This window comes from Gigantopelta aegis, unplaced genomic scaffold, assembly GCF_016097555.1.
Source record: "Gigantopelta aegis isolate Gae_Host unplaced genomic scaffold, Gae_host_genome ctg3540_pilon_pilon, whole genome shotgun sequence".
In the NCBI taxonomy this organism is placed as follows: domain Eukaryota; kingdom Metazoa; phylum Mollusca; class Gastropoda; order Neomphalida; family Peltospiridae; genus Gigantopelta; species Gigantopelta aegis.
Genome location: NW_024533393.1, coordinates 1 through 61,016, shown reverse-complemented (window position 1 = coordinate 61,016; position 61,016 = coordinate 1). Strand labels below are relative to the sequence as shown.

The 61,016-nt window shown below is 32.9% G+C and overlaps 1 pseudogene; it reads right to left on the bottom strand.

The window, feature by feature from the left end:
- Positions 1-11,082: 11,082 nt before the first annotated feature.
- On the bottom strand, positions 11,083-36,745 carry LOC121392225 (annotated as a pseudogene).
- Between the last annotated feature and the right edge of the window lie 24,271 nt (positions 36,746-61,016).

The window sequence follows — 61,016 nt, the reverse complement described above, 5'->3', positions numbered from 1 at the left end:
CTGTTCCAGCAATTTTGATGGTTTTAAATTATACTTTCCGTAGCTTATTAAAAAGGGAACTTCCATATTGGTCAGTGAGTTCAGCCTATAATTATAGTCAAAATCAATTAATCAACTCGCATATCATATGACCATATGTAAAAATCTGGACAATCTTTAGTGTTAATCACTATAACCCTTCATACATTTTTGAAGCTACTTTTTCCCCCATATGCTATCAACCCGATATGTTTCCTGGCTGTCCATTTGTCTAATAAATATTGATAATTATGTACTGACTGTCAACATCATTAGCATCAACAGACTTTGGTCTGATTGTGAATATTCCACTTGTAGATGTCCATCTCACATGAGTGTGCAAGCAGTTTGTTGTTAGGGGAACGGTGGACATATATGGCACCCAAGAAGGGTTTTTTTCATCACTCATACATAATATTTAGACAAGGACAATAGATACTAGTTATATAGTGTTATCTTATGCCTTTATGATGTAATAGATTTATACAAATTTAATAAAATTAATAGGTTAACTTTTGTCACTTTTTGGTAAAATCTTTTTTTGTTTTGTGGTTTCTTGACCTTTTTCTGTTTTTCTGTTTGTCTTTGATCCCTTTTTATTTCTAGATGCCTTTGAACATTTACTTGTGCTTTGACATTTGTTTTTTCTTTTATCTTAATCTTATGTTGATTCTTGTCGGTTCTTTTCTTTTTGTCAAAGATTGTCATCAACCCTTCATTTCTTCATGGGAAATTGGTTTATCCCATGGTTCTGCCACGGAATGTCTTGATCTAAGAATTTAACTTATAATTACATGCATGTTATTGTCATCATTATCATAAGACATAAAATTATGGGACGAATGGCCAGAGTACACAATGATTGAAATTTGGGACTCACAAATGATGTTTTCTTGCTAACAGTATAACATTACCACCACTACAATTATTAGCACTGTTTCACACACCATACCAAATGATTGCAATTTCAATAGTGAGGTCGGACCCAACTGGGCATAGCGGATGTCAGATGCATTATCTATGTTTACATCTTCAGTTAGCAGTGATGTGAATATCACAGGTTGTTGGCTCTTCTGTATCTTCATCGGTTGTTATAAAAGTCAAATGTGTAATTTGATATATTGACTATCTGCATGGCAGTTATAATTACTATTTAGCTAAGAAGAATTTGTTATCACTACTAACCATGTGTAAGGACTAATAACTCCACCATTTCACTTTCAGTGGATTTGGGAATGATCACTCCAGCTGAACAAATATACATACCCAGTCATTAAATGAACTGATGACGAAAATCAATCGAGACTATGAGCATTTTTGTCTGCTGAAGGAACACATTTGTACCATCTTTGATGTTAATTAATTTATCAGAAGGTAAAAAGTTTGTAAAACTCGACTTGATTAGCATCCTAAGTGGGTTTTGACCCTCTTTAGTCCCATTTCATTTGAGTCAGCCTGTTATGATACAATCAAATGTTAGCACTTTGAGTTTTCCTCCAACATTTTTCTGTGTAGGAGTAACTTCAATGCTGGTAGGTACTGATAGCAATAATTTTTATCAATTAACTAATACAGCCTCAGATGTATTACTCACATTTAAAACGGTATAACCTTCAGTGTAAAATGTTTCCATGTGCAATTTGGCCTTTACTTGTCTTCCATTGTAATGATTATATACCCCCGTCTGTTTATTTCAAGATGTTCAATATGAGTTCATAATGTGTTGTTAAAAAGGTCTTCTCGAGAATATTCACAGAAATATATCTTGGACTGAGTCCACTTTGTTTTTTCTCACAGTTATATTCACAACTGGAACATTTGACATGATACTAATTTTATTTTGCCGGAGACACTCTCAACATCAAAAGTACATTTCTTTGCAATGATAATTGACGGATCTACAAGATATTAGATACCAGTTGTGTATACAGTCTGTAAATCATTTTTAATACCTTTTACGATGATCAACTCCAGGTTTTTTTTCTATTTTCATACATCACCCTATTACCAGACGTATAGTTTGCAGTACAGGTAAGACGATAACACTCCTTTAATCTTGCTCTCCACTTTTAAATCAATGTAGAGACTCTCGTACAGCTTTATCAGCTGTATTGAGCTTCCTGATGTTCAAACTGAGTGTTTTTATGATGTAACTGACAGTGCAGTCTTCCTTGATAGATTGCTACACCAATAATCGAAGTTTGTAGTTCTTTTTCTTGATACTGAGGTATTATGACTTTGGTGAAAATTTTCAAAAATCATTCTTTCATATGTGTTGTCTTCCATGAACCAGTAATAAAAAGAATCTGAAGTACAGCTAGTCCCGTCACCTATAGTTTGATAACAGATTGATATCAAGTTATTCCTATATATATTATATATTGTATTATAACTTACTACTTTGTTTTTTTGGGAAAAAACAAGTGTAAACTGACTTCTGATGCACAATTTCGACCCTCACTTCTCAAAAGGTAACAATTTTCGAAATCCTTTTTATTGTCTTACAGGCTGCCAACACTCCAGTAAACTCAGTCTTACTCTGTTAATAGTGACATCCTATTCTATGGTTACAAGGGTCAGGATTATCATAATTTTGCTCTGCATTAATGACAGTTCACAATCTGAGTGGGTAAGCCTGTTACAATTCGGACGCAAGCAATCTATTATAAGGTAAAGCAAATAATGATAATTCATGTACATCTACTGGCCCGAACCATATCATTGCAACGAACCATATGTGTGTGTGTGTGTGTGTAGATAATAATATATATATATCTATATATAAATTATACATATACTATTATTCATTAATCTGATTCAGACTCACCTTTTATTTCATTGGTACCGATCAAGATATTGAACTTCTCTTCACTTTTTGGGTCTATTGTTAGTTCTCGCCTGTCATTGAAATACATTATTAATTGCATCGCCTATAACATGAATGCAACGCCCATTGCAAAAAATAGAAAGATACGTTTGACATAATTAGCGAATAGCAACCAATATAGCAATACGTTTTTTAACTCCTTGATGCCAAAACGGTAATTATTAACTTATTAACTTTAATAATTATCGGTCAGTTGTTGCTCTTCTCGGTCGCGTTCTCCGCATCTTCACTTCCTGAGTCTTGCAATATAGTCTTCTGTTTCTTGATATTGGTTCTATTTAATTATAATCATACTAAAACTTGATAACTTTATTGATCTTACATGCCCTGTTTTGCAATACACATATAACAAACACAGACTAATGAGAAATGTAATACACCAAGTATTAATATGATTTGCTATAACAACCACAAAATGTTGTCTGCCCAAGAGAATTTGCCACCATTTCTTTCTTTTTTCATTTAATTCACCTATCAGTCTGTCATTAGTTATATGAAGGTAGTGTTGCCACTAAAAAATGAGGAAAATTGTTTTTCATTCTGTATTTAGGACTAATTTGCTGACTACCTACAAAATAAGAGAACAGAGAACATAATAAAAAATCCTGCTGGCCCACGTATACTGATTATGTTGTACATATCCAACATATTGAAATTTTTGTCTGCTTTGAATGTTCAAAGTCTACTTACCCACAAGTAACTATGCATGCACTATACACTATCCTTTATTAATAGGTACTAATATATATTCCAATAGTTACAATCACAATTGCTTTGCTTACATAAGAAGAATTCTATGATATCACTACAAAGCTCTAGGTAGCTACATCCTCTAAGCATGCAAATTTAACAGTCATGGAAATTGAAAAAGACTAAACAGCTTTACACACACCTGGATGAAATCCAATAAGCTCTACTCAATCATTTTTTGTATGTCCAGATAATCAGTCCAAACAGAACACTCATATATACCAGAGTCTGTATATACTTGGGGATGAGAATATTAACCGAAGATTTAGCACCGGTGTTGACATCAGTAGGAAAAAATCTCAGCCTCTACGATAAATAAGACCAAATTATATATTTAAAGTTATCATTTACTATTGTCATTTGATCATTTCTTTGTTTTCTCCATTGCATCCTTTTAGATTTATCCCTCTTGCTACACAATCAACAAAGGTTTTGCCCTGTCCCAATCAATTTGGAGCTAGGATTAACTTCTAATTTCGGCACTACAAACAAAAGTAAGACTATTAACTTTCTTTTTATAAATGATTAACTTTGAGACATCACTAAGTCAAATGTTTTCCACATTTTAACACTATTAGTGATAACTGTGATGTTGTAAGTAACCATATGACTTTGTATCAAGTCCAGGAAACACAACCCATAATGCCATAAAAAATGGATGTTCTTGTAGTGGTTTTATAATAATGTTCAAAGCTACAGCTTTTTCTTTAAGTTTGTCTATAGAAAATACAAGAAGAATTACACCTGTGCTTATAACACGAAGTTTGAGTCTTTTGAGATTTGGCATCCACAGCTATATGTTGATTTTAGAAGGAAATAAATACTAGGATCTAAAGGAAGTTACACTTAAACATGAATGTTGTATTATCACATACTTGTTTTTAATATCAATGAACAATGACTTGCTCTTCTTTACATATACAATAGTTTGATCCATATGGGAAACATACTCAGATGTACAATTAAAGGTCAAAATCACTGTCTGTTCAGTCTTTACCCATATTTTGGCTTCATAATTCTTGTTGTCTACAGAATCATGGACACGTTTAGTTTTATTATATGGCTTTCCATTATAGAAATAACGACATCTGGTGTGCCCCTTGTGATGAACAGAACCATAGACAGGGAGTCGATAGTGCCTGTTTTAAAGAGTGGAACAGTAAGTGATGTGTTATCTTCCCTCTCTAGTTGAATGTAGTTTTGTTCCTCCATGAACCAGGTATAATTCCAATTTGAAGACCATCCTCTATGACATCAATTGTAATAACAATAACGATTTCAAGAGTACTTGATTTTTACCATTAAATGAGGATAAAATAGAACTTCACTTTCCAAAATGCAGCTACTCTCTTTATTATTATCCATTGATATTGAGCAGCAAAATCATGGACAGTCTTACATGGCAGTAAGGGAGCAACAAAATTCTGGTCTAATCTGGTAAAGTTTAATCTGAAAGTGAATATACATAAGAGTCTCATTTTTTGTATTGGGATGTTATTTGGAATAAAGGTGCAATCACCATTAACACAGTTACTTTTGTTGAATAGTCTAAAGGAAAGAGAAAAGTGAATGATATAAAATTTGACTGGATTTACATTTCATATATGTCACCTTATGACAAAAAGTAACCTACAGCTAAATGGCCATTTCTATTTCTTATTATATACTTGAGTGCTTGTTAATTAATTTTTTATAATGCATGTTTCTGACCAATTTCATAACTTTCAATCATTTAACATCATTTTAGGAAAGCTTGTATACTGTGTGAAATGGTTCTTATTATTTTTTGGTTCATATAATAACTACTTATCTGTTTAATAATAGCCTGCTGCACTTAATACCACACATATGGAAAAGTTACTACCGTCCTTTCTATCTACTCAATGACCAAGGACAAGACTAGAGCATACTAGGACACAAGTGTAAAAAACTGCACCTGAGCTTTGGTTGTTCTATGACCTTGTACAAAGCTTTAAACAGTTTCACATTGAGATACATTTACTGTAGGTAGTGACTGTTAAGCATAAGAAGTTTAGTTGCTTTCTTTAATTTCCAACTACTTTGTGTGATTCAAACAATTGCCCCAGTTATTACATAACACATAATCCATCAGGGTGTGGTCTTAATGCTCACAGCACTCGGCTTCATCGCATGCTGCATGAGACACACAGAGTATAAAAGTCTCAAAGCCAAATGTTATAAAGAGGGGGAATGTCTGGGCAAACTTTCATTTAAAGTTGGGCAATTATATTTTTTAATCATTTACCCTTAGGTCACCATGACTTCCTTTTGTAGGCTTCATTTACATTTGAATTTCACATAGATATTAATAAAGCTGAAGAAAGATATTCAAGATCCCTTTATTCTTCCTTTAAGTGGTACTTTCCTCAAGGTCTAAACTTCGCCTTATTCTTTTGACCACAGTTGGTCACATGATAGAACCATTTTTCATAGGTTAACCCAAAATCTTGGTAGAACCCAACTTTTAAATGAAAGTTTGTCAGATGTTCCCTCCCCTTGCAGAATGTCTAGTTTCATGACAAAGCACAACAAAATGCTGATATAGCATAAGAATAGACAGTGCTTTAGTGATTTATAGTGTGTTTAGACCAATTGAGGCGCTCAAAAAAGCTACAGAGAGTCAATATGTCGCTGTTTTAACTGTTTAATGATCATTGTACGTGCCAGAAAAAAGCACTACATCATATAAATGACTACGCATGTGGTGTCATGTGGCTCATACAGGACTGTACTATATGGTACTGTATGAGGTATAAGTAGTGGTACTAGTATGGGATATACACACTGTCACTACCAGTGCCTTTGAGAAGTTCACTACTTATTAAAATTAGGCTCATTGGCACATTTTAAAAGCTAGCCAGCTCGTTTCAAAGCCATCAACCTATTTTAAAACAAGCAATGCAAAAACGTTTTGAAGTAATGTTTCCAATCAATTCCTTTTTGCAACTTGGACCCAACTTGACGCTTTGGGTTCGTCTCATGAAACTATAGCCTCAGAGTATTGAACTACTTACTTTCTTTTCTCAGTGGCTTCAAAATATATTCAATTCTTCATTTTTGCTGAACGTCACAACTCTTCATTATAACAACCTTTTTATTTGCCTGTAACCGAGAGTCCTATATAAAGCAATCCACATAGCAAAATAAGAAAACATCACAGCTGCGTGTGTTCCATGTCCTCTTCATGTTTATTACGAGCGTATAAATAAGCAAGACCACGCCTACTTTAATCATTATATCTGTGTACAATGATCCTTTGGGTTAATGAGCTGGGTAGCTCTGGCTGGTGAGATCATACTTGTGTCTTCTCACTTGGTAATTTTAGTCATATTAGATTGTATCATTTTATGTGAAGATTGTAACTGGTATGGGGATGTAGGGAGGAGCATAGGGGAGGTACAAACCATAGATAATATTGAAAGAGATTGAAATGAACAATTACATTATGCACAGTAAGAGTTTAAATAACTTCCCAATAAACAGTCTGTCTTGTGTTACGTCAATCCAATACACGTGCATTGTATCAAAAGTAATAGAGTATTACTTACTAGAATATATATACTTTTTGCAAGTGTATTTAGCCAAATCTTTTAACTCCAACATTCCTCACTATACCCACAATTGGTAATATCAAGGAAGAGCTATTTTGAATGTACAGGTCATTTACCGATAATTTGAAATTTTTTCATATTGTTACCAATAAATGAATTAGCTAATATAAATCTGACAGTCTCTCTTTCTGCATTTGTTAGTACTAGAGAAAAAGAACATGTCTGTAATTTTGGACAAATATCTCTTCTTTTTTGTCTTCTTTTTCTTCATTTTGTTTTGGCTCTCCACCTTCTGTTCTAGCTCAGACTTTAGCCAACTAGCCTCCTTTCCTATGAATGCTTCTTACCCATTCACTCCTTTAGTCTATTATCAATGATTTGAAACTTAAATTTTGAGATCTGTCATCCCAGTAAGGAATATTTTACTCCAATGCAAATCTATAATTTACCCTAGTTTAGCAATGTTCCTTTTTGTTGCTGCAAGAACTATACCCTTGACTAGTGAACATTACTATGCAATAGATCTTAAAGTAGTTTTAAAGCCTCTTAGTCTTATAGACTTTATAGGTCTGTGTTACTAGTATAAACATAATACAAAATTAATACAAAAGTTCTATGTTTGGGATCTAAGGCGTAGGGTTACATAATGAAGCATATTCTCATTGCAAAAACATTTTCCCTGTTTAGGGGACAATCTAGGGTAATCACTGTGTGTGAGGGTATAAGAAGCTATTGTAACTTTAAACCCTTTTCTAGCCATTTAATTTTCAATAAAATATGTGAGGCAGGGTAAATATAGCCCTTCTTTATCATGTTGAATCTTACTGTTCATAATGTAAGACTAGTTGTTGCTATAACTGAAAGAGCAAGTCTTACACTACACATTGGTGCAAAAATTAGTTTTCTTTTGAGTACAGAAAAGTAGGAAGGCAGGTGTTTTAAACAGCTCAATGGGTCGTGCCCATGCTTTTCTATCATTAATGGATTTCAAAACTTATTCACATATTGGCTTACCATATACCCATTACTTTTTCTTCTTACTATTAAGAACTATCTATCCCGCTATTTATTGTTAAAATTTTGTTTGAATTTGGGTATGAAATGTTTTAAGTTGGCAACTGCAATTGAAAGGTGTTGCTTACCATCAATGCATATATGCATTTTCACGTGCAAAGAGTTAATTTAGTGCTGGCTAAAAAATCCTTGAATGATAGACATTAGGCCTGCAGTGTTTAATAACCTACATGTGTCTTATACAAAGCCTTTACTCTTTTTAATTTTTTTCAGACTTTGAACAATTCATTTCATATTATTAGTAACAATTTATCTAACAATGTATTTATTATTGAGTACACTGCGTTCTGGTCTTTTCACACAGCTGCTGGACTATATTACTTGGCTGAATTAATTGAAGAATTTTCAGTTTGCCAAAAAGCCATTTCAGTGATAATAGTGGTAAGTTAATTTCCATAAAATATTTTTTTGTATTGGCATAAGCAATATTTGCAGGTCTTTGTGTTGTGCATGTCATACTATTAGCTGGCTCTACACCTTCTACTGCCTGTCAGTAGTATACTTGTTTTAGGCCACATAATTTGTATATAATGTATATGTGGATAGTTTTCATTGTTTTCTGATAAAGTAGAGCCACAACTAAAATTTAACAGCATAGCTTGAACTGCTAGCCATGCAATTTCATTTACGATGTGTGCTATGATAATGTTGGAAGCTTTTGAGCTTTGAAGCTCTAGAGTAGCTAGCTTGCTTCCTTACCTTGTAACTTTGTAATCTCTCTACTAGTTTCAAAGCCTCCTGTTCTTAAAGCACTGTTTACCATAAAATTGTTATCTTATAAATTATTATAGGATGGTTTATGTTATTATTGACCCATCTATCTATGTTTTCAGTTTGTCCTTATATGTCACATTTGTTTACTGTTTGATGGCTTTCCCTTGGCAGTCTTGTTTCTAGTTGGTATCCTGTGCCATATTTGTTATGGTTCATTAATGATAACATTTCCTGTCATACCTCTTTGCTCATTGGTTTCCTTGCTGGATCAGGTAATAAGAACAAATTATTGTAGATAGTTCCAAATTTGAATTTAGCAAATTTAGCATTTCATTATTTAGATAATTTTTAGGTAGCTAGTTAAAACATGTAATGTTCTGTGTTTTTCCTTCCTTAGTTTTTCTAATTATAAGTCATATTCTGGCATTTAGTATTTTGCTGATGAATGGTACTCCTTCAAGAGGTGTAACATTGATTATGGGATATATTAAAAATGTTCTTTCTTAGGTAATTGGGTTCTTCTTTTTATGTGAATGGTTGGTGCCATTCTCTCTTTTTCATTTCGTTATCTGCTAATGACCTAGTACTACCAACTATGCATCTAGTCAAACAGGTATTCACACAAATTACTATTATTGTTTTTCTGTAAAAATCTATAGACACTGATGGATTAAGTCATCGTCGTCCTCGTCGAAGTGGATTTTATCTTTATTTGATCTCTTGTCACAAAAGCTAATTGACTTGCACCAAGTAGAACATCAAATGGCTTTGAGGTGGAACCACTATTAAATCAATACAAATTACCTATGATAAAGTTGTATACCTATGATAAAATTGTATCATGTACAAAAGACAATACATTAAAATTAAATACTAATATGTTACCCCAAAAAGTGGCAGATGTTTTAGATATTCTTAAAGAACAACAGTTCAGCACAGATTAGTGAAAGATAGGAATCCAATTTATAGTAGAAGACAGATGAAGAGATATAAGTATTAACAAATGAAAGCCCCTAAGAATATAGCTAAAACAGTTTACACAAATTACAACACTAATAAGCATCACTAAGTTGCTGTTCATGGAACAAGTATAAGTTATTTGTCGCAGCAATTGCTAAAATATTGTCTCTGGATGCCAGACAGGGTGGAGTATTTTTCTAGCAAAATCCAGATTATCTATTGACACCTCATCTCTGCGTTTCTGGGTCCCGATATAATTCTTTGTTTCTGAGAATTTGTCCTAGAGTATTCATATCACGAGATGCTCGTAAGTATAGTTCTGAGAAGATTGGCGATCAAAAATTCGGAAAAAATTATGTAAGTGCAGTGATTATTTTAACTACAGAAGGGAAAAGATCATCTTCATACATAGTTTATTTTAACAAAGATTATGTGACATTAACTTAGGCATTCAGAGTGTGTTTTGGTATATCCTAGTCTAGTATCACAAAATAAGAAAAATCATGCAATCTCTCAACCACAAACCATTCCTAAATTATAACAATATGACAAGGTACAAGTAGATAACTTAATGTTAAGACATTCCCAGAAAACACTTTTAACCCTCCCCTCTACATGGGCAAGGGTTACGATACTGGCCTGTACATTATCCTGACAGTGCATTCAAAATACAAAACTTCTTCCATTTGCAACACATTAATGCTGAAAATGAGGTACACATGAAACCACAAACATTTAGTGTTCAAAAAGCCCAAGAAAACATGATAATAACAAAACCGAAATAATTTGTCAAATTTTCGTACACATTCTCCCAAACCAAGAGGCACAGGCAAATAAGGTAACGATTATTGTTTAGAAAGTGAAACAAATAGCAGCTAAAAACAACACCAACTGCCTAATGTTCATGTAAATGTAGACAAATGTTTCACTTTTTAGCAACATACATCACTGACAAGTCAGGACACTATAGGTTGTCACCACATCTATAAGCACACTAATAGGATAAAGCTACAAACTTCAATAATTTTTATGAGTCAACTCAGTCAATATTTGCTTACAACTACAGTTAAGCAGCCATTTTTAGTCCATTTAATGGCAAACACATACCTGTCGTCTCCAATTGAATCCACATTCAAATTTGTCAAAAATACAGTCATTTTCATAGAGGGAACATAATCTACTTCTTAATAATCGTGAACTGGATAGACTTCTACTGGTCGACTCTCCATCGTTACATCCTTAAATTTAACTGTTAGATAGTCACAGAGATAGAATGTATCGGCCATTTCGACTGAAACGTACATCAGATATAGAAGCAATAATTTCAGAGAAGAAAGATCTACTGCTTACATCTTCTGGTTTCTTCAAACACTAAAGAAAAAAATGCATAATGTATCATAAGCAACACGAAAATTATATTAATTATGCTGTTTCAAAATGTTATTTTACTAGAGATTAAACAACCTTGTGCCTGTTGCACATTTCTGAGTTAACTTATAGACATGTAATATAGCTCAAGTTAGTTGCTCCAAGGAAGTATACAAATAATGGGGGATGGTTCAGTATCAATCCAATAAAAAAACAAAAAGTAGCAGCTATGGCATGAACATCATCCTACTCCATAACACATACATTTACAACAGTATTAAGTTACAACACATGTGTCTGTGGTGTACTATTATGTAGGATGGAGCTAGTGTCATCACTGCTATCTTGTTCGTGGTCTTCTTATCACTAAGTCATTCCTACATCACAAAAATGTCGAATTCATAAAATGGACATTTACTCAAATTTTTCCGCAATAAGTGTAATATCCAAAATTGAGTCACAGATGGATGTGAATATTGAGCATTTGTGTTATTTTTTGTTGATTTTTTCACTACTTCCTGGTTTTTCTTCTGCGAGATGTCAACATTGTTGTGTGGGATAAAAACCAATAAAAATATAAAATGTAGTACTGACAAAAAAAAACAGTAAACAAGGTAAGCACTTGGGGATTTTGTTACAACATATGATAATAACGAAATAAAACAGCAAGGGTCAAAAAGTTACCCTTCATACAAATATGGCAATTTAAGCGTAGTATCAAAAAGTGAATGATGTGTGATGATTTCTTAACACAACTATTTACATAGGTGCGTTACATCTTCCTTCCATGGTTTTAGGATTATCATATCTACATATTCCTTTATTTTTATAATAATAACCAGCTTTCTTATAAGCGAAAATTTACAAAAGGTCTACTAACAAATAACAGTAATGATCAAGTGATTAGTTTAATTCTATCTATGCAAAACAGAAGAGCTACAAGCAGACTATGTGATTGATTCCCTGTAATGGTCACAAAAACGTTGATTTCACCATAGCCTGCTAACTCCAAGTGTCTGCCATGTTCTTTTAGAGTTATTGAACACCATGACCGACAGCGTGGAAGTGTGCTTATAAAATGCTTTGTAACAATCTTAAACCTAGATATAAGTGCATCATCTGCCACATTTTTCTAAGGTAATCCATACATCTTACACTACTGGGCAAACGTTATATGAAGTTTGATAATAGCTAAAACTTTGACATTTATCACCACCTAGCATGGCTTTATGTGCTGGTAATAAAAAAAGTATTTGACCTACTTGTAAACAAGATATACCTAATTGTCAATCTAGTGTTTTTGAAGAGAAATCAAATATAAGATTGCATACAGTAACAGTACAAGACATGTCAAAACCAAGATCCAACTACATTTAGCATGTTGATCACAAAGTGCCTTCTCTCTCATGTCACATAGCCTAACAGTTTCCTTACTGCTAGAATAAATAAATTCATGACAGCTAGAGAAGGGTGAAACTGAGTAGCAGTGATAAGCTTCTGTCACACTCTTCCATATTAGCAGGTTAAATATCAACAACAATATCTTAAAAGTAAGAGTTAAGAAAGAGCACAAAAATGAGTCAATATTTGCGACTAATTACTAAACAGCATTAGGATACTAAAACTTTGCTCCGTTGTTTTCAATGTGCCTACATTTATTCTCAAATAATCTGCTGATAGGAATGTACCAATCATCACTGTTGACTGATATAGAATTATGTGATATGTGTGATCATTGGAGGAAAATCTTCGGGGCATAGCCTCAATTGATAGGCCTTCTTTCAATTTTTTCTTGTTAGTCTCAGCTTAGTAACATCTTGTCGATCACGAAGTAAGCCATCAATCAGTGACAGTATTGAAGTCGGAGAAACGTCACTTTGCAATCTTTCAGAAAATTTTCCATAACTTGATGGTTTATCTGACAGAAAGGATGTTTACTAGTAGACATATGTGAACTATATGATACCAAATTAGCTAGAGTATTATTTTGTATGCATTTGAAAATATGACTGTCAATGCAAAAATTACAGAAACAATTAATTGACAGACACAGCTCCGTATGAGAGAGGACTTCTCAAGTTCAGTACCTTAAGGCACTACTGCATAATTATAATAAGCTTAAAACATTCAAATTTAGCTAAGTAATTTTTAGCAAATTTCTTAGTCTCTACACACACCAAAATCATTAAGTCAATTAAAGTAGGCTTGAGGTAATATCTTCAACTACATTGTCTATTTTAGATGTAGGAATGTTAAGTGGAAACTGTGAGTGTTTTATGCTAACTAGTTTCTGTAGTCTTCTTATAAAAGTATACAGGCAGTCCCAAAACTGCTTTGACACATCATGCATATAAATATGTCCACATATATGGATTAGTAAACTGAAATGCAAATAATGACCAAACATGGCCTGTTTATCTACCACAACAGTATTAGTATCACATTGATATAAATGTATTCAAGTTGACAGAGAATGTTCATATCCTCAAAGGTATACATTTTAAAAAACATCAATAACATTACAGGCAAACTGTTAACGTGGCTTCACCATGACGGGACAAAAAAGGTGACAATAACAAATCAAAACAATTTTAAAAATGATTTCTTGTTAAAAAATGCACATTGAATGTTCTAGCTTTAAGTTTTGGAAATTTATGTAAGCGCCTTACATTCAGTTATACTACCCTGGAAATGCTAGAATGTTACTATACTTACCAAACATTTTTTGCTCCATTTAAGTGAAGTACAAGAGCACAAAGTTATTATATAAAACTAGAATGGCACTAAGCACCACATACACCCTGCACACAAAGGTGGAGTTTTGCATTGTCATCTGTAAGATGAGGTTTAATCATGAAAGTTGATGACACATCTATTATGGGTAACCTGCATATAACTGTTGTCAAGTCCTATAATGTATACCACGGCTGTGTAAATAGGTGACTGATATCAATAATACTGTATAGTAAACTAATATGGTCTACTGATATCGATCCCATTTTGCCCTATTAGTGCCTTGAGGGTTTCTATACTGCAGCCAATTCAGACAATTATGGTCACAATATAGTCAACACATCCTTACATTAACGATATTAATTTTTATTATCAACTCATTACTTGCTATAACAATTTAATATGAATTATGTTTGAGGCGTTGTAGAACAAGGACCAAACTCACCATTTGTCGTTAACAGAAAGGAGGGATCCGCCGTTTGCTTTACCAACAATTTGATTTCTTCTCTCAGTCAATTTCTAAAAACTTTTAAGATAATCCAACTCTGGCTCATGGCTTTGAAAGGTACTATAACATTATAGTCATAAACAACGAAAATGGGAGGAGATGAATACGCTAGGTTTGTTTTGCACCTGTTCAATAAAGGAAAAACTATTACTTAAAAATTTTCATAAGGAACTGCATATCAGTAGTTATTGACACATCATCAATCATGTTTGTTTAAAGTAAACAGCTAATAGAAGACAAATGCCTAAGGAAATGTCATAGTAATCCTTTAGATTGATCACAATGATCACTAATAAAAATAGTAACTGGACTACTCATTACACCTAACAGACAGATATTCACATATGTATCTCATACTGAACAATGTTATATACAAACAAGTCCATACTGAGCCTTAACCTAACCTTGTGCCATCCCTTTGAAAAAACAACCACTCGACCTCCCTTATCACCTGTAGCCAAAAATTCACCATCCTGATTAAATTCGACAGTGCGATTATATCAGCTGTGAGGAAGAGAAATTCTAATTGACTGGATACTTCCTTACATATGACAGGCTGCTGAAATGTTAGGAACACAAATGAACTAATCACAACATATACTACATAGGCTATAATCCACTCTATTACTAGACTAAGTGTTCATGAGCAAGATGCAAACATGACATTTTCATAACCAGTTAGATCCTGATATATAAATCTTCAGCAAGTCATTTGACAATACTGCCACCATCTATCAAAGTTACATGACTTTTATTACTGACATTGACAGAGGATATCCACTGTTAAGATTTAAATGATGCATAGCATAGTTTAGAAGGATATGAGGCACTGAATAGCACACTCAAGACTGTACATATTGTAAAATAGTTGTGTGGCAAATTAACAGTTGCTTTTCCAATACTATAACCACTCCTAGAACACTAAGGTAACCACTTTAAACACACTTCTATGAACTGCAACATACATTTCAAATACAAAATCACATCATTTAGTTTTAAACACACAAAGGGAACTTACCATTCAGCCACTTTCATCTTCATAGTTCCTTTACACCTGTGAAAGCACCATGGAATCTCCCCTTCCAACCCCATCCCTCCTACCAAAGAACAAATAGTTGAAAATGTTTTAAAAATGCATATGATTTTTGTGTATATGGTGGAATTCTCGTAACAAGGTAAATGCCACCATCAGACAAATTACCTTCATACAATTTTTTTTCAACTTTTTTTTTTTTTTTTTTTTTTGTTTCTTTTTTTTGTTTTTTTTTTTTGTTTGTTTTTTCCACATACAAATAACCCCACTCACCGTTGCCATGTCTTTCGCGTTCACTCCAGCTGTAAATACGACTTATTATTGTTGCAGTCTTGCAAAAGACAGGTTATATGAGTCTAGTCAAAGAGATGGATGTCAAAGGATAAACAGGAAATAATACTCCCTCTCTTAGTCGCGGAAGCCTCTCTTCTACAAGATCAAGTGGTAGCCATCTTGCTTCCGGTTCTTTTTGGAGATCGCGGTAGCTCAGTGATAGTGTCTAGGTGTGGCAAGTATTAAACTAGAGATTTTGCATAGGGCAGGTTGACTTGGCAATATTAATATTCCATAGAATATATGAGTTGTTAATTAACTGTGAAAAGTTCTCATAACTAAGGCATTGAGCAGGTAGTCAAGATGGGTGATGCACAAAATGGTTGTCTTATTATATTTACATTAAGTTGAATGTTAGCCAGTCTTAATAGAGCCTTTGTCAATGGTTATATTTAATAATAGACTGTAACTGGTATTTCAGGGTACTCAATTTTCCAGTTTCCTTGTCCCCGTTGTCTTGACATCTATATAAAAGACACAAAACAAAATTTTTGCGAACAGTTTGTCCTAGTGAATAACAGTGCAATCAAATCATACACATTATCTATCTAATGTACCCATACCCAAAGGTGGAGTAAGTTCATACTTTATAGACGTTATTATAGAATCAAATTGTCCTTTGACAGCAAAGTAACTATTTGTTTGACTAGCAACATCTAAAGTAGCTGTAACAGCATAATTATATAAGTGGTTGATTAAGGGGAAATGGTTAACTTCAGTGTATCCTTGATGAAAAGTCTTAGGCAATGCATCCTGTTCACTTACTATCATCATTACACTCAAGTCAAAACAGATTATTAGTTTACAGATTTTCATTGGACTTCTTTTTAACGTGTGTCTCATTCCACTGGCCAACTATACAGTCTAATATCGATTTTACACTATAAAACCATTGCATACTTGTAATAATAATGTATGGGTACTTAGGAGTCAAACTAAACAGTAGTCCCTGGGATCATAAAAATTCAATTCCACAATTTCTTGAATAAAGCAGCACCAATGGCATAACCACTAAGCACATAAAATGCACATTAAGTGATTATAATTGTTAAACTCATACAAAATTGCTATGCTTGCAGCATAGACTATTGTGCCAGATAATTTCACCTCAATACAGTAATGGCTAAACTAATTCCAAGTCCATAATTCTATACAGGTGGTACAAGGCGCCTAGTTCACAAGGGGCCTTAAAAATGTTAGGAACCGTTGGCACAGAAATATCTTCAACTAACTGGGTGAATACAGAGAAAATGTTTTTTTTTTTTTGGGGGGGGGGTTTTGTGGTTTTTTTTTGTTTTTGGGTTTTTTTTGGTTTTTTTTTTTTTTTTGAAGCCAATCATTGAATTTGATGTAAATGCCGTAATGATTATAAATAGAGAATATATTGATTGTTATAGGCTGCTTATAAAGCAAATAGTATTTGTTTCTAATGCTTTGCCACAAATTTCCATGGTTTTCATACAATAATTTGAAATTTTCCTTGGAAGTCAATCACTCCAGCAGCTACAATGTTACATGCAAAACAATCCCATCATGCTCAACAAGTTTATTAATATTTCTAAAACATTATTCCACCAAACTAATATATGTACAGGTTCCTTTAAAAGTAATGTTATATTTTACCTTCCATTGGTTGTTATAACTTTTCCATGTCTGCGAGGTCGGGTGGTGCTTGTTGTGATTATGCTTAAAGTTTTTTGTTAACCAGTTGTTATTTTTATTCAATAGGTCCTATGAATCTGAAATTGATAAGTTACAATATGACTTTACACAGGTTAATAAACCACACATAATTACTTCAGGAAAAAAGTCATTTACAAACACTTCAGGGCCCCTGAGAAACTGACAAAAGGCTCAGGGTAATGTTGACAATTACATGCTCTTACTTTTAGCCTTCAACCAACTCTGAGGATTATCAGCAACTTGGGCTAAAGCTTTTTTTTTCAGTGTATTATGCAATGGTTAACAGGTTTTACACTTGCAACTACACCCGTAGGCATTTGGACTACATGAGTGTGATGTACCTAATATCGACACACATATTGTGTGCTAGCCATCCTGAATTGGAAACAGTTGAAACTACAACATATTTAAAAGTTTCATTCTAGTGAACTACATGTAAATGACTTTTAGATATTGTGACAGCCCTTTATACAATACTATAATACCTTCAATTCAGCTTCTTTTATTTCTTAAATAAGCTCATCATCTTCTCTACCCCAGCCCAAAATATATTTGTCAAACCATTTACCTAAATGAAACAAATACAATAATAGTAGTCAAGAATATATAGTCATTGCTATCACTGAATCCTATCAGATATATCATTTCATATTAAGAAGAAAATCATTGCAAAAGTACTGAGTAGCCTAGCAAAAGGAAATAATGAACCAAGGACAATTAGAACCCTTGATAGTTGTTTGGATACTCAACTAACCAAGCCATTTCATACAATGAAAGTGACATTTTTCTCTCTACTATCAAATTACAAATGTATATAAGATTAAGGCATCTTTCTGACAGTATTCTAAATAGTTTCAGATAGCTACTGTGAAGTTGTAGTATGCACAACCCAGTTTGGGGTACTGGACCTTTCTGAAGACTTCTAACACTGACAGATCTCATCATGATAAAACCCAGCTACTTTGCCAACAATGTTTAAGAAAAAGAAGTCAACTTAACTAATTTGATTCTAAAAACCACAGTTGCCTACACACAAGCCTATTTATACCTACACAAGACAGTATCACTACATACATGCTGCAAATATTTATTCCTGTATTGATGCCTCAGATATTTGACACATTAAACTACAACCAGCATTTAATGTACTCTCTACCTTTTGAAAGTGCTCCCTAGTCATCATCCGAATTCCCCCAATATACTTTTCATAATGATAAGTGATGAAGTTGTGGTGAAGATATGTGAAGCGGTCCCTTCTACAGGATAGCTGTACTTTAAAGATCATTGTTTAATGGTAAGAGATCGACATCATGCATTACCATATAGTCACAGTGGATTGCGAGTAAGAACAATCCAACATTCAGTAACATTGCACGATTAAACCTGTATATGATGAACCAGATTAAACAAATAGACTCAGTATGCATGGGGAAGTCCAAAACTGTTCAAATACATGTGCGTTTTAAGCAAGTTTTAAAAAGTAAAGAGAATTGATATGGTTGCTACTTTGTTTCCTCAAGAAGATAACTTAGTAACCCATATAGACAATGGCGAGCTTGTAGAGTAGTTAACTAATAAGATTTTGCTTTATGAAGTAATATTATAATATTATATCATATATACATGATACAAATTGACTTTATTTCACATACACAAAAACCTAACCTGTGCTTATCCACTTGATTAATTGCCAAATTTTCATGGTTCACTTTCTGTTGATTCAAAAAAGTGATGCATGTAAGGGACAAACTCAATCAACTCATCCCAGCGATCCGAAAATGGGACAAGAACAGCTAAAGTGTGATTCTTCAACTGATGAATGCTTTCTGAAATGAAAGGTGTTTTCACTAATATGTCATTGCTTGAGCTAATCTAGACCTTGAATTATTGATTACAGAATATTGTGACAGCTTATTATGGGGGGAACAGTCTTAGAGCAGTCACAAATCACATCCATTTTTTGTCGCTTGACAAGAAGACTAGGAAGAGTTAATGAAGAGATATATAAACAAAAACTATTCCCAACACGATTTATAATCCGAGACATACCCAACAGATTGCCGAAGACAAGCATAGGTGAAATAACCACACCCTCATCGGCACACTCCCAATTCTAACCCAAGAAATGGCTGAACTGTAAGTTTAAGCGTTAAGTAGTATTGTACATTTTCATAAATCAAGTCTTAAATGTGAAATGACATAGTTATGTTTTTATAACTTTCCGTTACCATTTAATAAATAGTGTTAATCTGGGTCAACTCAGTGGTCAGTAGCTACCTCTGCTAGCAGAGGAATAGTACAGATAGCCTAGTGGCCTGTGATCACAGGTATTGGAAAATAGATTTGCCCAACTCTGGCGTTATTCTGTAATGTTACTCGCACTAATTAAAATTAATACTGTAGTGAAATCAAGAAAATGATTCTGATTATAAGTGCCAACAAGAAGTCCCTACTAACCATTTATGTGTAATTATATTTCGGTCTTTTTAAGATGCAACTAAGAGTTAAACTCGTCATCAATTGGATTTAGACCTTAAACCTGCCTAAACCATAATTGTAAACACAAACACTAACAACTATTTTTAGTAAATGTGTGCTTACATCCAAACCTGTAATAGAATGATACACGACTAAATGCTCGTATGTAGTGACCACCTAACACCATAATTATACTATTCACCATCATTTTGTAGTACTAGTGATGAGGAATTTTTAACTCCACAATCCTGCATTGTTCTGATATTTGGGATACCTGCTTCAGGAAACTTACATAGCAAGAGAACTTGTAGCCAAGGAGTGCAATTATTTGGAGAGAAGTATTGTTTTGTACATGTTTGTATGGATGATTTTTATCCCAAAGACACAAGAGCTGAAGATATGCATTTGGGTATGAAACTGGCACACTTATAGGAAAGGGGGAATGTGCTTGTGACCTTTAAATGTATTGTAGTTTGTCTCTCTCAAAATTACATTAGGTGCATGTAGCACAGTAGCATATACTGATCAACTCTGGTTTTAGTTTGAAACATTTTGACCTAGTGCATATGTGTAACTATGATACACATTGATTATTTTATTCTATGTATGCAAGGTGACTGGCATGAATATATTACCTTAAATATGTGTCACCAGCTGTATGCAATTGTTATAGCCTTAGGCACTTTCTCTTATTAATTAGGTTTTATTTATGTCGTCAACAAATGCACTTTTTATGTTTTCACTGTAGAGATAATGACAGTTCATCTAGTAAAGACTTTAACTGGAAAGAAACAAGAAGATTTGTCAATCTTGTATTGAAGAATTTTTGAGTGGAAGGGACCTTCGTAAATATAATGATACCACTGCAAGAATATTTAGTTCTGTTCTACCTATTCATCAGTCAGCAGTAGTGAATGATTATTGATGATAACCTTCCATTAAGAAGCATGCGACATGAGTATTAACAAGTAGCTAGAAAATGTAATAGCAACAAATACACAACAGTCTATTAAAGTATATGGTATTGCAGATTCATTGGTTTCCTTTCAGTGTGTGTTCAATGCAAACTTGAAATTGCTCAAAAAGCGCAACTCCCAGAGGTCAAATCCAATTCCCTTTCATACTTTATTTTGCTATGGCAGCGCAACTTGAAATACCTGATGCCCAAAGCATCACTGGGAAAAAAAACAGTATGATAGTAGGACAGTAGCTACTCAAAGAGGGCCCCAAATGGTTATATGTGCTACATGGTATAATAATATCAATACAATCTAAATTAATGCCAACATGGTTTATATTTGACAGTAGGGATATAGTAGAGCACTGTAATAGACTTTTACAAAACCCTGAATAGTGATTGATATTAAAGAGAAAATCAAAGTCAGTTTTAACTTTGTATTAACCATTCACTAACATACAATATGCTTCTCTTTGTAGGTAGATGGACAAAAAGCAACATCTGAAAGTGTTGCTCTATCAATGTGATCAGATTCTACGACAGTTAGTATCTAAAGAGATAAGCAAACAAAAAGTTTAGAGCTAATGCCTTTGAAGAGTTTTTAACATAATACAATTAATGCATAAGACAAGGATCGAACTTGTGCGACAAACTAACAGTAATAAGTAGCATAGCTAAATTTCCCATAGAATTCTTATTAGGTGTATCTGTTTGCTACCTTCACATGAATCTGTACACACAGCCTAAATCATAAAGCTTATTACAAGTGTTTCCTTATATTGTATAGAAAGTATATTCTTATTAGTAGTACTAGTTTTCAGGCAGTAAATGAGTGAGAAGCCTTCAGAGCAAGCTATATATAGTACACTTAGCTAAAAGGATATTACGTTCAAATCAATAACATGGATTGTCTAACAAATATTTTATAGGAACATGTGACATACAGAATTTACAAGAGTTAGCTAAGAGAGCAAATCAAAGCAGAAGAGGTGTTTTAATTGAGCTGCGGTCTGGTCATCTGCTAAGTGCAGATGTTCGTGGGTCATCTAATGACAAGGAAACTGTTTCTTTCCAAAACCTAGAAGATACATTAATATTAAGATTTAATCACTTTTAAATAAAATGTAATAAAGCATTTTGCAACATCCATATTATGACAACTTTGCAGTCAGTTTTTTGACCTTCCTTCTCGTTCCAAACAGTAGTCCTTTAACAGGTAAGCTGGTTGATATCTGCACACAAATTTGACTGCTGACACCAGCATTGATGAGATGCCCAGCGAGGTGGATGATACTTTTAATGCAGGATTTGGCCTGGTATTGTCACTATCACCAGGGAGGGTGTATCTAAAAATTGGATTTTTTTATTGAGCCCAGCAGTACATAACATTTAGGATGGCCAGAAAAGAGAGATAGTACCAACTTCAAACTTCCTAATCTCATTTGACCATTTAAATATGCTTTATGCATGCAAGTAGATTTTTAATGGAGTAAAAATAGCCTTTGTCTACACTTATAGATCACATCATATATTCCATTAAAGCAACTTCAATGAAGCAGTATTGTGGAGAACACTCAATGTAGTATACAAACCAATGATTTTACAATTATTATATACGAATAAACTTTCACCACTAGACTCCTTGTAATTTGACATGACAAGATATTCATATATGAACAGTTTGAATTTTGTTCATAACCTATACTAATAAGAGAGCTTTTAGCTCAAAAATGGCTTTGGTTAGCCTAGGCTTACTATTCAAGTAGTTAACCTATTTTCCATCATATTGGGTAGCCTCAACCCAGTTGGTTTTATTAGTCATTGTGTGTCCATTAAAAGTGTGGTACCCAATGAAATTACTGTTTATGTACCATCAATGTTTCACATAATTAACACAATTTAAACTCTCCACCAGCAATCATCCTTCTGTTTAATACTATTCTGTCTTTCACAGACACCCTCCATTAAGTACTAGCAAATTGCTCTATGTAAAAGGCTATCAAACGGAAGAAAAAAAACTTGAAAAGTTATAAAGACCTTTTAAAAAGCATAGGCAAGGTGAGAACAAGTGTATGTGTGCAAAATACAATTATCTACAACTTCATGTGAGAATTTTTATTAAAATATTTACTTTTTAAGCTATTGCAAATTTTACTTACCTGACTATGGCAGCATGGCATGGCATTTGCAAACAACTAACATGACTAGTGAAACTGCAGCTAAGGTTCTGCACTTTAGTGCTTTCATTTTATTTATATTGTTTACTATAGGTCTGTACTATTAGTATACATTTTGAGGGTGTTCACATATTCTAATTGGTCTCCTCATCATTAATCCGCGCTGGTCTCTACACTATGTTCTATACTTTATTATAACATTATCCAATGAAAACTGGTCTAATCATATAGTCACAACAGAGTCATGTAACTACTATTCAAGCTACAACACATAGCACGCAACAACATAACAAAGGCCTTAAAATAACGCTAGCTAAGAAGGTATGCACTATTTTCAAGTCCTTAAGGCCATAATGTTTTTTTAGCTAGTTAGAAGAGTCTTTAATGTTGGTGATAACAGTTCTAGAAATTTGCTTAGCAACACCTGAAGACATTATATAACAAAATGCAACCTTTAACCAGTTGCAGCATAGTATTTTCATTAAGTTTATTTTGTGACATAATCTTCAAGGCACACCTAGTAAAACTTTCATGTTCTGCTACAAAAGACTTTATTGCATCCCCATTCAAGGTGACAAACCATTGTATGAATGAACATACAAAAATGTCTATATACATAGCAAACACAAAATTGAAGGATAAATATTAATGTAATGGCAGAATTATCTAGCAGCTAATTGGTGTCAATATAACAAAACAGGCCCTGTTTAAAGGAAGATTTGTAGCAAGAAAAGTTCTTACTAAGTGGCTACTAGCGAGGGATTTCATACTACTATTCCTACACTGGCCTTGTATAAAACCCTCTCTATATTCATTGTTTTTTTAAATTTTTTTGTTACTTGTCGGGTCAGGCTAGAGCTCTTTTAGTATACCTACCAAAACTTAAACTAAAATATATTTTTTTTATACAGGAGATAACATTTTAGTACATACTAATTACAACTAAATGCAAATTTAGTACTTAATATTGCTAAAACTAATAGTACAAGCTGAAACCAAATCTAAAAACTTTTGCTACCAAAACCAAACTCTAAGTAACAATTTTTATTTCTAAAATATTTAATTAACTATAATAGCTGTATGAAGTTATTGATCAATTCTCTTACCCAGAAAACCTAACCATTATCAAGATCTGCTTATGAAGAAAATTTGTTTATAGCTGCCACTACCTGTAAACTAAATATAACTATGTGCATTGCCATCATAACAATATAGTTAATCAATTTGATTAACTATATAACATTTTTCTTCATTGCTCTGACAATGAACTACAGCTATATGTTACTTTAAAAATAAAACAGTGTGATGTTAGATTTCAGCATTTTATGTCTTTACACAATCTAATCAAACATGCATTAGTTATTCATATCAACAATGTTATCAAAATATCTGACCCCCACGTCATACAACCTGCAATAAGGCACCCTAATATCCGCAAAAATAGCCAAATATCAGAATAAGACCACTTCTGTAATAATTACAAGGAGTTAGGTATATGAATGTGTATATACTCACTAAAATACAGTGAATTCTCATGTAATTAGGCCCATTCTGAATCAGTAGGGAGAAAATTCCGATAATGAATCTGTGATTAAAGTTGAGAATATACTTATTAAAAATTTATTTACCTGAATTGAGGATCAGTAGAAGAGTACCCATTAGAATAGCTTGATCTCAGGATATTTTACTTCAGGTTCAATAACGCTGTCTGTATAGAGCCATATTCCTTAATGTTTCAAGATGATACCTAATATAAATAAATACAACACTTATATGTTGACGCATGCAACAAAGTCATATCAAAACCTGGAGCTAAATAAAACTTCCTTAAATCAAAATTCAAATAAAGAGCAAGGTAATTAACAATCACTACTGCAGCATATAACTAAAATAGGCAAACAAAAGTATTAGTACACCATCTAATTTTGTTAGGACAGCATATTAAGGGCTTTAAAAGGAATTTACATAGAGCTTTGGTCCGGTGTCATGCCATTTCGTCTAAATCCTTCCATTTTGTCTAACAAAATGGGACTTTTGTCCCATTTTGTCTAATAGTGTAAAAGGTCTAAGATAAGTGGATTAATGTGCCAGTAAAGGTTATGGAATTCTAAAAAGGGCTTTGATGTCTTAAAGATAGAGTACTTAATGGAGCCTTTTCATACATACAACATATGAATCAATGGAGTTCAAGTTGTACATCCATCAGTGATAGCAATTTGTCTTTGTTCCCCCAGCTTTTGTCAGGTTAGCATGGAGTGAATTACAAGAGAATTCTCCAGACTTTGACAACAAGGAGAGTTTTGTTCAATATACTTGAAAAGTACATGGATAGATGGCAACTTCCTATTTGTTCCGTGAATGTTTATACACAAGAGGGGTCCCTTGCATTAATAACAAAGCTGAAGGATGGCAGATAGTAAAATTAAGAAACTTGCTGGGAAATCCACCCAAACATTTACGAGGCAGTTACCCTTTTCAAGTCTGAACAAGCTGCCAACAGAAGTCAGTTTAATGCAGCTGGCTGCAGGAGGGCTTCCAAGAAGAAGGAGAAGAAAGTACAGAAACCACAAGAACAGACTGAAAATTATTAAGGAAAGGATGAAGCAGGAGATTATATGTTAAAAGAACTTCTTAGGGCATATAGCCATTGGGTTTGTCTTTGTAATTACTGTTATTTAAATCAATTTAGTTTTTAGACGAAATGGGACAACTGTACTTTTGATAGACGAAATGGGATTAGACGAAATGGCTATAAACCTTTGGTCCAACCTATATATATGTGTGCTTCATAAGGAAAAATCCTAAACAAATTTGCTAGGGAGAGGTGACCCAAGAAATATCCCTAGGAGTTATTGTTGATCGGGATGAACCAGTACATGGTATAGAATTGTGGTGAAAGCTGGGATTCGAGCAAAAAGTATTCCAGGAATCAGTTTGATCTCTGTCCACAGCAACTCTTTTGAATGATTCTGATGTCAACACAGAATCTACAATCACACTCCGTTTCTTAGCTCTCAAGTTCTACAGCTTCTAGCAGACAAGGGTTCTTCTTCCGGTGTGACTGTAGCAAAGGCAAGAAACAGTGTGAGACAAACAGTGCAAATGTTATAAAGCAAAGAGACTGCAGGTGTCACAGCAGTCTCATTGTCATAATAAGAATTGAGAATTGTGTACAGATAGTAAAAACTAATCATAGCATTTTCAGATTTTATTTATCATTGTAATCGTTTCTGAATAAAGTTCCTTACAACACTTAAACAATGTTTACTTTTCTACCATATATCACATTCAGTGATTTTGCAAAATAACAATGAAATCAACTAGTGAATTTTATGATGTCCTCTAAGTGAAAAAAAAGTGATTTCACAACTCCCTGAAAGTTTCAGGGATTTCACAAATCCCTATTTAGACAATCTTACTGTAACGTGTGTGTATATATATATATTATATATTATAATCACATATACTTCACTCCCATAAACAGAAGACTGAACAATATTATATACAAAGCTCATACTGACTGGCTACTTATGTAGCGTTTCAATATGGATTTGGGTGTTCATGTTCGCCTTGTTTCTTTATTTTTTTGGCATGTCATTCCTACATCATCTTTCATTTCAAAATGCTTTTAATTACTTGTATAATTATTTTAAGGGTCAATTAGACCCACATGCATACTCTAGTATATAAAGTTTTTAAAAGCATAAATCAATCAAAGTAGAGGTTACACTTCAATACTTGTCACCATTGTATATACAAAATCATGTTCTTGGAGATCACATATAGACTGAACCTGTAGGAACCTGCTTTACAATAGCAAATACAGCTTAGTATATAGCCCAACAAAACAGGCAGGCATTTGATAGTAGAACCCTAAAATAAATATACATATATACTATACATATATAGATATATATATATATAATATATATATATATATATATTATATATTATACAGTATATAATATTACATGCACACACACATACATGTTGCGTGCATGCATACACCCATAAATACATGCATGCATACATACATACATACATACGTAAGTACGTATGTACGTGAATGCAATGCACACATACCATGAACTTAATATTATAATTTACAAAGTGAGTAAATCAATCAAAGGAAGCATATATGGTATCACAGTAGTGCTATAACACTACACTTTCATTTGACATTTATAATTTGTGACTACATTTCAGAAACAGGACTTAGTCTTGCAAAAAAATCAAACAAATGTTGACATATTAGTAGTTACTATTTGCATGGCCACATAGAAACCACTTTCTATATGACATTCACACAAAAACCTTTTGTGAACAAGTATTTCTTTGTCAGGTGTAAGATTTTAGTTCATTATTATTATTATGTCTCCACTACTATTAGACTGCTAAAGTGAAGGAAAATTAAGAAACAAAAACTTAGTGCAGACATAACAAAATATATAGCAAGATTGAATAATTGTAAGTAAATGCATTACTTGACCTATGGATGCCTACCTTGTAACACAAGAGTCATAAAATTCATCAACTTCTGGAAATGTATGAGCAGGAACAACACACAATGCCTTAATATCATGTCTTTCTTTTTTTTTCGTAATCAAAGCAACATATAGAGCTAACAAAAACAGTGCAGTCTTTGCCTCCATCCAGTAAATGCAACACATAAAGTCCTCTGGTCTAAACAAAATAACCCTAATTGTAATCACAAAATAATATAAAGATTCTTAAGCAAATATTCTCTCCAGCAAAAATACTATAGTCATTTTCAAAACTGTTTAAATAACATTACTATTTCACTGACTCTATATACTGAATCATGTCCACATATATTTATATTGACAGAAGTCAAGCTAAGCCCTGCTATTTCCTACTTGATAGTGTATTTTTTATATAATAGTTCATTACTGTCAATGAAATATAAATTACATGGTGGCAAAGTCCAGTGTCACAAGTTATTTATAATAGATAGCACAACCTGAAAATGTGAATATAAATAGAGATAAATGATTTGTGGAGCAAAAATGTCTAGTTATGTTTATCATAGCAAATTTATTGGAATTAATGAATATGTTTACATTCCTTTCTGGTATCAGTAAACTATTATTAAAGCAATTATTCACTTTTTAAATATTTAAAAATATTTTATCTTGCCTTATAACTAGCTAATACAATACAGGATTTGCTTAGTCAACCACTTTTTCACAATTAATTTGTACAAAACACTGCTACATACATGTTTTCAGTTTACACATGTTATCAAACATCATAAATGATCCTACAATGTATTTGCTAAATACCTGTAAATTCTAGTGTTTGGTTCCATATCCTCACAGTTTCTTCAATTTTTAGAAGCAAGAGCTTGGTACCAAGAAAGCCTTTTCATCATGAATATTCTTTCTAACCAACTAAGCGACTCTCTAATAAGAAACAAAACATTAGTACTATGATTTAAATCAACAAGTACAATTCAGGGACATGTAGCTCTTCTTATGTGAGAAAGGTCTAGATTTTTAGCAATTTTTACCATCAAAAAAATAAATTTCTTATACAAAGCTAGAACATGTATACTTTTGTAGCCCTCCTTTCTGTAATAAGGTGTGACTAACAACTCCCTTAAAGATTGGGGCCAACATTGCTGTATCAATGAAGTACTTGGTGTATTACTACCATGATAACTCAAAATTGCTTTGAGACTGTTTTAATAATGATGGTTACTGCTGTAAAATTAAAAAACAATTGACTAATATGAACTGAAGACTTCTAAAGAGAGAAAAGCCATGATAATTTGCTACTTTAAGTTAAATGATAAAGTATTGCTTAACAGAAGTTAAGCACCGTTTTGACCTTACAGCATCTATAGAATAGTGCCTTTACTAAAACTTGTAGCATAATACCTGTAACAAAAAATCAATTTGACACTCTGGACATACAGACCCTTAGCATGTTAAGATGTAACATATGTACAATTTAACATGTATTACTGTTACTATTGTTATGTAACCCTGAAATTATGTAATGTTTAGTTTATCAATGATTTCTATAAAAACAAAGAGTTTATGTTGCTCTGAGAGAAGAGGAAAATCCAATGCACAACATCATAACATTTTTTGTTACAGGGTGTGATTGCTCTTTGACTTCTGATAGGACTTAAGGCACACAAATGAAGTCCCAGAGAGAGGAAGTACAGGGATTCAGTCATAAAATGTTTAAAGATACATGTGCTACCCAAAAGATCAAGTCCTTGGGAAAAACAAGGATGAGATAATTGATGAATTGCTTATAAGTACCTGAAGTCTCACGACAGGAGAGCACTACCAAAACACAGCTCTTGCAGTTGATTGTGAAGATGTAGGAGACAAATTGAAATACAGAAAGAGTCTTTAAGCACAGCAGAACACATGAGAAGACCGACGGGTAAGACGTCAAGAAAAAGCACTGAGAGAACTTTGGTCTCAAATTACTGAAGACAGTTCAAGGACTCAAGTGAGGTCACCTCACAGATCTTTTAATGAATATCCTGAGAAGTTTGGTCTCAAATTACCAAAGATAGTTCCAGAACTCAAGTGAAGCCACCTCACAGATCTCTTAACTAATACCCTGATGAAGTGGTGTGGAAATCCAAGTGTGAAAAGCCTACTTCACCCTACAGACATATTTACTCAAGTGGCCAAATAATTTACATGACAAGTTGATGCATGAAAATCAGAACTTGAGCTGTCCTTAGTCTTAAGAGTATCCCAATGACACTCTCCATGCAGTTGCTTGTGTAAGCAGGAAACTGCAGACTCATTAACAGTCGTTCTTGCTAAGTTTAAAATGGTGACTGATTCACAAGACACTATCCTGACTGGACAACATTAAGAATCACAACCTTTGACTCACAAGATGGGCTATCTTGCTCTAACCACACACTATGACCTATCTCCCTGCAACAATACACTATGATGTATAACATTGTCAAGGAATTAATAATGTGGTTGCAGATGCTCTCTCTCAAGTAATGGCTGAGCTTAAGAAGGAAGGTGTTACCATTGATATGTAGCCCTGACATTATAAAATGCTAGTTTGTCAATGATTTCTATAAAAAGCAAAATGTTTAATCGAAAAAACAACTTTGTGACAATACCCATAGATGTTCAAAGATCCAACAAGGTAGGACTTAACAAAGTAACATCACAGCACTGTGAGCTTACATGGCCTGACAAAAACACATCATAGCCACATCACTTAGAATGTTTGTGGTATGATAAAGCCACATACATGTTATTCTAGAGTTTTGTGACTGATACAGCTTATATGGCCTGTATATAGATACCATTTCATTTTGAATAAAAATTAGTGTTGCAACAAGCATTATGGACATTCTTGCAAAGTTATATCTCTAATAAACTTTCAGATAAATATTACTTCAAACCTTGGCAGCATATTCAGTTTTAGAAGTTTCAGCTTTAATGTGGCAGTACAGTGACATTTACATCCTTTATTTTTGTGCCATTCTTTAGCTACATTACATCAATGATACCTAAAGTTGGGATTGTAAGACTAGACTGTCATGCTGTGTAACTATATATTAATGCAAAAAATCACTCAGTCATATGTAAGGCTATCTCTACATGCTACATGATATTATTTGTGGTTCTTTGTATCAGACACTATCTCTATATGGTGATCATAAGCAATTATTTTGTAGTTGACTACAGGTATATGTATATTATAATTAATATAATTGGGTGCACTGTATATCAGTAGCATCATACCTTGCTTATATACACTATAATTTTACATATTCGGGTGTGCTGTATCAGTAGCAGCATACCTTGCTTTACAGTCATTTTCCAAAGAATAGTTACTTTGAATAGTCAAAATATAGTCAGGAGATAATTTTAATAGTAAAGAACCAATAGGCTTTTTCAATAAAGCAGTGTCTTGGCCTTCAAAGGTTACCTTTACACGGTATGCAACACTAGAAGGAAAATATATTACTGCATGCAAATTAAAAATAATATCACCTTTTTGAATCATCAGGGATATGACCCAATTTGTACAGTGTGATACTCTTCCTGAAGATGTCTAAGTGGGAGCAGCAAGTTTGTCCTCATCAATTTCAAAAAACACACTTTTCAAAAAAAACTGACATTTGTTTTCAGTAACGAAGAAAAATACTAAAAAAATGTACAGAGTTAGTTACCTCCGTACTATTACAGAATAGTGACCTCTGTTTACAACAAAACAGAACCTAGTAAATAGTATAACGAGTATACACATAAGCAGATTAGTAACTTCATTATGTTGCTACTTACATGAGATCTTACATGGACATAATTGGATTGCCATGCTTACAACAGTTGCATCTCACTAAGTGCAATACCCACAAACACAAACAAAGAAACTACTTTTACAGTACAAATCTCATTTTATCATCATGTACATTAGAGTATTAAAGCTATTTCATAATGTATAGGCTGTGTATCATGAATATCAACCAGATTGAACAGTCAAACTGTGATATCATAGTGAATTACAATGAAGACAAAAGGTTTAATCTACCTTCTATTTTAATTAATTAGGCACTGGCAAAAAGTTCTATTAACAAAAGCATGTAAAATTGGTCACTCATGAAAGGTGTGCTTAATTGGAGAGCATTAATAACAACAGTTAACATCTTACTTAGTAGGAATAGTGCAGGGAATAAAGGGTTACCCTATTGTATATACAAGATCAAATCTCTCTTTTAATGAACACAATTTAAAAGCACCTACCTACCTTTTATCTTTGAATAAATTCAAAAGTCATTGAGGAGAAGCTTACAGTTATGCCAAAAAGTATCATTAAAGTAATTAGCTATCATTCATAATATACTAGAATTATTATTAATAAAAATAATTGGTTGTTGACACTGTTTCATCACCATCAAGGTTGTCTGTATATGTTGCTTTCAATGAAATTCTTGATTAATATACTTAATACGATATACATTCATACTTACTTTAAATATCTCAAACGTGTCCTGCAAAGCAGATGGCAAACCAGGAAAGGCATACACATTGTTGACTACAACAAGAGGGCAAACAATTCGCTTATCATTGGTATACACTCTAGCAGACTTAGCTACCTAAACAATAATAACACCATAACACTCAGTAATAATCAATATGCATTACAAACAACAGTTTAGAAAGCAATTCATAACTTCTTATACTACAGTGCTTAAAATGTAGAGATTGACCAATAAAAGTGATCCTATTTTAGTACACTTCATGGCTTAAAAAGCTCACTTATATAAACCTGAAAGGCTTTAACAAACATTTCAATTTCAATTCCCAGGTAGTTAGGCTTTTGGTTTGGTCAGAAACCATTACTTACACACAGAAAAATGGCAAGTAGCCTTAAAGTTTTACTTTTGTCATTGCCAAAACAATAGTGAGGTACAAAAGGGGAACTTATTATACAATATATAATGTTTAGTATTTGCAGCATAACAATTTCATACATAAAAGGTGATGTTTATGACATCACTTTTGTACCAAAACTGGAGTTAAATAAATAAGGTAAACTTTTGCAAGACATAGCATGACAAATGTCAAGTACAACACTCAACAATAAGCATTAAAACCTTTTACTCAATTTTCTAGTTCGTCATTATTACAGGTGACTCAGCATAGTTTAGGACTACATTCTACTTTAGCATGAACACTGTTTCTTTCCAAACGAAATGCCTTTCTTGTACAGATACTCTTCATCCTATATATGTTTAACAATTTGAGTTCTCAGTGAGAAAAAGAGATCCCTAGGAATACTCTATATCAATTTAAGTAGTTAATCTATCAAAGCAACATGTAAAAAGATAATTCAAAACAAAACACTGGACAGTTAAAAGCAAAGAAGTTAGTTAATGTGTTGTGTTTGAAAGCAACATTTGCTTCTGCAAACCAATGAAATTTTACCCAATAACATATTCATGCTTGCTTTCTCACAATATAAAACAGTTAAGTCATGGATAACAAAGTTACTAAATTTTTTTCTTGGTTATAAATCGCTTTGCCTTAAGTCTCTACCCAAGGTCAATATCATCAATAGCCTTTTATAAATATGTAATAAGATGCTTTAACAGAATCAAGTTGAAAAGTTTACAAAACATTACATGACTCAATCACCCAAAATACATCCTATTTATATAGAAACTAAAGTCTAAAAAGTCCAGAAGATTACAAGTAAAGAGATTGGAAGAACAATCTAATAACTAGCAGAACACAGAAGTGCATAGTTTCGTTAAGACAGTGCTTACAAATACAACACCTCGTTGTCAATCTATTTAAATCTATACATACAAAATAGCAGCAATGGCAAATGAACCATCCTATATAATAGCAGACAAAAGGCTATATAAGATTTTTTTCATGTGTATTTCTCTATAAATGGATGTGATGTAACAACTTTTCTTTAAAACTTTTTAACAATGTAAATTTAGTACAAATAGCACAAAATCTCACATTCATTACCATAAGAACATGCAACAAGTTATAATTCTTCTCATCAATGAAAAACAATCATGACTTGGAACTATAATTTTTGCAAGATATGAAAGTGCTAACATGTTATAATAGATGATATATCCTGAGCAAGCATAACTATGTCACTAGCACAATAATTTTGTTAGAGATGTTTCTGTCTATTTAAGCTATAAAATATGTAACATGTACCACAAATTCTTGTTTTATGTCAGGAATATTAGAAAAATAGTTTAAAATACCCTAGATGTCAGCTAAAGGTTAGCCAAGGACTGATATTCCAGGGTTGAGGTCTGATATTACTGCTGTACACCTCAAAGCAATGGTCTATATGTTATATATGTATATTATGACAAGATTCATAGCCCATATTATGATAAGATTCATAATGAATTTGAGTGTCAGTTCCACATAACATATAAAGACCTCATGGCAAGTTATTATTTCAAATATTATACCTGAGTAACCTGACAGCTTAATAGCTAGTTCCTTCTTCATAAATAGCAAAGCAGCAGGTTTATATAGACCAGAAGACAAGCTTTATCAGTTCTGACATTGTTGATGGCTCTATATAAGCATTACAAACCTGCCAACCTGAGAATTTAAATGACTGTTGCTGAATTGCTATATTCATATATGTCCAGGGTTTGCCATCAGAATATCTATAGGATGTCCTATGCTGTCCATACTCCAACAGTCTAATATGACACTTAGAAGAGACAGCGGGATTCCTAAGGAATTCTTATGGCAAATCTGGACAACACTGACTATATTACGGAGTGACAGTGATAAGTTAGGATGATAAATTATATCAGATATATCATAGTTCATGAATGCAATGCCATCAGTGTCCTTGGATCCACCAGAGTAGTTGTTACAGATGCTGAGGACCTGTCTTTTTGACATTTTGACTAAAATTTTTCTATAATGTAATTACTTATTTATAATTATAACTTTTTGTCTTTACAACTATCCTTACACTTCTCTTTTTATATACCAACCCGACTGTACATTAGTTGTTTATATTGATAGATAGATAGATAGATAGATAGATAGATAGACAGATATACCATGTGTTATAATAACATTCTTAACCATACATTTTGAATGCCAATGTTCTATGTATGGTATATACTATAAAAAATCAATGGCAACATTTCCCCACTTAGCTATGCCACTGATTAACATATTTATGTCATGGTATTACTTTATTATTGGTAATAAAGACTTTCTATGATGGGGAATTTTTGCACTGACGTTTTGGTTTTTTTCAGAATTATCATCACTACATCTTTTTTATTACATTTCATATATACTTGTGTCATTTGTGGAAATAGACACAGATTTTGCACTACTAAATTCAGCATCAGTTTCTTTACAATTATAACTACTGGAATAATTCAACACTTGAAACTATCTAAGAAGTATGTACATGTACTCAACTCAAACATATACACAAGGTTATGCTCACCATTGTCATCTTTAATAAAGGATGATCATCAGGAGGAGATTTATCTTCATTAAATAGCAATCGCAAAAGACTGGGATGGGAACACACATCTTCTCTGAATGCTTTTGCTATTCCTGAAAGAACAGGTGGAAAGTAAATAGTCCTTTCAGACTCAATATGTAGTCACTATGTAGAAGTTTATACTGCCATTTCTACTGTAATTTTTGGCTAATACATTTGTACAGCCGTCCCCACATTTCATGAATTTTTTGAAAAGGATTATGTACTTGTTATTATCTAATTCTCAGAAGGGAAGAGTTAGTCTACCCATCAAGTGTACTTAATTTAATGAAATGAATAAACACGAATACGTCTTAAGTTGTAACCATTATTTGGTGATTTTATACTGCCATTCTTACTGGAATCTTGTGTAAGATGTTTGTAGTGCAATCCCTACTTTACTGAATTTTTTATACCGATAATTTCTTATGTACTTGTTTTCTTTAGAAACAACTCTTTTAGAATAACATTTATATCATTTGAACATAAGTGTATACATATGTACACTGAAAATAATCAAACCAATCAGCCAAATACTCTGAAGTCCATATCTAGTCTCAGATCCTTTTTCTTAGAGATTAGTAAAAGCTGTTCTCTTCTTAGAACAGAGCAACAAACAGATGTAACAGAAAACACTTGATCAAGATCATTGTATAATAGATACTGACTGTCCCTCCACTTTCCATCCCATAAATTAATTAATGACATAAAATAGATTTTTTTCTTGTTAAAGATACTTGAAACCAAGACATTACAAAGAGAATTCCTGATGCAGGCCATGATAGCTTTGAAGTATGTCTTTACTAATTGCTCTAAGTAACAATTACAATTTTCTAATTATCAGACTCTTTTCCAATTGTTAATAATTACTTAAAACCAAAACATTGAAAGAAGAAAAATATAAACATCTATAGTTTATTGCTACATAGTCTACTTTTATATTTCTTTAGACACACAACAGACTTTATCAATCCCAAAAAATTACTATATGTACAATATGCAATTTCCTACATTTTACTTCATAAAAATGCTTCGTTCTCAAGACATGTCACTTCATTCTGCTAAGATCTTTGCTTCGTATTTGATGGTGGGTGAGGTACTTGTTTTGTGTGCACATGTCTTCCAGTTAGCTAACAATGCACTTTAAACTACTCAAACTCGGAACTCAGTAACAACAGTGTCCATAGCTACATACACAAAGTTTGACAGAGAAGCAGTCAAAGTCAAGTACTATGAAAAGCTGTCAATGGATTAAAAACTTGGAACATCAGAAAAATTTTAAAAAAAGCACAGGCAAGACGGAACAAGTGTTTGCTCAATAAAACTATTATGGGTACAAAAAACAATTCTCTACAAACTCAAAATGGAAACTTCCATAAAAATGTTTCATTTTGAAGTTATGACAAATTTTTACTGACCTGATAACCATCTTTGCCAACAGTTGTAGTATAAGTAGATACAATCCATAGAGGTATCTAAAAAACACAACATTACCAAAAACTGTCTTACAAAAATGCCAATTAACTGTGAATATTAATGCCACGCCCACAGTTTCAATACCATCTACCATCTGCGTTGAGTGCATAAAGTAAAAGTTCTGTTTGCCAGTTTTACTCTAAGTATTTAGTTAGTTCTCATGCAGATGTAGCTTGGCAATTGCAAAGAAACGGACATGTTATAGAAATGAAGGGAGGGCTCTTCACTTTAGTGAATTTCATTTACGTCTGTGTACTCAGGGAAAATAGCATATGTAGGTACTCCATCTTTACCAGCTCTCCCCACTGTGTTAAACATATCAACAGGTTCATCCAAGCCTATTATTAAATGGACATCAGGTTAGTCTACTGCAATTTCAAAAGCTACTGTGGATTTTTCTATATGTGGTGAAGAGTTTGTAATACTTGCAAATACCTATTCCTTAACTTCAGTGTCAGTTTTTGTCAACAAGATATCAATTAAACGACATTTAACAATTTTCTCAGCAGATTCTGGATGCTCCACAAATTCACAACCCATGTTCCTTTTAAAGAAAGAGGAGTTTGCCACACAATTTTTAATATTTATATATCTCTATTCTGGAAGCAATGCTGTTCCACTTTCAGTTCTCTCAAAAGTGTTAAAAGCATTTTTGGAATTTTCTTTATCTCAACAATATTGTACCTAAAGTTAATATCTGGAGAGCATATTACTAAGGATGGTCCAACCATACACAATCAGCTTCCAACTTCTTGTAAATTGTGTGTAAATGAGGTTGTTAAAACCATGTTCACATTAGACGTAAACTTCTTCACCAATTCTTCAATAGGCTTGTCTGAAAGTTAGACTCCATTAAATTACAAAATGTGCTTCATCTATGATAAGGCCAACTAGACATCTTTTATAAATTACACATCTAACTAACTATATAAACTATGCTATCAAGTCCTTTGTTGACGGCATTTTGACATCAGCTTCTAATTTCATGTCGACATATCCTAAAGAAACATCATATCTTGTTAAAATATTTACTTTTGTCCTCAATAAAAGCAGTTAGAGAAGCAAATACCACAATTATGGAGCTCTTTTCAATCAGCTTATTGTGAGAAAGCACTGCAATGCAAGCAAAACAGGCCATCTTTCCATAGTGTGTTGGAAGAACAGTGAAAACATCACTTCCCCTTAAACATTTGTAAAACATTATAACTGCATGTTCTTTTAGTGCTAAAATTAATATTGAAGTCTTTCTTCTGCTTATGAAATGGCTGCACACATATCTATGACTAGCACATGTGCTAGTTGTGTGACATAGCAGACTGAAGTTCTAGGTATCAAAAGTACTTTTCACATGGAAATATTGATTAAAAATAATCCGTGGAAGGTGCAGATAGTTCTAAAAAGTGACTGTCATCAATGTTTTCTCAGCTGTCACACAGACACAGAGTAATCCCCAATTATAAAATGAATAACAGAAAATGATTACCCATTGATGTTTTTTCTACATATAGAAATACATTTTGATATGTAGACTGTCAGATTACTTGTAGTGGGACAGGAACAGTAAGAGACTATAGAAGCATCATATCATCATTTTGAAACTATTAATGACATATGGATACTTGTACTTATATATGCACCAAATGATTGTTTTCCTTTTTAACTCATATTTTGTTAAAAATCCTTTAAAGTGCACCAAAAGTGAAACTAATAAAACAGCTAATGGTTAATGACAAAATTGATTGTGTCACATGTTGACCATCATTTCTAATATTCTAATGCATTTTGTCTAAACATCTGTAGACCATAAACATATACCAGCAATTGCACTGACTATGCAAACAGAGATTTTTCCAAGTATTTTGTGAACATCCAATTATGAACATTTGGCCAGAATAATTGTGTCAGGAGTGCCTTAAGAACATCGTAGTGATATTATGAGTGAATGTAAGTGTATGTGATTTTAAAATTTCGAACTTAGGATATAACATCAATGAAGAATGAAATATATATGCAAGAGATTACAAGATTGCAATTCTATTGCTTGTGCAAGTGCTTTATTGTGTATTTGCAAGACAGATGCATGTAGGTATGCAATAATGAGAGTTATCAATGGGTTATTAGGTATACTGGTGTGGTTACTAACCTATATTGTCAACTAACATTTCAAATTTTGCTAATGGCTTAATAAGTAAGTACTTAGCTATGACTTAAAAGTAGTGCAGTCTTTTATTACCTATGATAAATTGGCTGTCTATAGTCTAAGTCCTTATTAATGTTACTATCTGTAGAGGTGGTGTTTTATATTATCTATCTGTTTGTTATAGGATCATGAATGATACTTATAAACAACTATTATATAGCTGGAGCAATGCTTTGATATAAAAAGGTTAGAAAATTATTGTACAATATGCATTAGCTATAAGGTACTTTGTACACAAATGTAATTGTAGTCGATTCTTGAGAATCTCTCTCTCTCATTTTACTTGGCTTGGCTCTTATTGATGATATGTCAATTAATCACAAAACCATAAGTAGTACATGCACTATTGTGATGAGATATTATAAGCAGTTTATAAGTAGGGGTATGGTTTTAGTAATCAATTGGTTCCTATGCCGACTAAGAATCACAGCATTAATTAGGACAAATCCTAAATCTGCATGCTTACAAGTTTAACCTCATGTGCAAAATTTGAATTGCAAGATATGAAGTGTCAAGTCTGCTCGCTTAATCCAGTTATTACTTCTTCAAAATTCATGGATAACTTGAGAATAGATTACTACAAGTAAGCAATCTTCATATTATTTAATATCTTTATGTACAATTGACCACTGATCATAGCTAACCAGAACCAATATAACTGTAGCTGAGACATCAATTGTAAGAACAGCCACTTCTTAAATTGTAAAATCAAAGAAAAGTAAGTTATAAAAAGTTTACAGCCATTTCTTCCAATCTCATGTAATCTAATGCCAGTGCCAGTGCCTCTAATTACTGTTGATGCCCTATCTCGTATAGGCTTGTATTGCATAGGTATTTCAATTTGATATCAAAGGCATGCTAATGACTGATTTTATCAACTATCATAGCAATTAACATGTGAATAGTATGGTAATGTTCGTATGTTGAAAGATATATCATGTTTCTGTGAACATCATATCTCATTGTAATTTCACTTCAGATTAGTGATGTTTGGATTTTTTGTCATGTTACTTAATTTATTCCATTAATAAATACTGAAGGTTGGTTAACAATTACATATGTAATGTTGTCAGCTGAGAAATGTATATCACAATTGTATTAAGGCATTAAATTGGATAAATAATAAATTATTGTATGAATGGATGGATAGGTTAATGTAAATGAGTGGATTGATGGGATAAATAGCATTGCTTGTGTGTCTTTATATCTCTTTCCTTTTAATATGTCTACCTATTAAAGCCAAAAATGCTGTACAATTGATGCCATTATTCTTGTAACAATTTGACAACAATGAATTGAACTTGTGAAACATTTCATTCTTTTATTGATTCTGAAATAGGTACATGTTTTCCTTGCAATTTTGATTAATTGCTGTTTTTAATTTGTTGTTAGCTAGCCAAGATCTCTCTCTCTCTCTTTCTGTAAGTGGATAGTGACAGACATAGAGTGATGACTATAGTACTAGGCAAAAAGAAACCAGGAAGCATAGTAGAAGATTGAAAGGAGCCTTAATTGAGCACACTGTTTTGTTACTGCAGTGAAGGAGTCTTATAGGTAAAGAGGACTAACTACGTCACAAAACTTGTAAAGGTCAGATATAATTTATGTTAAAGAAAGTTAATTCTCTCTCTCTCTCTCTCTCTGGTAAAAATTTTATCTGTTCTCAGATTGCTCTTTATAGTTATGAAAGGTTGTGATGCTTTGAATGTGGAATTGTGAATATAGTATTGAAAATATCATTATGGTAATGGTAAGTTCATGAAGACAGCTGTTACACAAGACTTACGAACACTGTACTGTAATTTCTGGCAACCATATCTTTTTGAGTTATGCTTCCTTATTTCATCATTTTACGATGCTCAAAGACAGTTTGAACTTTTTATTATGTAGTGTTTTTTGCTTTGGATAATACTGTTTTATTAATAACACAACATTTATGGCATGACAAAACTACAGTCTTGACATTAGAGTTATGAAGTTGCAACACTTTTAGCATACCATGATGACACTTGTGATTGGTGTCTTTTTGACACTTCAGGTGTCACTACAATTTTGACAATTGCCGTCAAGTTAAAGTGTACAGATGATACCAACAAAAAGTGTCAAGGTGACACTGCTTTTTTAAATAGTGTATTCTTAGCAATTTCCTACATAAATGTGCTAAAGTAATTTAGTACATCTTGTGTTTTCTTAGATATACTAACCTTCCATTGTTACATCATCATGCGTTGGACCTACTCCACCACAGGTAAGAACAAAAATCAAACCGACTAGAAAAGTCGTTAACTTCTTCAGCGATTCCATTAAGACAATCTCCTACAACTGAAATCTAAAATATGTATAATATAGTGTTTTGTATTTATATATGGATACCTTGACTACTTTTATCCCAAAAGACCACAGTTCCTTGCACAAATAATTTGAGTTTGTATCCTGAACATGACCTTTGAGTATTTCATCACCAATGACTGTTATAAAGATATGCAACAGTTATTTTTACAAATATAGCTATAGCTCTAACATTTATGATGTAAGCTTCAAAAGCTAGTGCTTTTCACCTCTATATTCCAAATAATTTACTTCAATATATATAATATATACGTAGTGTTTGATCATCTGCATGAATACAAAACAGACAAGTTTTTGAAAAGTGGTATAAAATTTTTCGAATAACACAAAACTCTTTCATAAGTTTTTCAATTCTATTTTACTCCGCATGTTATGCAGGATGATGCTCTTCCGTACAAACCCAGAAGTTGCAATGTAATTGTAAGTCAAACAGAGTTTATCATACTACAAGTCATCAGAAACCATTACAAAAACATTAGTACTCACAACAATCTGAATATCATTACTATTCATTTAAAACATAATAAAATCTTCGAAAAGTGTATGTGTCCATACATCAAGACACTTCATTGATTGAGTACTTTTGCATCAAGGTCCACAACATATGGCACCAAGGTGTTACATATATATCTATATACGTCCAATTTCACAATATTAATACAATTATGGGGTGTATGCAACTTTGAGAGCAGCAAATAAAACTAACCTACATAAAGTAACTGCTGAAAAAACATAACAACAAATAAATATTAATATTATTACACTCTGAACTAGACAGGACTGATCATACCTTCTACACATTTAAACATCTACAAACCATTCTGTAGACACCTTTTAGTCTTAAACCTTAGCAATACTCTAGTCACTTACAGCATAATCTTAGCATCATAATAATACTTTGATGATTTTCGCCATTGTAATCTTGTTCAAAAACTGAATTCTCTGCTTTACAACATCACAACAAAATAAGCAGTTTGATGAACTTGTAAGCTAACATACATTACGTTCCGATAGTTGTTAAGTTTCTTATAAAATGTTTCCTTAAATTACTTCAAAAAAAAATGTACAGAATTCTTGAGTTTTTAGAACTGACATTCTAAACCTTAAAAACAGCTATATAGTTAGAACTATAGTCATATCCTAGCACATATAGTATGTTTCTGATAGGCTTTGGTTCCATAAGACATTGATTAGTAGCTATTATAAATTATATCTACTGACGAGAAATATTGCAAAATATCATTAATCAAGGCTATAACAAAATAATTACTATGAAATAGTCAGAGAAACAGAAAGAAGATCTCCTTCATCTAAGAAAGGAAGCATATATATCAACAAATTGAAACAGAAACACTATAAAGAACTGGTAAAGAGTAATCTTTAAGGATGCCATGTACTTTTCAAATTTGATACTAAAATTCTCTTTTTTAGATAGTGTTATTAGCCAATATAATTTAAATGATGACAATGGCAAGGAAGTTGGGAGTTTTCAAAGATGACCACGTGGTCAGGTAAATACATTGGGTAATCAATTATCTTACTGAAAGAAATAGCAGTATATATATTAGAGGGATACAACAATGTACACATTTTGAATTTGTTCTGAATTCTTCAGTAAAAGAATGCCATTAAGTTAATACGTGCACTAATAAGAGCCCTGCATAGTTTACACAAAAATATTGACTCCTTGTCAAGCCAAAGTTTGGACATCAAAAACGGATTTCAGTATGAATGAGACTTGGGTGTGGTATGATATATAGTCAACCAGGGCTATTCTGTTACTTGTATACAAAAGTGAAAAAGTTGATTCAAACACAGAACAGCACTACCTCAAATAAACATTTTCAACTTTTCTTACATCAGTACTTTTGACTGATATGAGCTGAGGCATAGAGGAGCTGGATTCAGCATATTATTAAAATGTTTTTGTATGAGCTGATACCTAATTTATTGTAGTTTATTGAAAACCATAAAGAAAACAAAGATAAATTCAGATTATTTCTGTAGTGATATATTTTGGGGGCTTCTTATAACTTTGTATACACCCTTTCTAACCGTTGTAGATAAAATGCTCTTTTAACAAGCAAGAGTCCAGCAGAACAGCTATATTATGCCTATATTCAAATAGTTCCAAGCAAAAGAAACAGCCCCAGTTAATTACCATTTACAAAAATTTGCTTTCTCTCATAAAAAATTATGGGTAGAGTATTTTTATCATATATAAAAAAGAACGATGATTTTGGAAAAAAATTCAAAGTGACGCTAGATGATATGTTCAATTACAAAGTTATACCTTATGAATATTTAATTACTATGGTAATTAAAAGGACGAAATACCCTTGCTAACTATAATTATTATGATCTGTATAAAAGTTTCGTGTAGCTAAAAACATTGACTTTCCATTTTTAAAAACGTTAATGACATTAGAGTCAAAACTTATACTAATGCAATCAGATGTAGATAAGATAAGACATGACACCTCTCATTGTAAGTATTGAAACTAACCAATAATTCCAGCTGTAGGAGGTAGGAGTAAACGCCATCAGAGTCAGTAACTGCTCTAAAATACGTCAACTTTTAACAATAACACTAAGACGGAAAAGGGATTGCTGTTAGTCCTCACTTAATATTCATAACTTTATTGGTTGATCACGTGAATGTTATAGTCAGGCTGCCACGACTAGATAGTGACGTATGCCATCCATCTCCAATCTAATTATTTGCCTAATATTTAAATTCATCAATATTCAAACTAAAAAGAAGTAGCTATATACTGTTATTGTAGCAATAATTTAGATTTGAAACCCGTGGCCAAAATAGTAGTCAAAGGGTCACTCCCTACAGGAAATTAATTATAAAACTGGAATTCTGGTGGTGGTTTTTCTATATATATATTGCATATATATATAATATCTATATCTATACCGATATTGGTAATAATTATCATGTACCGAACAAACTCTCTGCAATAGTGATTATGTTCCAAGGTTATATGTATTTTCAACAGAAGTTGGAGGGAGCCATTTCTTGTATATACCATACAGCCTATTCCAAAATGTTCTTCCAATATTAATGATATTGTGGACAAAACTGAGAGTGTGAAATTGTAACATTGGCTTTATCTATTGGTACATCACTAAATACGAATGCTAATCCATTGAAAACACCCACTAATATCTGAACTCTAATATATAGGTGAAAAGAAACACAGTACCACAGAACCTCCTGGCTAAATGTAACTGTCATACCAGCTGCAAAAGCACTGATTGCTTTAGGCTTCTCAACATGGACTTTAGCAGCATTTGCTATATAATTATATGGTACTAACTTACATTTTCCCTGTAAATCATTTGTTTAAGTGTAGATGTGTATCCAACACTTCAGTTTTGTTGTCCAAATTACTAAAATACAATATAAGTCCTGATCCACCACACCTTGAAGAACATTATATAAACACAGCCAAATACAGAAGAACTAATGTTGCCATTAATAAGGGTTGTGTTTTCATTAGGATTAATTAGAAGAATAGCAAAGCCAAATAATGTTGATATCAACCTATAATATTAGGAATAACTGATAAGTAAAGTTACTGACTGATCTACATGAAAGAAAAAAGCTGTATCATTAGGATAGAGGGTACTAGTTGATGGCATTGGTCCTACACACTGTGTTATGAATACATTTTCAATCAATAATCCAGTAACTTTATAGAAACCAAAGCCAACAGATACATAACTATTGTTATGATGACTGCAAGTAATAGTTGCAGGAGTGTTTGATGATACTACATAAAGTAATATTTGATGTCTTAGTAACCAGACAAAGGAACTTGAAGACAGGATGGTGATGTACATCAGTAGAGAGGAGTAACTGAGTGTCTGGCAGAAGAGAGGAATCTGGATCACAAAGAAAACTATTTGGAGAGCCATTTGATTAGTTAAAAGAAAGTTGTAAATTGAACACCGACATTAGTAGCCATAGCATATGAGCCATTACTTGTCTGATCTGATAGGAATAGCTACATTTAACTTATAATTCAAGAACAAGTTTAAAAATCTTGTATTGCAATAATGCAACAAAACCATGTTATAATGTTAATTATATCTATGATAACATAATTTTTAACATTAATTTTAAAAGGAAAATGATGATTCTTTTTCATATACAATTTGTTTATATTTGAACTTGATAAAGTAAACTGCTTAGACTAGCACACTCTAATGTGGATATATTAACTGCTATTTTAAATTTGCATTAGATAATTATAATTAACAGTAATTATCCAAGCATTGACTTTATGACCATTCCATATGATTAGTGCATTACCTGTGTAAACAACTAAAGAGTGATGTTGATGCCGTCACAACTATGTTGGTAACATATTATATTCTGTGTATCATTCATTTGCTGACTTAGTGTGATTTAACAATTTCATGCACATTTAGAAATTTGGGTTTGAACAACTTCATAATCTAAATTGAAATTTACAAATACAACATAAATATTTAGTAATAGACCATATGTTGTATAGTCAAATCATCAAACTTTATTAAAAAGAAAAACTAACACTTATCACACATCCTCAGGACGTGATACAATATAATTATTTAAGTTCATGATCATCAAGAGAAGGAAGAACAAATAAAGAGAAAACTACAAGAAGCTAAGAAACAGTATGAAGAAGCAAGGAGGTCAACATGAAGATAGTGTCAAGACTGCAGAGCAGCATTTTCCTAAATTGAAACTGAACATAGTTTTTAGTATTGAAATGCAAGAGAGATAATTCAAAAGAAAAACTAACTGTAGAAGCAGACATGTGAGATATATTCAGTATATAGTTGTAATAGTATATGATATAGGAGAGTCAGATATAGCAGAATTATCTTGAAGCTCAGAAACAATGTTCATACTGCCATTTAAAAGAGAAGGTTGGTATGCTCTGTCAATTTGTGTTTGACTGCAGTTTTGTTGATTTTGTTAATAATGAAAAATGTCATCATCCTATGTTGTGTTTGCTGTTGTAGTTTACTCTTTTGCAAGTTTTCATTGAAGCATTTCTTTGTTATTTGCTGTTTTTTCTTTATTTATTTTTCTTGTTTTTACTATAAAATACATTTTATATGTATATAAAATAGTTTTGCTTCAGTTAGTTAATGCTTGTGCAAGAATTTATTATTAATATGCAGATTATTTGTAACATCAAATCATTATGGTATGCAAAGGATACAATTTGTTTTATATGAGATTTCTAGTTTGGTACTTCTGGACAACTAGTGCTGTATTGAAGGGTATAAAGTATTTCTATGTATTCAGACTCTATAGAGTATAAAAATAATCTAACCACTAGGACTTTCACAGCTTAGAAATGTTCCTAAGGTAACACTAACTAGATATATTATATTTATTTTATTGTACATGTCATGTGTGTCAAGTATGTTATACTCTGTCAAATTTCAGTTTGACTATATCTCATGCTAGGAATAACTAACTAAACATATCAAAAGTCATTGGGTCATTTGTAAAGAAGTAGCTCTACATACTTGTATACACTTTTATCACTTTATTGAAAGAAGAGGTCACCTTGGAACCACTAACTTTGATTTTTATAAGAAATAATTACAAATCATTGTGAGTTCATTCCAATTTAAGTGTACTTGTAATAATGTTTACATTCATTTGTGGAGAAGCTGGATATTTCTATAACTTCAATTTTGCAGCATATGTACAGGCTAGAGTGATATTTATAGAAACATCATGTATAAATGAAATGCTCTTTCTCATCCAGGCTCTAGTGTTTTAGGTGATATGCTATCTTTAGTAGGTCTTGGTTCAAGTTCATATCTAGTATAGTTTTATGCTCTTTTTTTCCACATACCTGTTTCCAAATTTGATGAATTACATAATAGATAAATGGTATTAGTTGATTTTAGTCTTATATGTATTAGCAACTTAGTATTTTTTTTAGTTCAAAGTGCACATTTTCTGTTTATATTCACAATAAAGTACCTAGCTATTACAAGTTATTGTCCTAAGATATTGTCCATCTTTTTTTTTCTGGTGGTGGTGAACACTCTTTTGCTATTGTTTCTTTTCATAGTGGCTCTTTGTGAGGCCATGGAAAGTCCTTTTTCATTGTCTTGATGAACTTGATGTCTTTATGGACCTGTGTGATCATGGTATGTAAACAGAATAAACAGAATAAACTATTGATTGTCAAAAACAATTTTTTACCAAAAATTTTATCAGAAGTATACAAGCATTAGAGAGACTATACTATCCAAAAACATAAAATAAAATCAAACATAAATGAATACAATGAGCATAAGATAACTATATGATGCATCAAGAGCATAAATATATGGAACGTAAACATTATCAAACTACACCCAAACCCCACTATGACAAGTAAAGGCCTGATCCATTTTGAGCTAAATTGATTATAGTCATTGTAGTGTCGTGTAGGTAGAGTGAGTGAGAAAGTATATGTAAAGGCTATGGAGAAACTGCATTGTGGCTGAATGACAGAGTTGGATCTATATCAAACCTGAGTGGAGGTACCAGATGATGAACCAATAAGGAAATCAGAATGTCCTTTAAGGAAACTTCATTTACTCCCAACCTGTAAGGAATGTGAAAGTATATTGAAACTTTGAAAGCATATAAATGGTGTATTGCAAATTCTATAATAATTTTTAGTCAATGTATACATAAAGTGACTAATGAATGATATCAAAGAAACCACTAAGACAATAGAGGCTGAAAGCTAGCTCAGTAACGTAAACTTAGTGAGCTATAAAACCACAAGGCCAACCCATCACCAGAAAGTATTGACATTGGTAAATGAATACAATAACAAGGTTATCTTTTATTTTTAGGTAAATAAGATGACTGAACTACTTACTTTGGGAATCCTCTAAATAGTCCACCAAAAAGTATGTACGCTGCCATCTCTTTCTTCTTTCTATGACTGAATTCTCAGAGTAGTAAACTCAGTTTTGAAACAGTGACTTGATACTACTATTAGAAATAAAAGAGCAAACCCATTATCACAAAGTAGATGTACTATTGACTTTTTCTATTCAATCAATAGTCAATTCACTAGGGTGTGAAGAAGCAGTAAAGAGGGTTTCTAGACTATTCGGGTCAAGACTTCATGGGCATCTGCCACACCAAGAGTTTGAAGTCCATTCAATAGTTGATCAAGCTCAGCTTTTGATCAAAGTATTGTATAGTACATTGTGATAATATGGACTAAGGTAGAACGATCTTCAAGTGTCAATATTGTGGGACTCTTTTTGGAACCCACAGTAGGACAGTCCTTCTATCGCATCTATTGATAGGACTTGGATCTGCTCATTACTGACCAGCATCTATCATCTTAGACAACACAATAACTAGTCTATAAATAACAGAGATAGAAAAAGTGTCTCTAACTGCTTATACATAGGAAAATTATAAACAAATTATAAAGTTTTATTGTGGGAATAGTACTGTAATTTCTTCTTTGACACATAAAATAAAGAAACTACACAACAAAATTAGGTTAGTTCAGTAAATCTCAGCTGAATACACTCTTAAATTAGAAGTACCTATACATAGTCATCATGACTTATTACCCTTGCTTACTAACAGCTTGATGTCATAATCAGGTATAATAGTATAGTCAATAGTGATTTCGTTTAGTTCATTGTCACAAAGGTAATCAGTAAACCCCTTTTACAGATATAAGGATAGCCTGATCCTCCTTGACTAAGAGATACAAACATTAAACAGCCAATTTTGTAAAAAACATTTGTCTACAATGGAATAGAGAGAAAATCATTAGCAGCAACAGACTTTATACATTTAAAAACTGCCAACATCATTCAAATAATTTTCATGCATTATATACCTGAAGACCAAAAATATAATGTCGAACTACTTTGTTTTATTTTCTTCCCACTCAAAGTAACATTCCTTAAGTTGTAAATGAGAAAAAGGCCCCAAAGTTCTTTCCCAGCCCTCCACTATCTTCACCCTGTTCTCCTTTGAAGACAACCTATCGAAGAAAGTCCTGTTTATGTGAAAATACAACTGTACATTCTTTGATACGTTTAGTGTGAGGAGAAGTCACAATTATACATTCTCTGTTTAACTTCCATCTCCATGATGTTCAACTTTTCTTGACAATGTTCGTATGATGTCTTTCAGTGAGTGACTACAGAGACAAGAGAGGTATAAAAGCACTAACTATACAGCATACCTGCCAACTTTATCACATTCTCTAATGCTTTGCTCAAGTGCATATGCGACAATTGTATCTTTTGTCTCTTCAAATTTCTAGATCACACTCTTCATCAAGAAGCTCAAACATTACTTGATGACATGGAAGGATGTGAAGGATGAACCAAACGTTGGTGGGGGTAGGTCAACATCCTCATCGTTGACTGTTGCATATCCTCCCTAGCCCTCTCCTACATGACATATAATTACTCAAATATAAGCATAGCAGACATCTCACCTGACTTTACACATGATGACAAATGATGACAAAACACTGTAACAGGAATGTCGTTAGCACGTGATAGGTACTTCTCCACAGCTATATGTACATGTATGATAAATAAATATGTTGAGATTAATAGTTGGCAAGCCTACCCCAGGGGGAAGATGGCAGGGTGTCAAGTCTAAATCTCTCCCTACTGGTGGAATAATCTATGTTTCTAGAGTTACCAATTCTTTCTAGTAAAGTTCTTGGTGAGGTTAAGCACATAGATGAGAGTGGTTCTAAAAAACTTGAATTACATATTGCCTTTGCAAATATGAAGCCACCAAAATCTTTTAATTTTGGAAATGCCACATGCTCGAAACTCTTCCTCCAAGCAGTAAACATCTTCAAACAACAATCTTCTTTCCCCAAGCCCAGCTTTCAACAAAAGCATCTTTCTCTGTATAAGTAGTTGGTATGATATCTTGGACACAAGAACTTAAACAAACAAATTTGTGTGGTCCATGTCCTCGTTGCACGTTTACACAGTTGCTTGTCCAGTAGGTTCACAGAACTTTTCTTCTGTCCTAAGAAAGATGTTCGGTTAAATTCCATGCTAAAAGAACTTTTATTTCTTGATTCTCGAGTTCTAGCAGTAAGGGCTTCCATAGCCCTTTGAAGATGGCTCATTGCAATATCACAACGTTCACTATGGTATCCCTGCATTACCTATACATACATAGGTAGGCGGCCATACATGAAAGGTCATTTATCAACCTATATACTTGCATGGAGATGTTCCCTATACTATGATAGCAATAACTACATAGGGGCAAAAGTTTGCATTAGTTGGCATTTTCTGGTATGCCCAGCTGATCTGTCCACATGATCATGGTTTTGTCTTTGTGAATGCAAGTGACTAGATATATGCAGTATGCATGTATAGTATACATACATAGTTCATTCTCACCAAGCTAGTGGTAGGGCCCTTGAGATACCGATGATGTGGTAGGTAAGGGGAATGACGCCAGAATTCTTATTGCTTCTTGATCAGAGCCTTTTCAACAAGATCCCTCTGAAAAAAAACTGCCATGTTGGAAACCTGCAATAAGTTTAACTTCATTTGGTAAAACAAACATTTGACACTTGATACTTACGGACAACAAAAAAGTGGTCTCTCAAACTTCAAACTTATCTTCGTACCACAAGACGTTCATTTCTGCTTTCTAGATACTTCTTTTTTTGCGGTACAAAGGGGGACAAACTTTGACAAAGCAAAATCTGATTGGTCACTGAACTATGACTCTTTATTATTATTATATGTATTATTATTATTATTATTATTATTATTATTATTATTATTATTATTATTATTATATTATTATTACTATAACTTTTAAACTATTTATTAAATTATTATTATATTATTATTATTAATTCTTTTTTATTATTTTAAAATAATAATTTGAAGTTCACAATCAGTCTCTTATATCATCTATCATCTACAAAATGTCATATTAGTTCTTTTCATTACTGGGTCATCTCTGTTATTAATTGGTAATTTCAAAATAACTTTTCAAACTTATCAACCCTTTATTTTATCACCTTTCTAATTTGGATTCATCTCTTACCACTCCACTAAATTATATATTGAAGATGTTCTACTGTCCCTTCCGTATCCAACTCTGATCAGACGCATGTCTCATGTAATTGGCAATGTGTATTCTTAAAGCCAATAGTCTAGTCAGTGACATATTGTTTTGGAATTATTCTCATGCTGACTTGATCAAAAATTCATTTCTTCTTTCTAAAAATAAACTGGGAAAAAACCTCGTATACCTTAAGTGTAATAACAGGAATTTGAAAGAACATTTAATAATTATATTCAAAAATAAACTCTAAAAGACCTAGACCATACCTGATCAACAGTGACATTTAATGTGCTATTTAAAAAGGAAATGTTCTTTATGAAAATAACAAATATTATACCTCAAGCACTATAGCAGCATGCTATAAAATATTTTAAGAATCATGTTGTATCCTCAATTACATGTGCAAAAAAGGAATACATTTCTAATTTATTGTTAATACAAGAAGTTCTGGATATGGTAAATGTTTAATAAAAGATATACACAACATGTTCCCAACCTATCTGTTAAAATTTAATACCTGACCTCAATAAAGTTAATGTATTAATGGAACAACACCTTTACATCATGTTTCAATGGTCAACATTAAACTCTGACTCATACTTTTGATGATTTTATCCTACTTTCTCTAAATTGATTGTCCTGTGGGTAAATCTCCTCTCTGAAGATGATTTTAATTATAGTATATTTATTGTTTTGACCGAGTCATGTTCAATCACAAAAAAGTTCAGTAATACTTTTTTGTTCTTGCAAACTGACAGCTTCTTAGAAAACAGGTCGTTTCTTAATGGTTTTTAAGCATCTTTCTTTTGTCCAAATATCATCACTTTTGTATCACCTTGTGGTTGACTATGGTGATAACATTGTGACTCTTCTTCAACTTCTTATTTCAGTGGTCAACCGCCAAACTTAACACAACCAACTTTATGACATGAAGGCTCTTGCTAACATGTAGTGTTTCTACACTGGATTTTGTGCCTGGATACTGTTGAAGTTTCTTCTGTTAACAAGATTCTTTGATGTTCATTGAGAAATTAGATGGAAGGTCAGGCACAGTCACAGTATTACTATCATCATCATTACTCAATGGTCCACTCCAGTCAATCCCATAATCACAGTCCTGCAAATAAAAGTACTTGATAGTATATGTCAGTGTGTATGGATTTTACTTTTCATGGTGGTTATGGATATCTAGCAGAAATGCTTCTCAAATGGACAGGTAGTGAATAGATTTAGCAGCATTGATTGATTGTTGTGACCTCATTTAGGTATTCAAGTTAATTTCTAGTAACATTTGTAACATTAACAATGGTGGTTGTGAACACTACTGTCATAATACATTGTATAGTTTTTTTTTTTGCTCATGTGGTACTGGTTATTCTCTACAAGTTGATCAACATAATTGCACTTGTAAGTGTAACATATTAATGATAATATTAATATATTTATTTTATTGCACTAGTGAATCCAACATTTCTAACTAACAGCGGTGGTTGTGAACAAGTGTTACACAAACAAACAGTACAGTCACCTGTTCTTGTTATTATGGCTATCAAATTTATAACAAAACTACATTGTTCTGGTAATGGGATAATATAGGTTTAATGACATAATTCTATGTCATTTATAGATATCAATGAATGTTGCTACTAACAATGGTGGTTGTGCTCATATTGTACAAACACATTGGTAATTATAGCTGTTCCTGTGATTCAGGATATACTCTCAATGTTGATGGTCATAACTGTACTGGTATGTTCATGATTGAAAGTATTTAAAACAAATTAGTGTATTCATAACAGAAAATCAATGAATGTGTTAAGAATAATGGAGGATGTGACCATTTTGTCATAATACAAAAGGCAGTTACTACTACTGCTCATGTAATACCAGCTATTATTATAAACTCTGACAACCCATCATTGTGATGGTAAGATTATTAATGTACTATTACTACCAATATATAATCAATTTTTATAAGATGTGAATGATGAATGTACTTGGGCATTAGTGGATGTAATCAGAATTGTGTCAAAACAGAAGGTTCCTATCTTTGTTTCCTGCTTTGCTGGATACCATCTTATGATGTATTCAGAATACTTGTGTTGGTTAGTAATAATGTTACTAATTGAGAGTAAGTAAAATTACTAGATACTAATGAATGGGGTTTATTAAGTAATGGAGGTTGTACTCAAATATGTACTAATAGACTGGGAAGTTATGAGTGTTCCTGTAATAGTGGATTCTTATTGAACACAACTGACAGGGCACAAAGTTTGTGATGGTAATGTAACATAGAAATGGAATCCTAATATGCTTTGTTTTATATAGACAAATCAATGAATATACAAATGGTACTCATCTTTGTGAACACAAATGTTGATAATACTAATGGAAGTTATGTCTGTGATTGTCCACCCAGGCTACCATATCAGCTTGTAATGGTTGTACTAGAAATTTTAGACAGCATTACTTATTTTTAGCATCCAAATCATTCACAACATTTTTTCTACAGGGCTGTTTAGCAGACAGAAGAAGGAACCAGATTCCATTTAGCCAATCATTTGACAGTGTTCTCTGCCAATAAATCTACAAGACAATAATGTTCCTCGCTATAGCCCTGGGCAAGTAAATACAGTCAAGTGTGTTAGTATATATAGCTTGAGTTAAATTCAATTGAGCTTTATGCCTTAGTTAGTGCATTTGTAGTATCACTTGTAATAGTTTGGCTAGAAAATCTTAGAGGGTATTACTTCATTTTACCAACCCATGGAGTCATGACTTTATTTCTGCAGGGTGGTTTTTAGCAAGACAGAAGAAGGAACTGGATTCCATTCAGCCAGGTCATTTGAGATGTTTTCTCTGCAATAAATCCAAGACAAATAATGTTCCTCGCTATAGACCCAAGGGCAAGTAATACAGAAGTGTGTTAGTTGCATCGCTACTTGACTACTGATCGTTTTAGCAACCAAAGATTCATGACTTTATTTCTACAGGGCTGTTTAGCAAGATAGAAGAAGGAACTAGATTCCATTCAGCCAAATCATTTGACAAATTTTCTGCAGTCACATCCAAGACAATAATGTTCCTCCGCTATAGCCCAGGGGAAGTAAATACATGTGAAGTGTGTTAGTATATATAGCTTGACTTTAAATTCAGTGAGTTTTATCCCTTAGTTTTAGTGCATCGTTACTTTCGTTTTCAGCAACCAAACTGATTCATGACTTTATTTCTACAGGGCTGTTTAGCAAATAAAGAAGGAACCAGATTCCATTCAGCCAAATCATTTGACAGTGGTTTCTTCTCTTGCAGTAAGTCCAAGACAATAATGTTCTCGCTACAGCCCATGGGCAAATAATATCAGTCAATGTATCAATACCTTCATTGTGTTTAGATATCCAGCTTGACTTTAATTCAATGAGCCTTAGTCCTTAGTTTTAGTGCATTGGTTTATCTTAACTAAGCCTGTAATAAGTCATTTTGAAACGTATGTCACGTTTTCCTTGTATCTGTAATTGTGTCTTTCTTTAGTATCAGTATCAGTTGTAAGGTTTGTACTAGAACTCTTAGAAGCCTTACTTCTTTAGTAGTAACCAATGAGTCACGACTTTATTTCTACAGGGCTGTTTACAAGACAGAAGAAGGAATGGATTCCATTCAGCCAACATCATTGACAGTGTTTCTCTGCATAAATCCAAAATAATGTTCCTCGCTGGTAGCCCAAGGGTAAGTAATACAGTCAAGTGTGTTAGTATATATCTTGAGTTTAAATTCAATGAGCTTTAGCCTAAGTTTAGTAGATTTGTAGTATCAGCTTGCAATGGTTTACTACTAGAATCTTAGACAGCATTACTTCAGTTTAGCAACCAATCATTCACGGACTTTATTTCTACAGGGCTGTTTAGCAAGACAGAAAGAGTAATCAGATTCCATTCAGCAAATCATTTGACGGTGTTCTCTGCAGTAAATCCAAGACAATAATGTTTCTCACTATAGCCTAAGGGCAGTAAATACAGTGAAGTGTGTTAGTATATATAGCTTGAGTTTAAATTCAATGAGCTTTAGTCCTAGTTTAGTAGATTTGTAGTATCAGCTGGAATGGTTTGTACTAGAAATCTTAGACAGCATTACTTATTTTTAGCAACAAATCATTCCTACTTTATTTCTACGGGGCTGTTTAGCAGACAGAAGAAGAACCAGATCCATTCAGCCAAATCATTTGACAGTGTTCTCTGCAATAATCCAAGACAATAATATTTCTCGCTATAGCCTAAGGGCAAGTAAATGCAGTGAAGTGTGTTGTAGTATATAGCTTGACTTAAATAAATGAGCTTTAGCCCTTACTTTAGTGCCCTTTGTAGCTATTACGTTGTAATAGTTTGTGCTAGAAATCTTAGACAGTATTACTTCGTTTTAGCAACCATGGAGTCATGACTTTATTTCTGCAGGGTTGTTTAGCAAGACAGAAGAGGAACTAGATTCCATTCAGCCAGGTCATTTGAGAGTGTTCTCTGCAGTAAATCCAAGACAAGTGTTCCTCGCTATAGCCCAAGGGTAAGTAAATACAGTCATGTGTGTTAGTATATATAGCGTGACTTTAAATTCAATGAGCTTTAGTTCTTAGTTTAGTTCATCATTATTGTCGTTTTAGTATCAAAAGATTCATGACTTTATTTCTACAGGGCTGTTAGCAAGATAGATGAAGGAACCAGATTCCATTCAGCCAAATCATTTGACAGTGTTCTCTGCAGTAAATCCAAGACAATAATGTTCCTCGCTAAGCCCATAGACAAATAAATACAGTCATAGTATCAACTCTTCATGTGCGTTAGTACATGTAGCTTGACTTCAAATTCAATGAGCTTTAGCCCTTAGTTTTAGTGCAATTGTTATTTTAACTAAGTCGTAATAAGTCATTTTAAACATATATATGTCACCTTTCCTTGTGTCTATAATGTATACACCTTAGTAACCAGTATATTTAGTACAATGTAGGAAGTCTAATAATTTTAGTGATGCTTTTAAAAAGGCCAAGTCCATTTGAGTTTTTTATCTGAAGTATATCTTAGAGATGAGTGATACTCGCTACAACAAAAGGAAAGACAGTAGCAACAATTATGTTTAGAGAGCAGTAGTCCATGTGTGTTAGTACATGTAGCTTCACTTTGGAATTCAGTCAGATGCACTAAAACCAAGCATGTCTAAGTCATTTGGAAACATATCTGACTGTTTCTTTTCTCTCTAATGTATACTTTAGTAACCCCGTATATTTAGTAACAATGTAGGAAATCTGAATAATATTAGTAAAGTGTTTTTAAAAGGCTTTTTAACTCCCATTGTGTCATTGTCCATTGTGCGTTAGTATATCTAGCTTGACTTTAAATTCAATGAGCTTTAGCCCTTAGTTTTAGTGCATTTGTTATCTTAACTAAACCTGCAATATGTCATTTTATAACGTAATAATCTCACCTATAACCACCATATATTTAGTACAATGTAGGAAGTCTGAATATATTAATCAAGTGTTTTTAAAATGCTTTTTACCCCAGTGATTGTGTCTGCTTTGGTATCAGTATCAGCTTGAAAAGGTTTGTACTAGAAAGGAAAGATAGTAGGACAAATACAGTCAGAGAAGCAGTACTCCAGGTGCTGTAGTATATGTAGCATGACTTGTAAATTCAATGAGCTTTAGTCCTTAGTTTTAGTGCATTTGTTATCTTAACTAAGCCTATTGTAAGTCTTTTTGAAATATAATATCTCACTAGTCCTTTTTCTCGTTAATATAAAGACTTTAGTAACCAATATATTTTGTACAATGTACAAGTCTCAATAAAATTAGTCGAATGTTTTTTATTTAGTACTAGCCTCGTACATCGAGACTTTCGCGCGGTAGAAAAGAAGCCTGTCATTACTGCTTGCGCATGCACATAATTATTGACATCATAATGAACACATTTTAAATTAAATGACGAAATTGATGGGTTCGGTTTATATTGATGACGTTTTATTCACTACACGAGTTTTAAGCACGTGTTTGTCAGTAAATGCAGAGATTTATTTAGTGGAAGCCGAAAGAGCAACAAAAATGTTCAGTGCTGTTGGAATGTGAATAATTGGGTTCGTGAATAACTGCTTTTCTTGATGTGATTGTTCTAGACATGATATGATGGTCTCTCTTCATATATTTTTTATGAAGTGCAACTTCGAATTGTGTGTCTCTAGAGGAAATCTGTTGCAGACCTAGAGGAATTCAAGCAGTTGGTTCATAACCTAGCTTGAATCCATCATGAAAGGGAGATTTGAAACACAAACTCTTTGCAAAACCAGTTGGTAACCACACGAAGAAATCTTTTCCGTTATGTATAGCTACATAGAAAAGATGCGTGCATTTTTTTTTTTTTTTTTTTTTCTGCTCTTTTTAAGATAGATTTGCTTTCCTAGCAGATTTAGAGCATATAATAGAGCAGCAGAAAAGTTACTACAAGTAGCTATACCCAATAATCTAAAGTACAGTGGTTTGTACTAGAAATCATCGACTGCATTTACTTTCATTTTAGCAATATATGTGTCAGGACTTTACTTCTGCAGGGCTGTTTAACAAGACAAAAGGACCAAACTGGATTCCAACAGGCAAGCATTTGACAGTGTTCTCTGCAGTAAATCCGAGACAATGAAATTCCTTGCTAGAACAGAAGGAAAAAACAGTAGTAACAAGTACTGCCATCAATGTAGCAAGTCTCAATAATATTATTCAAGTGTTTTTAAAAGGCTTTTTACCCCTGATTTGTCCCTGGTTTGGTATCAGTATCAGCTTGTAAAGGTTTGTACTAAAAATCTTAGACAGCATTACTTCATTTTAGCAACCAATCTGTCAGGACTTTACGTCTGCAGAGCTGTGGAGCAAGACAGAAGACGGAACTGTATTACATGCAGCAAGTGGATTTGACAGTCTTGTCTGCAATAAATCTTAGACGATGATGTTACTCGCTAGAACAAAAGAAATTGAGTCAGATTTAGGCCCTTAGTTTTAGTGCATCTGTTATCCAAACTTAGCCTGTAATAAGTCATTTGGAAACATATCTGACTATTCTTTTTCTCTAATATATAAACTTTAGTAACCAGTATATTAGTACAATGTAAGAAGTCTGAATATATTAGTCAAATGTTTTATCATTACAAGCCTATTTAGCCCCATTATGCTACCATTATATCAGTACAGCCCATTTAAAACCTTGTGTCTTCTTTTGTATCAGTATTAGCTTGTAATGGTTTTGTCACAACTTTATTTCTGCAGGGCTGTTTACCCTCACTTGTCTCTACGTTTGTGTCAGTATCAGCTTGTGCTGTATTATTGGTTTGGTTATTGTATTGTGTATACACTTATGAATATGATTATCATGTGTAGACTTCCTGTCCCATAAGTTATCTATCCACTATATATTATAAAATGTGCATATTGTAGAGAGTTGATTGAGTCTTGAGTATTGTCCTATATCATATGTGAATGTGTTTTATATGGTTTGTACTAGAAATCTTAGACTCCATTACTTCCATTTAGCATAATGTTCCTCGCTATAGCCCAAGGGCAAGTAAATTCAGTCAAGTGTGTTAGTATATATAGCTTTGACTTTAAATTCAATGAGCTTTAGCCCTTAGTTTAGTGCATCGTTACTTCTTCGTTTTAGCACCAAAGATTCATGACTTTATTTCTACAGGGCTGTCTAGCAAGATAGAAGAAGGAACCAGATTCCAATCATCCATATCATTTGACAGTGTTCTCTGCAGTAAATCCAAGACATAATGTTCCTCGCTACAGCCCCATGGGCAAATAAATACAGTCAGTGTATCAATACTTAATTTGTTTTGGTATATCTAGCTTGACTTTAAATTCAATGAGCCTTTAGTCCTTAGTTTGAGTGCATTTGTTATCTTAACTAAGCCTGTAATAAGTCATTTTAAAAAAATATTCACTTTTTTCCTTGTCTCTTAATATATACACTTTAATAACCAGTATAAAGGCTTTTTACCCCCATTGTGTCTTCTTTTGTATCAGTATCAGCTTGTAAAAGGTTTGTACTAGAAATCTTAGAAGCCTTACTTCTTTAGTAGCAACCAATGAGATCACGACTTTATTCTACAGGGCTTTTAGCAAGACAGAAGAAGGAACCAGATTCCATTCAGCCAAATCATTTGACAGTGTTCTCTGCAGTAAATCCAAGACAATAATGTTTCTCCGCTATAGCCCAAGGGCAAGTAAATACAGTCATAGTATCAACTCTTCATGTGTGTTAGTATATATAGCTTGAGTTTAAATTCAATGAGCTTTAGCCCTCAAGTTTAGTAATTGTTAGTATCAGCTTGCAATGGTTTGTACTAGAAATGTTTAGACAGCATTACTTCATTTTAGCAACCAATCATTCACTACTTTATTTCTTCTACAGGGCTGATTAGCAAGAACAGAAGAAGAACCAGATTCCATTCAGCCAATCATTTGACAGTGTTCTCTATGCAGTAAATCCAAGACAATAAATGTTCCTCACTATAGCCCAGGGCAAGTAAATGCAGTGAAGTGTGTTAGTATATATAGCTTGAGTTTAAATTCATGAGCTTTAGCCCTTAGTTTAGTGCATCTTTTACTTCGTTTTAGCAACCAAAGATTCATGACTTTACAGGGCTGTTTAGCAAGATAGAAGAAGGAACCAGATTCCATTCAGAGCCAAATCTTTGACAGTGGTCTCTGATGTTCCTCTCGCTAAGTCCATGGCAAGTAAATACAGTCAGTGTATCAATACTCATTTGTGTTAGTATATCTAGCTTGACTTTAAATTCAATGAGCTTTAAGTCCTTAGTTTTAGTGCATTTGTTATCTTAAGTAAGCCTGTAATAAGTCCTTTAATAACATTAGTCAATGTTTTCCTTGTCTCTATAATATATACACTTTAATAACCAGTATAAAAAGGTTTTTTACCCCCGTTGTGTCTTCTTTGGTATCATTTACATCTGGTCAGGTCTTTGTCCTAACTCTATAAGCATTACTCCTCTAATTTTTAGACCCTGTTTCCTATGCCCCACCCATCACACCTCACTCAGGACTTGTTTTCTTCCATGGTACCATTGTAACAAATGCAGCATCCAACTTTGTTTACAAAACAAGAAACCTTGCATCACTTTTTAAGGAAATTTTTATCATTTTCTTCAAAATTATATTAACTTTGGAACCCACAAAAACATAATGAGAAAGTGTAGCTGGTCTTTCTTATTAAAAGATTGTCCATTCATTCTCATCATCCATTCATTTCCTTTTGTCAACTATTATAAGAATAGAGAGTCCCTCAATTACTTCCACTTAAACAAAATCCCCTCCCTACTCCAAGATTTTTATCCCAACTAGTAACAGTAATGAAAGGAACGATTGACCTAGAAATTTATTTTAACTTTCATCAAAAGTGCCGCGTTCCATCTCCATAAACCCCCCTTTATTTCTACATTTGAGTTACCATTAAAATTAACCCTTGAAGTAATGCAACAAGATAATTAAAGTGGCGAATTCCCTTTTGCTTAAGTAAATTCATTTTGTTTCTATTATATTGATATTTTTTTTAAA